Source organism: Plecotus auritus (genome assembly GCF_963455305.1).
Source record: "Plecotus auritus genome assembly, chromosome: 9".
NCBI classification, from domain to species: Eukaryota; Metazoa; Chordata; class Mammalia; order Chiroptera; family Vespertilionidae; genus Plecotus; species Plecotus auritus.
Genome location: NC_137783.1, coordinates 137,084,415 through 137,156,503, shown reverse-complemented (window position 1 = coordinate 137,156,503; position 72,089 = coordinate 137,084,415). Strand labels below are relative to the sequence as shown.

The 72,089-nt window shown below is 36.8% G+C and overlaps 5 protein-coding genes and 1 pseudogene across 6 annotated transcripts; 4 read left to right on the top strand and 2 right to left on the bottom strand.

Annotated features, from left to right (window-relative positions):
• Nucleotides 1-1,419: 1,419 nt before the first annotated feature.
• Nucleotides 1,420-2,345, bottom strand: LOC308258046 (olfactory receptor 4S2-like; the record flags this gene model as incomplete). Its single annotated transcript, XM_080688275.1, is given in 2 exon segments — nt 1,420-2,021; nt 2,024-2,345. Coding segments are annotated over 2 exon segments (924 nt in total).
• Nucleotides 2,346-11,723: 9,378 nt separating this feature from the next.
• On the bottom strand, nt 11,724-12,328 carry LOC308258089 (interferon-inducible double-stranded RNA-dependent protein kinase activator A-like; annotated as a pseudogene). The gene has a single exon. The product of its transcript is annotated as an interferon-inducible double-stranded RNA-dependent protein kinase activator A-like (transcript).
• A 3,149-nt stretch (nt 12,329-15,477) lies between these two features.
• LOC308233766 (olfactory receptor 4C12-like) lies at nt 15,478-50,709 on the top strand (the record flags this gene model as incomplete). The annotated part of the gene is made up of 2 exons (XM_080640711.1): nt 15,478-15,528; nt 49,834-50,709. The coding sequence occupies 2 exons, from the start codon at nt 15,478-15,480 to the stop codon at nt 50,707-50,709; spliced, it is 927 nt and encodes a 308-aa protein (XP_080496837.1).
• LOC308257763 (uncharacterized protein) lies at nt 24,694-46,803 on the top strand (the record flags this gene model as incomplete). Its single annotated transcript, XM_080687840.1, is given in 8 exon segments — nt 24,694-24,744; nt 31,910-32,368; nt 32,372-32,453; nt 32,456-32,864; nt 38,966-39,206; nt 39,212-39,403; nt 39,407-39,943; nt 46,606-46,803. Coding segments are annotated over 8 exon segments (2,169 nt in total).
• Nucleotides 50,710-57,952: 7,243 nt separating the features above from the next.
• Nucleotides 57,953-58,870, top strand: LOC308258053 (olfactory receptor 4A15-like; the record flags this gene model as incomplete). Its single annotated transcript, XM_080688295.1, has 1 exon — nt 57,953-58,870. One exon carries the CDS (start codon nt 57,953-57,955, stop codon nt 58,868-58,870), a length of 918 nt encoding a protein of 305 aa, XP_080544421.1.
• Nucleotides 58,871-68,670: 9,800 nt separating this feature from the next.
• On the top strand, nt 68,671-69,582 carry LOC308258057 (olfactory receptor 4A16-like; the record flags this gene model as incomplete). The annotated part of the gene is made up of 1 exon (XM_080688305.1): nt 68,671-69,582. One exon carries the CDS (start codon nt 68,671-68,673, stop codon nt 69,580-69,582), a length of 912 nt encoding a protein of 303 aa, XP_080544431.1.
• Between the last annotated feature and the right edge of the window lie 2,507 nt (nt 69,583-72,089).

Below are 72,089 nucleotides of genomic sequence, written 5' to 3'. Positions count from 1 at the left end.
TCATCGACATCAGAGATAATTTTTTAAAGCACTATTCACAGTCTTTTATATAAAGTTCACACATGCACACACACAGACACACAGACACACACACTCCACAAGCATAAACATATACCCAGGTATAGGCAGTAACTTAAATAATCAGATTTGTGGAAAACACAATGAAACAATTGCAGAGGTAATTAATGACGTGTTCATTTGCTATAGAAAAATAAAGCTCCGATTGTGTGAAGGAGAAATGTAGCACTAGGGCAAGAACCAGTTCACATAAGAAAGACATGCTTGTCTGTCCAGAATGAGTCTTTCTGGAATCCATAGCTGGAAACCAGGTTTTAGTAGAGCCATTTGGTCCAAACATTGGAGAAAACACAGTTCCCAATTTTGCATTTCAGCAAATTGTGTTTATCCTGTCAGTCGAGTGACAGTCACCTATTCTTACAAATGGCATAATTTTTATTCAGTTTTTTTATTTTTTTTCTGTTAGTCACTTTACATTAATAGGGACAGCAGGTGACAGAATATAAGTGAAGATTAGAATCAAAAGAAACATATTAATGGGATGTTACCATTAAAAGGGGGATCTTAGAGGTAATGCTTTTTCAATTTTTGTATTGTTTGAGTAAAGAAAATGAGTCCTAGAGAAAGGAAAAGCTTTTCCCCAAGACCAGAGGCTGGAATTGATTTTTTTTTTTTTAGAGATAGAGAGGAAGAGGGAGGGAGGGAGTGAAGGAGGGGGGAGAGAAACACTGATTTGTTGCTCCACTTATTTATGCATTCATTGGCTGCTTCCTGTATGTGCCCTGACCAGGACTGAACTGCAACTTTGGCAAATGGGACCACCTCTAGCCAACTGAGCTACCTGACCAGGGCCCAAGTATTCTATTATTCAAGCCCTTGTTTTATCTCTTTTACATTCTGCAGACAAATCCCCTTCCGTTCTAACATTATTAGATTTAATTTTCTCTCTGTTTGGGAGGACTTACATAAATATGCTTTAGTTTAGATCTCTGTTATTTTTCACGTATCATTTCATTCATACAACATATACATAGTGAGTGCTTTGTATGCACCAATCACAGTTCTAAACACTAGAAAACACCCTTAAGAATTTCACAATAAACTCTCATTCTTTAAAGAAAGTGTCAAAAAGGCAAAAATGGGGAGAGAATAATGGTGCTAAGTATAATCATGGTGAGCTTCTGAGTTTAAATATGATTTCTCTGGTCTAAATATTTCAGAAAATTGTCTGATTATGAAATATTAGAACAAATATAATAATAATGATGATACACAATACCTTACTTTTGTAGAATGTGTTATTATCTAATTTTTCTTCCCTCATACCCCGTAAGATTATCATTGTCTTCATTGTATAGATGATGAAGTTTAAGATTATCCAGCTTAAATTGTTACTTCCAACTATTTATCGTTAGCTTCCCAGAAAACCTTTCTGCCCCATAGTTTCTTCATTACATTCTTTACTTCTGCATTTCTCATCGTATAAATCAGTGGATTTAACATGGGGGTGATAATGGTGTAAAATACAGCCACCATCTTATCTTCTGAAAAGGTAGTATCAGGGCGCATATACATGAAAGTACAGGGACCAAAAAAGATGATGACCACGGCAATGTGGGAGCCACAGGTGGAGAGAGCTTTGCGCCTACCATCTGTTGACTGTCTTCTCAGGGACACCAGGATGACAGCATAGGAGATTAGCAAGATAACAAAGCTCCCCAGAGCAATGGTACCACTGTTGGCTGTCACAACAACACTAACAACATACGTATCTGTGCAGGCAAGTTTCAGCATGGGGTGGACATCACAAAAGTAGTGATCGATCTCATTGGGTCCACAAAAGGGTAGTTGGACTATCAGGGCCACTTGGATAATGGAGTGTAGGAACCCACCTAACCAGGTCCCCAGCAGCATTTTACTGCATCTGTCCTGGCTCATGATAGTTGTATAGTGTAGAGGTTTACAGATAGCTGCATAGCGATCATAGGCCATTACCGTGAGACCGTGCAACCAAAGAAATGTACCCCAAAGAGTTGCAGCATGCACCCTTCGTAGGAGATAGTTTTGCTCTTGGCTAACAGGTCAACAATCATCTTAGGAGCAGTGACTGAAGAGTAACAAATGTCCACAAAAGACAGGCAGCTGAGAAAGAAATACATAGGAAACTTGAAAAGGTTGCCCTTGTAAACTGTCAGCATGATGAGGAGGTTTCCCAGGAGAATGACTGCATAGAAGAAAGAAAACACCACGAAACAAACTTTTTCAACCTCTAGGTTTTGAGAAAGACCCCAGAAAACAAATTCAGTTACATTGTTTATTTTTCCCATTGAATTAGTCTAGCAGACCAAGGTCCCAAGAGACAATTCAGTTATCTGAAAGAAAACATAACAGAGACCAACAGAGTTAGTATTTCTAACTCGAACAAACAAATAACCACAGTAGTTGAAAATAGAAAAATGGGTTTTACTGCTGCTTGGCAGGCCTACATGAAGAAACTGGAGTGTGAGCATCCTACCTGAGTGTGAGAGTCCATTCCTTCACTTCAGATGAGAAAACAAACTCCAGGGAGATAATTCAAATCCTCTAAGTCACACATCTAGTCAAGAGTCTTACCTCCCTCACCCTTTATTAAGGTTTTTTTTTTTTTTTTTTATCTGTTGTTTCTAAAAAATGTACTTATCCTGTAGAAGGCAGTCAGCTTAATTTTGAAACAACTTTTGTGTTTGGAGATATGGTAACAATTATATATCTGAAAAAGTTTGTCTTATTTTTGACACAGAAACAAAAACATATGCCCACATTTTCCCTCCTGAATAGAGCCATGAGTGTTTCAAGTAGTTGAGAAAGGATGACTTCTACAGGTTGTTCTTCTTGTGAAACACTGATCTTTGTGTATATGAATTTATTGTTCCCTATTTGACATCAAGTTCTTATAGTGAAGAGTGGTGTGCAGTAAAAGAGGGCCAACATTATACAAAACTGATTCTGAGATAATGGTGCTGTAATTCCAGATAAGTCACTTAGCTTCATGGGGCTTCTGTTATCCCATTTGTGAAATGCAAAGGTTTCACTTCACTATCATCTATATTTCTACCATAAAGTTAAATATATTCTGTCAGCCTGAGATAGCCTTCACACCCTGATAAGGAGGCAGAGATAAGAGGAGATAAAGCCACAGAAAAACCCTTTGAAGACAGATCAGGACCTGTTTGATTTGAAAGAAGGAAAGTGAAGTCTCAGGTAATTTCTGTCTTCAAACCCAGTGTTTGAGGATTCCATAGGAATTACTTTGACTTGGTATTTTAAGCATTTGTCTGTTAACTTGAAAAAATCAACACACACACACACACACACACACACACACACACACACCTTAAAGACAAAGAAATAAAGGAAGGACTTTGCCCTTAATCTCAGCATTCTTTCATGCACCTTTTTTTTTTTTTTAAAAAATCACCTTTAAAAAATTAAATTCATTGGGGTGATATTGGTTAATAATAGATTTTAAGTGCACATTTCTATATACATGATCCGTACATTGCATTGTGTGCCCACCACCCAAAGTCAAATGTTCTTCTGTCACCAAGTATTTGACTCCCTTTACCCTTTACCAACCCTCCCCGCCCCGCCCGCCCTTCCCTCTGGTTACAACCATACTGTTGTCTGCATCTCTTCATGCATCCTTTTTAAACTTTCAATTTTATGCTAGTTTATATTAGGTCTCCCACTATAATTATATACTTATACATAATTATTAATTCTGAATTATAATGATAAACATGAATTAAGTATTTCTGGAAGAGATCTTCACTCAAATATACTTTAAAGGGGTTTAGGAAGAAGACGATATTTAAATAGATAAATCTTCAGTAGTGGAATTTCAGGTACACTAGTGAGGTCACTAGAATATAAGTGTGGAATAGGGTATGTGCACCAGTTTTGACCCATGGGGCTTGCAAGGTATTCATCAAACAAAGCCACAGAAATGACTCCTTTAGTTATTGGTTAGGATGGATTACACAGTGTCTTAGGTAGTCATTAGAAATTTTGTCCATCTGAGGCCATGTCATCCCAAGATCTGTCAAGTTCAGTGCCCTCAGCTCCCCCTTTGCAGCAAAATTGTACTTGGCATGTCCAGCTTTGGGGAAACTACAGGGCTGGCTTTCCTCACATCTGTGTATAAGAGTAGGTAGAGCAGTCATTACAGATCTGCCTTCTCTAGTAATAGAAATAGTGATAGTGATAGTGATAGTGATAGTGATAGTGATAGTGATAGTGATAGTAATAATAATAGTAATAGAAATTCAAATTCAGACTCAAACACTTCCCCCTGCTTTTATATGTTCACTAGAGGCCCGGTGCACGAAATTCGTGCATGGGGGGAGGGTGTCCCTCAGCCCAGCCTGCACCCTCTCCAAGGACCCCTCGAGGGATATCTGACTGCCTGTTTAGGCCCGATCCTAAACTGACAGTTGGACATCCCTCTCACAATCCAGGACTGCTGGCTCCCAACTGCTCGCCTGCCTGCCTTCCTGATTGCCCCTAACCACTTCTGCCTGCCAGCCTGATCACCCCCTAACCACTCCCCTGCCAGCCTGATTGATGCCTAACTGCTCCCCTGCCAGCCTGTTTGCCCCTAACTGCCCTCCCCTGCGGGCCTGGTCCCCCCCAACTGCTCTCCCCTGCAGGCCAGGGTCCCCCCTAACTGCCCTCCCCTGCAGGCTTGATTGCCCCCAATTGCCTTCCCTGCAGGCCTGGTCCCTCCCAACTGCCCTCTTCTGCTGGCCATCTTGTGGCAGCCATCTTGTGTCCACATGGGGCAGGATCTTTAACCACATAGGGGCAGCCATCTTATGTGTTGGAGTGACAGTCAATTTGCATATTACTCTTTTATTAGATAGGATTCTTCTTTGGATTTTCTTGCTGAATTTTAAAAAAGAAGAAGAATATTTTCTACTGAGAAAATCTTTTGATTTAAGAGAGCTCAAATCACAGTTTTTGACAACTGTGAATTATGCTGCTTGGTTCTCATCTAGAAGAAATTGGGTGTGTAAACACAAGCTTGGGAATTGTGCCCCCACTGTTCATACCATAAGGTCTTAGAAGAATTCTTCCTTCTCTTCAAATCAAGACTCATCTAGAAGAATTCCTTCCTCCACGTTCTGAGCATTTCAAACATGATGACTCACGTTCCTTTGAAATTACTGGCATTTGCTTATTCACAACCATGCTACCCTATCTCATAGACATGTCTAGAGGCACTTTATTATCTTATCATTATCATAATAACTTTATTCTCCCCTTATTTCTGAGAATAAGGTTCTTGCAATTATATTACAGATTTTCAAAATATAGCAATTTGATTGAATCCCCCCTTTCCACAAACTTTTTAGATTAGTTTTAGAAGAAAGAAAATCTCACCAGTATTGTCCAGAGATTGAGTCTTGCTTTATTTTCCTATGTCTTCTGAGATAATTTTGTTGCAGCTGTCCAAAATAAAGCAAGAATGAAGCCTTAGGAACTGCATTGTGAATAATTACTACCAGAGAATTCCTGACCCCTGAAAGTCAAAGACTGACAGAAATCAAGTCTTTGTTACTCAGGTTTTGTCTCTCACCTACTGAAATCTGCCATTTCACAGTATCTTTGGCAACAAGCGGTCTTTTCTCTACTTTTATAGTCTATATAAAGAAAGTGAAGCAAAATGTTAATGACCTTGGGGAATACCTTTCCCCTAGTCTCCCTCCACAAGCAGAACCATACCAGAGAACTACCAATGAGCTTTAATTTCCAGGCTCATTTTTGAGTTGTTGAAAAATATTTAAAGCTACTTTTATTTATTAATTTAAAAACCCAATCAATTCTTGCATTTAGGCCTATAACTCTAATTGAAAGCATAGCAAAAGAAACAACCAACAAAATGAAAAATCAAACTATCAAATGGAAAAGATACTTGGAAACCATCTATCTGATAAGGGGTTTTATCCAAAATATAACCAAAAAACAAATAACATTTTCCCAAAGACATTCAAATGGCCAACAGCTACATGAAAAGGTGCTCAAAATAATTAATCATCAGGGAAATGCAAATCAAAATTGTAATGAGATGGCATCTCACACCCGTTAAATGACTATCATCAAAAAGAGAAGAGATAAGTGTTGGTGAAGCTGTGGAGAAAAGGGAACCCCTGTGTATTGTTGATGAGGATGTATATTGGTGCAGCCACTCTGGAAAACAGTGTGGAGGTCCCTAAAAAATTAAAAATAGAACTACCATATGATTCATCAATTCCATTTCTGGATATTCATCCAAAGGAACTAAAAACAAAATCTTAAAGAGAGTTTTGCAGTTCCATGTTCATTGCAACATTACTCAAAATAGCCAAGATATGGCAACAACCTACGTCTCTGTCAAAAGATAAAGGAAAAAAGTATATATAAAATGGAATGCTATTCAGCCATGAAAAAGAAGGAAATCCTGCCACTTGTGACATCATGAACAGACCTTGAAGGGGTTATGATAAGTGAAATAAGTCAGAGAAAAATAAACACTGAATAATATCACTTATATGTGAAATATAAAATAGCCAAACTCATAACAACAGAGAAGAATGGTAGTTACCATTGGCTGGGGGCTGGGGAAAATAGGGGAGATTGTGTTCAAAGAGTACAAACTTCCAGTTATAAGACAAATAAACTCTGGAGATCTAATATAACAGCATGGTGACTATAGTGTATTAATATATTTGAAATACCATTAATACTACTGTTATATACTTGAAAACTCTCAAATGTTTCATCACAAGAAGAAAATGGCCATTATGTGACGTGATAGAGGTGGTAGCTAATGTTATGGTGGCAATCATTTTGCAGTATATAAATGTATCAAATCCTCAACTTATATATTAATTATATCTCAATACAGCTAGATAAAAAATAGCAGCTCACACCTGTCAGAGTACTGGTGCCTATTATTAAAAAGACTCAAGATAGACCATCAAACTTCAGAGGGAAGGCAGGAGAGGGTGGGGTGAAGGAAAGAGATCAACCAAAGGATCTGTATGCATGCATATAAGCATAACCAATGGACACAGACACTAGAGGGGTGAGGGCATGTGCTGGGGGTGGGAGTGGCCGGGGAGAGGTCAATGGGAGGAAAAGAAGACATATGTAATACTATATGCAATACTTTAAACAATGAAGAATTTTAAAAAAGATAATAAGTGTTGGGGAAGATGTGGAGTGAAGGGAACCCTTGTACACTTCTGGAAGAAATGTAAATTAATAAATCATTATGGAAAAAGAGTATGGTGTTTCCTCAAAAACTAAAAAATGGAACTACTATATGATCCATTAGTCCTACTGTTGGATATGTATCCCAAGGAATATGAAATTATGATCTTGAAGGATACCTGCACTCCCAAGTTTATTGCAATATTATTCATAGTAGGCAAGGTATGCAATCTCATTGTCCTTGACTAATGAATGGACATAGAAAATGTGATACATACACAGACTCAAAAAAGAGGAAAATTCTGCTATTTATAGCATCGTGTTGGAGCTTGGGGCCAGTAGGTTAAGTGAAATAAGCAAGACACAGATGGGAAATACGATATGACCTCACTTATATGTGGAAATAATATAGAAGCAGAAAGTTGAACGTTGGTTACCAGGGCCTAGGGATTGTGGGAAATGGAGAGATGTTGGTAAAAGGGTACAGGCTTTCAGTTATGTGGAATGAATAAGTTCTAGAGATCTAATATATAGCATGGTGACTGTAGTTAGCAATACCACATTGTTACCTGAAATTGCAAAGAAGATAGAACTTAAATCTTTTCAACACACACACAACTATGTAGAGACAATGGATATTTTAAGTAGTTTAATTGTGATTATTTCACATTATACATATGTCAAAACATTGAGCTGTACACATTAAATATATTCAATTAAAAATTAAATTTATTGCAGTGATATTGGTTAACAAAATTATATAGGTTTCAAGTACAATTCTATGATACATCTGTATATTGCACTGTGTGCCAACCACCCAAAGTCAAATCTTCTTCTGTCACCATAACTATATGAAATTTTTGTATGTCAAAAATATCTCACTAAAGCTGTTAAAAAAGTGGTGGAGCTATCATTTGGCTTTAGGCAGTCCACCTCCAGGTGTCATACTCTTAATGGTTATGTTCTACCACCTACCTTGAAGCTAAAATAAGTGCAGTTTATGATCACTGCATCAACTTCTTAATGTTTCCTGCTTTAGGCCATTTACAAATATGTTTAAAATAAGACATTTGGGAGACATATAGAACTGGTTTAAAATCTTCCCTCTGGTACTTCTAAGCTGAACAACCTCAAGACATTTGTTTATTTCTCTGATCTTGAATTTTTCTTCCCCATATTTCCAATAGGAATACATAACTTCATACTATTTTTGTGAGACACAATATGATAACAACAAAAAAGTCTTGGACACATACCAGAAGCTATCCCAGAAATTTTAAAACTTTTGCTTCATTTCCCAGTTTTTATTAGACTAAAACTACTTTTGAACCACATAAACCCTTCTGATTTTATTTTCCGTGTAGCTTTTTCTAATCCTGTTTTCCAGCCTTGATTATTCTTTCATTTCCATGTTAGCCTACTTCTTTTTTTCCCCTATAACTCTTATTTTCAATTATTCATCTGAAATGCAAATTACTGTGTGTGTGTTCTGGTGTTAGAAAGAAGTAGACTAGATAAACTTACGATGGATCATATGGATCATGACATTCCCATTCTGTGTTCATTACATGACCCTCTTCATACACCATTTACCTTAATATGCTTTCACATTCCTTGAACCTGGTAGTCCAATTATAAAATATCTTCTAGTAAATATTTTGAGTGTTCAAGAAATGATACAGAAACATTTAATAGTGTCTTCCTTAGTAAAACACACACACACACACACACACACACACACATTTAGAGATAAAGAGAAAGAAAGGGAGCGGGGGAGGGAGAGGGAGAGAGATAATGTAATTCTACAGAGAAAATTGCACTTGCATACTATATAAACCAGATTCTTTTCTAGCAGCAGGTCTGATAACTTGGATCTAAAGGAAATTCACTTGGTGAGCTTAGGTAAATAAAAAGCAACTTGCAAGGAATAGTCAATGCTCAAAGATATTCAGTTTTAGAATGTATTTTCTCTTAAGTATTTAATCATGTGAGCCTGGACATCTCTAAGAATAATATAGTGCTAGAAATATAGATTATGATTTGACTTGTTTGGATATTAAAGGTATTCCTTGCCTTCAAACTGTTTTTCTGAACATCTGACTTCTCATTGTTCATGTGAATATTGGTTGAGTAACAGGTGTCAATTGTCTTTGAAATAATATAGTTTTTTTTCTATGAATGGCTAATGAACTATGCTGAGTGAAATATGAATTCAAGAAGCTGAAATGATAGATTCTGAGCAGTGGTTGAATGACCAGGATTTTAATGAGGAAAGAGAGATAACACTGAGAGGAAGGAATAGAGATAAAGTGACAGCTGAAATAGAAGAGCACTGGTGGTGAATTATTTCTCCTTCCTTTCCATGATCCTGCCTGAATGTGTGATGCCAGTGGAATATATTTTGTATTTATTGTGTAGATAGAAGATTGGGTGCAGTTAAAGGTAAATATAGGGATATTTTCTGAATTTTATAGACTAATATGTTTTGAGATTACGAAAGCAATAAATTCAAGAAGTTCCCTATTGAGGGTGCGACGGGATGTTGTAAAGGGACAGGAAGGCACTGACAGGTAATTGATGCTTAGCTGGGTAGCCAATTTCAAATAAAAAGAAATCATTATCAAAACTTTTGGTAAAAAATGACAAAGTATTGATTAAGAATAAAAGTGGTTCACAGGTTACCAAGAAAGTGAGGAAATCCAAATGAAAGGACAAATAAGCTTCCTGCAGTAGCCACTACCATGATCACTATTCCCTTCTCTTTCCCAAAAAAGTTGGCCCAAGAATTAATTTAACCAAAGACCCCAGGCAAGGCCACTATCAAATAGAAGTATCTCAAAACTCGAGTCTCTATTTACCTTATCTCTATTTACCTGCTCTTGTTGTCTGTAATAATGGTGATAATTTCAATTATTGAATATTTTACTTATATACTTTTATGTCACTGAAGTTATTTATTTTAATAATTCAACAAACATTTACTGATTATTATGAATAGTAGCCTACTGATTATTGGTTAAATGAATGATAGCCTGTAGTTGACAAGTGATAGAACAAAGGCAAAATAATTGAAATGTTTATTGAGCCCCTCCCATGAACTGGGTGACATACACTGTATCTAGTTAATTCTCACAACAGTGTTGGGAGATCGATGTACCCATTAATGATATGATGATCTGAGGAAAAATAGTACTTGCCAAAAATCAGACATATAAGGGAGAGGTGGCTAGAATTCAAAATTAAATTTGTGAAAGTGCTTGTTAATATTTCAAAGCAGAATGTAAGATAGTCTCTGTATTTCAGGAATTTAGGATCCTGCAAATTAAGGATGTATAGAGTTTACTTTAGCATAGATTAAAAATTGACATATTGGGGTCAGTGAGACCCTCTGTTTTAAATACCAATAGTATCACCTATTCATTCAGTATAGGCTATGCACCAGGAACTGTTCAAAGTATATAACATTTTGCTAAGTGTATTGCTAAGTGAGATTTACGTGGTTTTAGATCTTGATACTGTTATGTCTTATGTCAATGGTCTTGGCCTAATTAACATCTCTATAACTCACTTTCCTCTTCTGTGAAATGGGTTTACAATTAATATTTACTCAGTGTTATTATGAGGATTAAATAAGTTTATGCATATAACATGTTTAGAAGAGTGTAAGGCACACAGGAATGCTCAAATTGTAAGCTAATATAAGAATTATTAGACCTACTGCTAGTGTAGTTAAAAAAATGTACTGAGACCATATGATTATTCATAACAAAGCTAGAATATAAACCTAAGCAGTTTCATTTCATTTCCTCATGCTCAAGGTTTTTCAAATTTTTACTTTAACAATTTTGGAGTCCAAGGGTTATGTGAAATCTTAACTGAAACATATCGTATAAATCATCAAGACTAGCTTGCTCATTTTTTTCAAGTCAATAACACTTCAATGAGTAGAACCCATTATAACAACATCTCTTTATTACATGGATTCAAATACTAGTACACAGCAGACCAATCATGTTTCCTGATATTTAACAATCACATTTAGTCAAAGCCTGTTAGTGCATCCTCAACACTGTAATTCCAAGGGGCTTCCTTCGAGTTCCCTTTGCAAAGTCTCGCACAAAGAAGAGGCTAAGCACCAGGAAGAAAGACTGCTGTTAGCAGTTTTATTCCATCATCTCCCTCATCATCAATAAGTATGCAGTTTCTTCCTTCTATGTACATGGCATTGTCCAATGGGTGCTACACTCTGCCTATGGTACAAAGTTTATAAATACAGTACACCAATACAAACTTGAAGCCATTAAAAAGAGTTTAATAACAATTAGGCAATAATTGACTCTAGCTTGCTGATGGAATCTATGAGATTTAGAAACGACACACAAACTCAAAGTTACAGTCAACACTTTGCTTGAGAAGGGGTGACAGAGGAACTTTTTATGTGCTGCTGAAGGGTTTTCTAAGTTGTTCCAAGTTTACTTTCTTTCTGCTATTATCTTTAAATATTGCAAAGCATTGTGGGTGGTGTCACTGTGCATAGCCACAGGAGATCCCAGAGCCATGGCAGACTATGATGGGACTGGGGGAGAGTTCCGTGAGACATTGATACTGAGTTCCAAAGAACTCAGTTCTTCTATATCCAAATATATTATATTGAAACCTTGTTCCTTGGTGATTTCACTAAGCAGTTGGTGATAATCTACATTTGGACTACCGAGTAGGCTTCTTTTTAGTAGGTTGATCTTTTTACCCGGAGAATTCTTTAAAGAATGCCAAGTACATCCTGAAGAATGTCCTGCTACATTTGCTAAAGAAATGTAATTCTCTGGATAAATATTATAGAATTTGTTAAGAAAAATTTCAGCAGCATTTTTCTTGGCTTGTTTTTTTGATGTCCCCTTCCCAGTTTCCATAAATGACTGTAGCCTGCAAATTGCCAAATATTCTTTCTTATGAGCAGGTCCTCCCTCCTGGGGAAGGGTATATTTAGTAATGATGAATAGCCATGATGAATAGCCAATTCCTGTAATCAACCAATAGGATTAAGCTGATTCATTGATTGTTTGGAAGGGTCAGTCATTATGGGGTCAGACACTGCAAAGGGAATACTTGCATTGGCTTTTGAAAATGTTTATGGCAGCCCCTGCAGCCTTATGTTTTGCCAGCTTCTTACTTGTACCTTCACCTGTGCAGGTTATGTCACCAATGGTTACTCTGAAGGTGAAACTGGGCACGTGGATTTGCATATCGGATCTTTCACATTCATACACTGGGAAGTTCTTGGTCTTCATGCCATATTCATGTAATACCTGAATCGGTGTTTTATCTGTAATCATCTTCCTCAAACAAAAGGTTTCAAGGTCCTCCTGGATTAATTTATTATCTCATTTTGTCATCTGCATATCAAAATTAGAATACCTGAAATGGTTCAAGGACAATAGCTTTAGACGTTATCTGGTTTTACATAAAATAATTAAAAAAAGGGAAATAATTAAGTGAAAAAGTGGTATTGTTAACATAAATTTACTGTTGCTTTAACTCCATTTTTATGTAAGAACTCAGGATCTAGACTCAGAAAACTCTGGGTTCAATATATACTTGATCAGAAAAGCCTCACCTAATTTTTACCTCTCTAAGGAATTATTATTCTTGCATGTGCTTCAAACTCAACTTAATACCATATTTGCTTACCCAATGTTTTATTTATTTATTTTTTTCAAAATTCTTCATACAGTTTTGAATTTGAAACTCATAACTCTCTGATTTATTTAGGGCAGTGGTATGAGCCCCTTGAGTGTGGCTCTTCCACAAAATACCACGGCCTGGGCAAGTCTATTTTGAAGAAGTGGCGTTAGAAGAAGTTTAAGTTTAAAAAATTTGGCTCTCAAAAGAAATTTCAATCATTGTACTGTTGATATTTGGCTCTGTTGACTAATGAGTTTGCTGACCACTGATTTAGGGGAAAAAGTTATTTCTCTTCATTTTGATAACAAAAAGTGTTGAAGGATATAAAGATAGGAGCTCCCACTTAAAATGGATGTCTGCCTCAAGAATAGAAACTAAAGATCTCATACTCTATGGTTGAGAAGTCGGAAATACAGGCGGTAGTTTCTGGGGAATGGGAGGGGAGAACAATTCAGGTGGTTATTTCCATGCACATGATTTCAGGCGTCCTCAAACTATGGCCCGCGGGCCACATGCGGCCCGCCGAGGACATTTATCCGGCCCCCCGGGTGCCGCTGCCTGTCCTGCTTAGCAGCTGACTCGTCCCGGGCCCGCAGTGCGCATAGGAATTTGTTCATAGTTTTTTTTTTTAAGCTATAGTCCGGCCCTCCAACGGTCTGAGGAACAGTGAACTGGCCCCCTGTTTAAAAAGTTTGAGGACCCCTGAATTCATATGAACAAGCAATTACTTGTAAAAATAGTAAAAATTAGACCAGCTTTTAAAACATTATTTTAAAGTAGTGTTTATTTGTTTGTAAGTAAGGAAGTATCTATAGACTATAATTGGAGGCATGAACCCTTATTTTCAATGGCGTCTCTGTAAGCTAATTCTAAATCTTAAAATTGCACCATCGAAATAAATTTGTTTTAAAGACCCATTACAAAGGAATTTTTAATTGAAAGGTGACACAATAACTTAAATCTGTAAAATAGTAAGGAGGAGAGAATTTGAAACTTAGTAAGATTAGGGCAGAAGGCATAGCACACATTTTAAGAAAAGTTGGTGAGTATTAATGATACAATTTTGGGTCAAAATTTATAGTAAAGAGAATTGGACCACGTGGTCACCAGATTACTGACTTAGTAACACTAACATTGAGATAAAATCAGCAATGAATACTGCTATGGTTAATAAACTAATGGCCATTTATTGATTTGTTTGAATTTCATTTCTGGGACAAAGTTCAAGCATGTGTCCTCATTTCACAAATGAGTTAACTTAAATTCAAAGAAATAAAGTGACTGCTACCCAAATTCACACACTGCTATAATTAGTAATAGAACCTAAGTCCCATCTGTTTGTCTTCATATAAAACTTTTCCACAAACTTTTTTTATGAATTATGCAGTGTCAAGATTTTTTTTGGGTTTTGGCAAAAGGCATTGATTGGAAAAATATAGAACAAAAATTCATACTTTGATTCAAACCACTGAGAAGAAATTGACTTGTAAAATTTGATACACCGAGTCAAGAGCGAAACCATGAAGAGATGACTGCGTCTGCCTCTCTCTCTCTCTCTCTCTCTTTACATCTTGTATGCATTTCTTTTTTTAAAATTTCTTTATTGATTAAGGTATTACCAACAGGGGGGTGAGGGCATGTCTGCTTCTCTTTTAAAATTTTAGCTATTGCTTTATTCTGTGGTTCTTTTAAGTATGTGGTTATTATTGACGTCCCTATAGAAAAAGCTATGCTTCTATTATACAATATCAGCATTTTACCTTCATGAGTCACTAAGATAAAAGTAAACAAGCAATCAAAAAATTATTCAAACCAATTGCATGGGCCCCTTATAGAGTTTTTGTCTTCCACTATGTAAATGTAGATGTATCACTATGTGAATATTTGTTTCTATACCATTAAACAAAAACTTTGTGTGACTAATACTTGCATCTTTAACAAATATGAGTTTGAAAAGATCCAGAGTAATGTCTTTCCAAGGACTTAGAGATATATTACTTTAGAATTGGAAAATATTTGGCAACTAATCATAATTTTAAAATATTTTAAATTGATTGAATGCATTCTTATTTTTAAAAGATTTTAATTGATTTTTAGAGAGAAAGGAAGGTAGAGAAACATCGATGTGAGAATGAGACATCTATCAGCTGCCTCCTGCATGCCCCCTACTGGGGATCAAGCCTGCAACCTGGGCATTTGCCCGGACAGAGAATCAAACCAGTACACAGATGATGCCCAAGCAACTGATGTATACCGGCCAGGACTGAACGCATTCATTTTTATTAATATCAAAATTGACCATAATGTCCTGAATGACTGACTTATGGAAATCATCATGAGACTAATTTTAAAAATATTAAATATCAGATATTTATTTTCTGAAACATGGGAGCACTTCCATTCCTTAAACATACTAGTAGTTTCATGATATTAGTGTTATCATCAATCTTATCCATGAACATTTCCAACATTGACTTATGCATTGACTTATGACTTATGCATTCTTTTCAGGGAACTATTAATGCATTTTTTCTGCACTGGGCCATGGAAAATAGAAATAACGTCACTGTGTTTATTCTCCTGGGACTATCTCAAAACAAGAACATTGAAATCTTTTACTTTGTATTGTTTTTACTTTGTTATATTGTTATTTGGATGGGAAATTTGCTCATAATGATTTCTATCACATGCAGTCCGCTAGTTGACCAACCCATGTATTTCTTCCTTAATTGCCTCTCTCTCTCTGACCTTTGCTATACATCAACAGTGGTGCCCAAGCTAATGACTGATTTACTGGCAGAAAGGAAGACCATTTCCTATAATAACTGCATGACACAGCTTTTTATCCTTCACTTCCTTGGAGGCATTGAGATCTTTATCCTCACAGGGATGGCCTATGACCGCTATGTGGCCATCTGCAAGCCCCTACACTACATCATCATCATGAGCAGGCAAAAGTGTAACAGGATCATCATAGCTTGTTGCACTGGGGCATTTGTCCACTCTGCCAGTCAGTTTCTTCTCACCATCTTTTTACCATTCTGTGGCCCCAATGAGATAGATCACTATTTCTGCGATGTGTATCCTCTGCTGAAATTGGCTTGCACTGACACCTATGGAATTGGTCTCTTGGTAGTTGTTAATTCAGGTCTGATCGCTTTGGTGACTTTTGTGATTTTGATGGCATCTTACTTTATGATATTGTACACCATCAGGGCTTCCCCTGCAGAGAGCCGTGCCAAAGCTTTTTCCACGTGCAGTTCTCACATCACAGTGGTGGTCCTGTTCTTTGTGCCTGCTCTCTTCATTTACATTAGACCAGCCACAACTTTTCCAGAAGATAAAGTGTTTGCTCTTTTCTACACCATCATTGCTCCCATGTTCAACCCTCTAATCTATACACTCAGAAACATGGAGATGAAGAATGCTTTGAGGAAAGTGTGGTGCCAAAAACCATTTTTGATTGGAAGGCAGGTCATCTGAAAGGCACTTTCCCTCATTACATACCAGGTTCAGTAAATTTGTTTCACTTAAGTTTATTAAACCAGGAACTATGCTGTAAGAAAATGACACTGCTGTCATTTTATTAACATTGTAATTTACTATAACATACTTTCTCTTTTATTTATTAATCTGTATTTCTTATTTACATCTTCAAATAATTTGAGTCATCATTTCCTTATTTAAGTTATGTTATGCTTTTTCTTTGATTTTTTTTCCTTTTGATATCTCTAAGTTGCTAACTGGTGAATCAACTTTTGAATCTCCCTGTACTCTAGTTCCATGAATGAGTCTCCAGATGAACACAAGCAATACTCATATTGATCATTCTAGATCCAGAGAGTCCATATGACTTTGTTACCCTCCCTGCATTCTCATCAAAAGAAGCATCAGAAATTTAGAATCATTTTTTCCACTTAGCTTATGATTTCCACATTCATTGTAACAATTTAAAAATAAAAAATGAGTCATGTGGGCTCTAAATAAAAATGTTATTTATCTAAAAATAATGGTTATATAAAAATTGGAAGAGTTTTTCTGAAGTGATTTTAATAAAAGCATTTTAAAATCACAAAATTTTAATAATCACAGAAAAATTTGCTATAAAACTCTTCTTTATGTGGTAATGAAATGGTGGCATTGGTTATAAATAAAGTAGCCATATAATTTATTGTCCAAACTAAGCCACTTTTGAGTGTATAACAGGGGTCTAGTTATTATTAGACACAAATGGGATTGTGCCAGAATAGTAGGATGTCTGGCTAGTTTTAAATGTCTGAGAAGAATGGATACCTAGTGAAAAGGTATTTGGAGCCAGTGGATTATAAAATCAAATGTAAATGCTGGTATTGAAATTACCTGATCTAGAGTATGCTTAAAATTTTTTTCTTACCATCAAAATGAGAATGAAAAATTTCCAGTTTCTAGGGAACTTCTATGCATTTAGATAGCTATAGAGTTCTATATAATTGAAATTTTCAAGTAATTTATTAAATAACAATTTTGTTAATTATTTAATAAAAGAGGTCTCATTAGACATCATTAAAATAACATGGTGGAGTGGAGTAAGATATTATATTGCACAAGTGAGGGAGAAAAAATGGATATAGACTGAATATATAAATTAATCCAATATAATAAAAGGGTAATATGCAAATAGACAGAATGGCAGAACAACCGAACCAATCAAAGCATAATATGCTAATGATATGCTAAGGCTGCTCAACTGCTCACTATGACATGCACTGACCACTACGGGGCAGATAGTCAACTGGTTGACCAGTTGCTCTGATGTACACTGACCACCAGGGGGCAGATGCTCCGACCTGTAGGTTAGCTTGCTGCTGGGGTCCGAACAATTGGGACTGAGTGAGATGGGTTGGACATGTTCTGGAGCCCTCCTCTGGCCCCTCCCAGGCCTGATCGCACACCGGTGGGGTCCCTCATCCTGGCCTGCACCCTCTTGGGATCTGGGACCCCTTGGGGGATGTTGGAGAGCCAGTTTCAGCCCGATCCCACAGGCCACTCCCCTTGGGAGGGCACCAGATGCAGGGCTCATGACTCGTGAGCACTGCTGTAGCAGCGCGAACCTCTCCTAATAGATCAGGACTGATTGGGGGCGAGCCTGCAGCAGGCACAGTGGGGTTGGGATGAGCAGGAACGGCAGGTAGGAGCTGCAGGTGGCATTGGACTGTGGGTTTTGGCCAGATCTCTGCAGGCCACCCAGAGGGACTCCACCTGTGCACGAATTCATGCACCAGGCCTCTAGTATATAAATAAAATGATAAAATAATGTCATGTGTATAATGAAAAATTATAGAGAAGTTCAAATAGAAAAATATTATTGGAGTCTTGTCCTTAAAAGTAACATGTTTGTAGACGTATTAAAAATTCAAGAAAATTGTTATTAGAGCAGTTGATAACTGAATTTAGAGTGAAATTATTATGCAGTCTACACCATGATACATGTCAATTTGCATAAATTTATTAAAGGTTACTTTGAAGCAATGAAAAAATTATTAACAAATGTTTTATTTTTAATACTTTATTTCAGTTAAGCCTTTAAATTTATCATCCAATAAAATATGTTTTATTATTAGTTATTGAGTAATTATAAAGTTAAACTAATAACTGAGATGACAATTATAGCCAACTGGTCTCTCATCATGCTCAAAATAAAAAAAAATATGAAGTTGGTACAGTTGAACACTAAAATGTAGATGAATAATATCATCGTAGTTGAGGGGCCCTAGTAAGGCAATTTTGCTTTCTTCCTCTATAAAAAAAGATAATAGTAACTACCTCATAAGGTAATTGTGAGGATCAATGAAAAAGAGTATTGTTCTTCAAATAGAAACTGCTGAAAATAATTTTATTGTTGTTGTTATTATTATTTTAATATGTGTAAATTAATTTTGTGAAACATTTTAACTGAGAATTTTAACATAAAATTTCATATTATACTGCAAACATTTTAAACATATTAGAAATATAAGCATAAATTTTTTCTGACTTATATCCATACATGTTTAGGTAACATTGTAATAAAATATGATTTCCATCAACATTCGGTATTTGTGAAAATTTTTTCCTCGAAAAGCTCTAAGAACTGTAGTTTTGAAATAATGATTTAACTATCTGCTTTATTTACCAACCGAGTAAACTGAAACTCTGAGAATTAAAATTTGTCTAGTCATCAAACAACCTAGAGAGGAAATTAGTCAGGTAAAAAAAAAAAAAAAAAAAAAAAAAAAGAACACCTCAAATAAATTGATGAAACTATCAAAGTTTTATTTCAAGCTTGCCACCAAGGAGGAAGTCCTCGTAAAAACTAGATCATGGATATTACCTTGATAGTAACAGGTATAGAAGAAAAAGTAGAAAGTAGAGTTGGATGAGATTTTTCGATTAGATACAAGAAAGAATGGTTAAAAATTTTAAACGAGGCGGGCAGGGGCGCTACAAAGGGTCAATGGGGAAGAAAGGGGACATATGTAATACTTTCAACAATAAAGATTTTAGAAATAAAGCATTAATAAAGGAAAACATTTTTAAGCAAAACATATGTTTGGGTGAGTGAATTCAATTCCCCAAAGATGCTCTTAATTGCATTAAATTCCTTCAAAGGATTGCAAAAATGATTTTCTCCCCAGAAGGGTCTCTAAGGATTGTCAAATATCATTCCTCAAACATGAGGAATTTCTCTTCTTAGGAAACTTCTTTGACTAATGAAATCCTTGAAGATGCATCACTAAGAAATTTTTTCTTATATTTCTTATTTTAATTTATATGATGAATTATTATTCAAAAATGCTATTTACATTTTCATCATTTTGCTGACATTATTATGCTTTAATCATTGGTTAAAATATAGTCAATTTTTATAACTGTTCATATGAAATTGAAAAAAATGGTATTTCTTATTATTGGTGTTCTTTGAGATATATGTGGTTACATTGCTTGGGAGTGTATCCCTTGTTACTAAGCATTTGTTGTTTTTTTCTTTTGCCTTGATTGAGAATCTCTGTATATGTCTCTTCGCATCTCCTATAGTTTCTGCTTAGTGGCTAATTCTTGCTTTGTCATTGGGTATATACATATTAATAACTGCTATAACTTCACTGTGGATTCTAGCTTATTCTAACATAGTGTTTGTTTCTTTTAATACAGTTAAGCATTCTCTTTTCACATATCATTTTGGTGTCCTTTTTAAAAATTCGACTTGGGTAATATCTTTCTCCAGTTATATATATGTTAACATGCATATAGAAAAGGGCACGAACAGCACCACGAGTTTTAACAAAATGAGCACACATCTCTAACAAGCACAGAGATCAAGAAGCAGGGCATGAACATAATTCAGAAGAATATCTGGTCATTTTATCAGCCTCCTCTCATGCAAATAAAATTAACATTCAAATTTATAACAGTATTATACTTACCTGTTTTTAACTTGATGTAAATAAAAGTATACAGAATATGCTTTTTTGTATCTGGCTTCTTTTGATCAACAGTATGTTTATAACATTTGTTCATCTAGTTGTTTGCAAATTTCTTTTTTTCTCTTTGCTGTATAGTATTCACTGTATGAATACACCCCAAGTTTTATACATAAAAGTGTCAATAGCTTTCTAAGGTTTTTTTTTAAAAAACATTCTTGTATATTATCATAATTTTGACATATAGTTTGGTGAACACAAATAAATGTTTCGGTGAGGTATAGGCCTGGATAAATTTCCCGGTTAGTTATACATGTTTTCATCTATTTTAGTTATTATAAAAATACAGAGTGGGGTAAAAGTAGGTTTATAGTTGTGAATATGTAAAGCACAGAGTTTATTCTTGTCTTAATATTTATTAATTATTATATTGTTTTTCATACAAACAACTGTAAACCTACTTTTGTCTACTCCTTGTATACAAAGCAAACTATCTCTAAAAAAGCTCATGCAGTTACAATAAATTAAGGTTTTAAGTAAATATAACTACTAAAGATAGAGATTATTTCATACTATATAGAAGTTTATATAATAAAAACAGATTACAATTCAAATGTTTGTGCACTCAATGATAGATCTTCAAAATAGGTAAAAAAATTTCCAGAACTATTAGAAGAATAGATAAGTCCTTCATCATCATGGGAGACTTTACCATCCTGTTCAGTTGATGAGTAAAGCAATACATGTCTAAGGGTATAGAAGTTCTAAATGATATAATGAACATATTTGACCTAGTTAATGCTTATAGAATATGACTTCCAAGAAAACCAGCAAACACATGTTTTTCAATACAATAGAAAATTTACCACAATTGATCATTTGCTGGATTATAAAGCAAGCCACAACAAATTTAAAAAGGCTCAAGTCATTCAGAATATTTTCTATGACAACAATGAAATTAATTTAGAAATTACTAACTTATTTTTTAATTTTAACTTTACTGGATCTCTTTGTTTCCGACTTTCTCAAATATATAGGACAGTGTTGGATTTAACTTTGTCATTAAATCTAGTAATGTAATTAAATGTTCTGTTTCAAATCTGCAATATTTAATGTTGTATACATGACACCTTACATCTTATAAATGCATGCATATATATGACACACATGTGTGTCATATAAATAGGTAAATGAATTTTCAATTTTAGTTTGCTCTTTTCTTTTAGAAAGGCTTGTATCTTTGAAGAGATTTTTATTTTTATTCTAATATCTGTATATATCTTGAATCCACTTTTTATTTGTGCATTTATTTATTATAAGTAAATTGAAGTAAGCTGTTAATATGCTTTATTCCCCAAACTATGTGGCTGTGTAAGTGACCAAGAGCTAACACTGCTACACATTATTTGTAGTTCGAAATTAATAAATGGAAAAATAAAGATAAACATTAAAGGTGTCTACGCTTGACTGTAGTCAAGTAATTCACCATCTTTGAACATCTGTTCCCTTATCCTTGAAAGAAAGGGGTGTGGAATAAATATATTCAAACTATGAACATTTTGCTTTCCATTGGTTTCTCTGTTGCTCTCTTTAAAGCAATCAATAGGCTGAGATTTGTGTCTTGATTTAAATTATGGTGTCACCCTGCCATCTAGTGGATATGTTATTTGTATGGCTTGCAAAGGAAAGACAAATTCAGACTTTCTGCTATGATTTTTGCAGAGGAATTTTGTAGTGGACTATTTGAAGAACAATCTAATTATTATGTAATTCTGTTGAGAATAAGACCACAAATAGATGAGAGCCTAAGCTGAAATACTGGGGGAAGTTCATACCAACATTTTTTCTCATTACGTCAAACTAAAATAAATGAAAACAAACAAAAAGTTGTCTCTTGCTTGAAATAATATTAGAATGGAAATTAAGAAATCCATATCAAGTTTATCTTTACTCCTTAATCCTTTTTGAAATATGTGACATACAGGAGACCCAGCTTAGATCATGGAAAGATAAAGGAAATTGTCTAATCTCATTAATTGAGAATTATCCTAGATATAGAGAACTAGTCCTGGGTTCACACTTTATATTTTCCATTCTCAAAGGTATTGCTAACTTTATCTCTGTATCTATCTCTGTTTCTGGCTCTATCTATGTATCTCTCTATCATCTATCATCATCATCTATCTATCCATCCATCACCTATTATCATCTGGATTTGAGAGGCTATTTTGAACTACATTTCTTACTTTTCATAGTATGCTATATTTTTATACTTCTATATGGTTGCAAGAATGGTCTCCTCATTTATACACAAGAATTAATAAAGCTTGAATTAAACCAAATCCTTATTGGTTAGCAAGGATAGAGTATGCCTATTTAATCCTATATAATAAAGAGCTAATATGCAAATGGTCCTCACACCCTAAGGCTCAGACACTCAACATTTGGGAGAGAGGAATGGGGACCAGCCAGGCTGCAGCCTGAGAGAAGGATAAGCTGCCCGCCCCGAGGTCCCAGGCACCAGCGACTGGGCCTGCGGCCCAGGAGAGGGACAAGACACACACCCTGTGGTCCTGGGCACCAGTGGCTGTGCCTGCGGCGTGAGAGAGGGACAAGCCACCTGCCCCGCAGTCCTGGGTGCCAGCAGCTGTGCCTGCACTTGCGTGTGTAGCTGGAGAGAGGGACAATCCGCACGCCCCATGGTTCCTGTGGTCCTGGGTGCCAGCGTCTGTGCCTGCGGCCCGGGAGAGAGACAAGCCACCCACCCCGAGGTCCCAGGTGCCAGCACCTGTGGCTGTGGCCTGGGCAAAGCCGCCTGCCCACGGTTCCCTGCAGCTGCGGCCGGCCAGAGGGAAGAAAGCCTGGGTCCAGGGTGCCTGTGACTGGCCAGAGGAGGGAATCCTGGGTCCTGTGTGCGGGGTGAGGCAGAGGTGGTTAGGGGTGATCAGGCCAGCAGGGGAGCAGTTAGGGGCGATCAGGCAGGCAGGCGAGTGGTTAGGAGCCAGCAGTCCCGGATTGTGAGAGGCAGTCGGACATCCCCCGAGGGGTCCTGGATTGCAGAGGGTGCAGGCTGGGCTGAGGGACTCCCCACTCCACCCCCGTGCACAAATTTTGTGCACCAGGCCTCTAGTTACTATAATAATTACTTTTATAGGATGGGCAGTTCAACCAACCTGTCAGATGTGAATACATTCTGTTTCATTTTTTTTTAAATCTTGGAAATTTTTATTTACCAGCATTTCATTAACTAATGATGTGGCCATCAGAAATTATTTGGCTGTATATTGCTTTCAAAAGGCAGTAAGAAAGTAGCTATTTAGAAAAAGGGGGCACATCAGGTTAGAAACATTATGCAAAATGAGAATCCCATCACATGGAAATACGTGGTCAAAGGTTAGACTAACGAACATCAAACAGGCTCCATTCAAATGAGAGCTCTCCATTTCTTTGAGAAGAATCTTCTCTCTCAGACTCTTCTATATACACTTCATAATGAACAAAGAGCTTATTTCTTTGTAAGTTGAGGTATGACAAATCGCTATGTAATGGCGAGAAGCTGGGATAGGGTTTGACCTCTGAGACCAATTATCTTTGAAGTAGTGGTTCCAGCCAGGATAGAGGAAGCTTGGGAGGGCAAGGCAAACCGTGAAGGGAAGGGAATGCAAGGAGCCTGCTACCCACTTTACCAAATGGAGCTCCAAAGGGACTTCCCTGCCCCACCCCCACCTCACACAGTTGAGAAGTTTAATGAGGAAGGAGCGTGCATTGTTCATAAAATAATACTGTTCTTTCACTTTGTTTTATTTTTTAAAGTGCAGCTCTTCAAGAATTTCATTTTAAAAATATCACCTTTCATAGCCGGTGAGTTCACTCTTCTGCTCACTTCCTTTTAACCCAGGTTTCTGATCCTCATCCTGCACTTGTCTGGGTTGCCAGCGCTCAATCAATGGCAAAGCCTGGAAGAGGTTTGCCTGGCCTGTGGGAGTAAGGGCTTTGATGGCAGGTGTTCTTCGGTCATCCTTCTCAGGTGCTGGCTTCCAGGGATCATGATTTGTCTCAACTTGGAACCACACTCTATTGAAAGGATCTAGAGGCCACATGCCCTCCGGCCACTTCTGTTCCTTGTGATGACCACCTCTTCCCCGGCGGACAGGCCACCAAGAATGTAATACACATCGGCAGTAAGTGGAGTATTGGCCAGTACATTAACAGCTGCTTCAAAGTTTTCAGATTCGCCCAGGGTCTGCCCATTCTTTAAGAATTGCACATCCATGGTCATCTGATGTAAGAAATCCCCGAAGGGATAACCCAGATTTCGGCCATGGTAAATGTGGCCTCTGGAGCTTTGAGCCACAATACTGGTGCAAGTGCGGTGAGTGGTAGGCCAGGTTAATGAGGATGCAGTAGGCCAGGCTGAGTTTCAGGAGGCGCACGTGCCTGGGACCTCATGGATGTAGGGCTGGGGCAGGGAGCCCTCCCGCTCCCCCACCGCCTTTCACATCACTGCGTGGACCCACTTGGGGACCTTATCCGTGGGCCAGGAGAGTGTAAACTGCGGCCTCCAGAAGGTTAAGAAGATGATTTTCCGTAGCCACATTCTGGGTTTTGAGAAGCATGAAGATAATTTAAAAACAATAGGATGTTTTGAGAAGACCAAAAATGAAGTGGTCTTATTGAGAGCACGATACAAACATGAGGATTAGTTACAGGAGATGGGAAATGCAGTTTTATTGTTTCTGTTTTCTTTCTCAAGAGCCACCCCCTTCCTTTTACTTACATTGAATTTATATCTGAATAGCCCTTTCTTATGTCCCATTAGTGAAACGGAGCAATCCAGGGGCTATAGGAGTTTTTGGATACTGTGGAGAGAAAGTTATATTTTGTTGTTGTTTTGAAATTGTTTTTTTCCATGGTTTTTAAAGAAATGGAATGAATTCTTTCTCTTAAAGACACAGAAAACAAGGCCAGCCTTTAACATTTTAGTCTTGAAATGTTTGAAGACATTACTGAGAGTTCCCTTTTGTTTTTCTTCTGTATTAGAGACATCTTCAGGCCCTTGATTAGGTTATGATATGCTAGATGCTGTAGTTCTCATATATAATACCACTGTTGATTACTTGACATTGCAAGGTACTTGTACAATTATCATCAGTTATTGGAACCATTGGCTTACCTGCAATGAAAGGCTGTCAAGAATAAAATGCTCCCTTCTGAACTAAAATGAGAATGGGAGTTACCTCCTTCTGTCTGCATAAACAATTCATGCAGCAAATTTAAATCCTGTGATTATCATATTAGAACCAAATTTCATTCCCAATACCTATACCTTTTTACAACCACAACCTCTTCATTAGTCCACACTTGTCCTTTTGACACGAAACCATATTACAGGGTTCAACAACCGACACAAATCCCAACTGCATTCCTTACAAATTTTGGCTCCTCTGATCCTCCAACCTTATCTTGTACTGCTACCTGCATAAAACCTACTTCTAATTGGTAGAAATATGAACATCCAAATTCCTACTTTGGTCCATACTATCTTCTCTGCTTAAAAAGTCTTTTCCTAGAAGTGGGATCACTGGGTCAAATGGCAGTCCCATTTTTAATTGGGAAGAAACTCCACGTTGTTTTCCATAGTGGCCGCACCAGTTTGTATTCCCACCAGCAGTGTACTGGAAAGACAGATATCACATGATCTAACTTATATGTGGAACCTAATGAACACAATAAACTGATTAATAAAATAGAACTAGAGGCATGGAAACATGGAACAGACTGATGAATCTCAGAGGGAAGGGGGGCAGAAGAGATTAATAAAATAATTTATATGCATATATGCATTGCTCATGAACACAGACAATAGGGTGATGAAGGCCTGGGGCAGGGAGGGAATCAGATGGTGAGGGCTAAGGGGGAGGTAAAAAGGGGGACATCTGTAATACTCTCAACAATAAAAAAAAATCTTCTGTTTTTCTTTCTTGTTCCTGTAATCTATCTTAGTATAGTCTGGCCTCAAATTCAAAGTCATATTATGATTTTGCCAATCAGGAAAAATCGTTGACATTATTCAATGATCTCAAGAGAAGTACTCTTAACATGCTTGACAAAAGTTTAAGTAAAAAACTAAACAATGTAAATAAAACAACTTATGCATAGTGACAATGCAGAAAAGTGAAATATATTTTAAAGCAAATTATTATTTCTCCCACTATATTATAATTACATTAAGATGATCACATTATGAGCCAGGTTTCTGTATTACTACTCAAAGGACATCTGCCTACTGAACTAGAAATAATTTTGGACCTTGCATAATCAAGTAATTAATTTGTTTTGCATGGGTTGACACACTATGAGTTACAAATACAATCTTGCCTAATGTCTTTTCATAAATAAAATGTTATTGGAACAGAGCGATGCCTGTTGATGTATTGCCTAGGGCTGCAGGCATGCTAAGACATATAGAATTAAAGAGTTTAGATGGAGACTATATGGCCTGCAAAACCTAAAATATTTACTAGATGAATCTTTACAATAAAAGTTTGCTGACACCTTTCTATTAAATCAAGTAAGGAGATTGAGATATTTATATGTTAAGATATGGCAGATTCTTAAACAATATATATGTTATTTTTCTTTTTTTTAATGTTAAATTTTTTTATTTCTTCAACCATTTACATTTTCATTGTCTTAAAATTTCAAATTGATTGATTTAAAAAAGACTTTTGATACAATTAGACATTTCTGAATACACTCAGTTCATATATCCATATTTTTATAACAGCAAATTTTAAAGAATAATAAATGAAGGTACCAATATGAGTTTTATTCATACCAGAAAGGAGGTGGCCAAAGCTCACCCTGGGCAGATGCTAATGAATGCCCTTTCTTTTTCCCTTCCCTTCCCTTCCCTTCCCTTCCCTTCCCTTCCCTTCCCTTCCCTTCCCTTCCCTTCCCTTCCCTTCCCTTCCCTTCCCTTCTTTTCCTTTCCCTCCTTCCTTCCTTTCTTTTTCATTTTTGCTGCAAAAAGCTTTATTGTTTCATTTAGTCCAATGCATGGGAGAGGGCTCCAGGGTGGTTAAAAGAATGGCTAGTAGTTTCAGGGAGAGGCTCAGGTAAAAGCCAGAAACCAGGGGATGCAGAAGACCCCTCAACGGCCTCTGGGCTCCAAAGGCTCCTAGTCGTGCTTGAGGGTGAGCCTTTCGAAGGGATACTCACCCAGCCCAGCCTGGGGGCCGGCAGCCTGCAGAGGTGAGTCAGGTGTCGCCCATCTTCTTGATGAGTTTCACCTCCTCACCCAGGAAGTGGTTCTCCCGGAAGTCACAGAGATGAGGGTCTGCGCGGGTAGAACCAGGGCCCGCAGCTCCAGAAGGGCCTGGTTCAGGTTCCTTGCCAAGGCCAGGGCGGCTTCCCTGGCATCCTGAGTTTTGCCCACTCATCCTGGGGAGGCCTCAGCACGTCCTGGAAGAGAATGCGGCCATGGAGCTGGTTTTGCAACTTTAAGAGATGCTCAACACCCTGGAGCTTCTTCTCTGCCAACTCCCAGAGGAAGTGGCCCACACCCTCGAGAGCCACATCCTCAAGGTCTATATAGAAGCCCCAAGAGAGGTAGGTGTGGGAGGCCCACAGATGCAGGTTGGCCAGGCGGTTGACCGCAGCTTCCACCTGGGTGGAATACTTCTTATGAATTTGGGAGCTCATGGTTGTTTGGCAATAAGGAGTTAAGATAGGGAAAAAATGGTGTGTTGGCTGGTCTCAGAGGTGATTCTGAAGGTGGTGACTAGATAAGATGCTGGAGAGTGGCTGGAGGCTGGAAGAAGGGGAGGGAGTCCCTAGGTCTGTTCCATCCAAACACTATTGAAGCAATAGACAGATCCAAGACCGCCGAGGGCACTCGAATGCCTTTACTTTAGGTCCCCATGGTTAGTAACATCCAAAGTGATGACTGCTTCTTGTTTTTGCATATGACTGTCAGTTACCAAGGGACAGTGACAATTAGAAGCAGCAGGACCTCCAGGTGTTTCTCTGTAATTATCCAATTGTGGATTATTTTCATGTCATTTGTTGATTTGTTGATGACAGCTATTCTGACAGGTGTGAGATGGTACCTCATGGTTGTTTTGATTTGCATTTCTCGGATGGTTAGTGACTTTGAGCATGTTTTCATGTCTCTTGGCAGAGGTCTTCTGTATGTCCTCTTTCGAAAAGTGTCTATTTAGGTCCTTTGCCCATTTTTTGATTGGATTGTTTATCTTCCTTTTGTTTGGTTGTATGAGTTCCGTATAAATTTTGGAGGTTAAACCCTTATCGGAGATAACATTGGCAAATATGTTCTCCCATGCAGTGGGCTTTCTTGTTGTTTTGTTGATAGTTTCTTTTGCTGTGCAGAAGCTTTTTATTTTGATGTAGCCCCATTTGTTTATTTTCTCCTTAGTTTCCATTGCCCTAGGGCTGTATCGGTAAAGATATTGCTACAACAAATGTCTGCTATTTTGCTGCCTACGGCTTCTTCTAAAATTTTTATGGTTTCCCATCTTACGTTTAAGTCCTTTATCCAATAAATGGTATTTTTCAACATCAATAATAAATGTAAGCAGTGAGTAGCATTGTGCTCATATTTAGAAGAGTAATGCAAACTGTACTATTTTAAGAAAATTGTTCTCATGGAAAATTAAGCTCACAATATAATGTTAAGGAAAAGATAGTAGGCAGTATAACAATAATATGATACTTATTGTATAAGTTTTATATCAAGGTACATAGTAATAAATATATATTTACGTAGAGAGGTAAAACCAGAAATACAACCAGGGTTAAGAGTAGTTCTCTCTAAATTTTGGACCAGTGTTGACTTTTCTTTTGCAAATTTCTTTATTTTATAGGTATTTAAAGACAAACATGTCTTAAATCTGGTTTATCATTTTAAAAAGATTAATATGTTAAAGTTGATGATGAAATTATTCCCCAATCTTTAGAAGAAATTATATGCAACCAAAATATCACATGAGACATTACTTCATCTAACTGCTCTATCTGTGGTCTCCAAGGCAATACTTCAATGATATTCTCCAGGGCTAACATCCCTAAGGTCTGGGTGGCATATAAGTGTAACACTGCTTGGTGCTAGGATTCAGCTTTTTGGTTTCCCTTTCTCTCTGTCATCTCTAAGTTTATTTACAACAGATTAGAGGAAATATAATTTCCTTTAAATATTACAACATACTGTAGACCCCTGTTAATATTTTCACAGGTTTGTTACCATATATATTTTTTTAAAAGTTGAATTCTCAACAGGAACTTTCCTGGAATTCATTAATGTTAGCAAAGAAGCTTTAGCAAATGAATAAGTCAAATTCTTCTGCACTCAGGTGAGCTTATTCAATCTTATTTTATTTCACTTTAGAAAGAAGATAATATACTCCAGTAATCTTTGCAGGAGGCAAACATGTGTGTCAATCTAACTGCCAGGATACCTATTTAGCCAACTGGAAGTATTTGAATATTCACTGACCTACATCACTAGGAACGTTTCAGTTTTTGTTGATCACAATATTCTTATCCTTCTGTTTGTATGCACAAGCTTTAATTTTAATGACAAACAAGAATTATATGTTGTGTTATATCATTTGTAATTATATATATATAATTCCTCCAGATAATTCTCAGAAGGGACAGATTTGAGGGTGAGATCCATATTTTATAATTTCATGCTTTCTAAAATGCCTATAACAGTGTTGAGCGCAGAGTAGCTATAAAATGAGAAAGCCACTCCAGGTTAGCTGTCCCTGGAAAGAAGGCAAAGAGTGTGCATAGTGCTTTCAGTCAACGAGCATGTTGACAATTCATGGGCCTAAATAAGGGACTGTGAACTTTGGCCCCAAGTCTGATAGTATAAATACACAGGGCAGGAGGTAGAGTGAAAAGCTACACATGTGGAAAAGATATGTGGGTAGGAATGAGATGACTATATATCAGAAATTATATTTTTCTTTCTTTAAATTAAATTTATTGGGGTGACATTAGTTAATAAAATTTTATAGGTTTCAAGTAAACAATTCTATGAAACATCATATGTATATTTCACTGTGTGCCCACCACCCAAAGTCAAATATTCTGTCACCATTTATTTGATCCCCTTTACCCTTTATTACCCTTCAATCCCTTCCTTCTGTGTCTATGAGTTTTTATTTATTTTTCTTGTTTGTTCATTTGTTGTTTTGTTTTATATCCCACATATGAGTGAAATCATATGGTTCTTAACTTGTTCTGACTTATTTCGCTTAACATGATATTGTGAGGATCCATCCATATTGTTGCAAATGGCAGTATTTCATCTTTTCTTATGGCTGAGTAGTATTCCATTGTATATATGTAGCACGTCTTTATCCAATCATCTATAGAAGAACACTTTGGTATGTATATCTTTGATGATGACTATTTCCTTGTCAACCCTGGGATGCTCAGACATTGTTACAACAGCCATAGAGAATAATTATAGATTTTGGAAAAAATAAAAATGTGATGGAAGATCAAACCACAAGGATTAAATAAAAGGAATTTAAAGAAACAATTAAAGAAGAAAAGGTGCAAGGAGATGTGAATGATATGGTTATATATGCAGGAAACCTTTCAGTGCTGCCTGTGATCATGGAGGAGAAAGGCTTGAAAACTATGTAGTGTTTAATTTCAGCTCATAATAAGACCTAGAATTTTGCAGAATTCTACATGGAATGACTTTCCTTTTATGTCTAGTGCCATGTTAGGTTTTAGTAAGCAGTCAGGAAATGGCATTGGGAATAATTGCTTATAATGACAGAAAAAGACAGTTGAAGCATTTTGGAAGAGAATAAAACATTGAAAAAAATCCACTGCATCCCTTTCCCCACTAAATGTCCTTATTTTATGCTACTTCAGGAAGATTAGGTCCCATGGGGTTTTACTATGAGAACTTGTTTTGTAGGACTCAAGATATGTCTCTGCATTCTGAGTTTACAGAGTGGTCCTGATTTAATAGGCAAGTCTAACTTCTTTAGTATTATTATAAGCTTTTACCCCAAAGGAAAATTTAGAAATAGCTCTAGCAACAATAGAGAGAAAAAAAAGAAAAATTGTAACGGCCATTTTGTTAGATCATTAATTTCCTTTTGAGTTCTAAATTCTCCTTGTTTAATTGGTTGGGCAGGGAAGAAATTATAGAAACTTATGATATGTATTTCCTCATATTCAGTTAAAAAGCTAGACTGGTCTTTCTCATGATGCTAATTGTCTCTGAGGATACCGAGTCTGAGCATTTAAAATATAACAGAGAACTCTACTTTTGTTCTTCCTCTCTCAACTACCTTCTTTTATTATGCCACCTGCACAAATGTCATATTCACTCTAGAATTGTGATATTAGTCAAATCTAGCTTCTGAAATAATATAGCAAGTGAAAGCAAGTATTTTCCAAAACATTTTATATATTCACTAGGTCTCTCCACATTGCTCATTTTAACCTGCCTTATCCAAATTTTGCTTCTCATTTCTCTGAGTCAGTTTTCCTGTTTTGTCCACAGGAACCAAGAAAATCAAAGCGCTGACATGACTTTCATCCTTTTGGGTTTCTCAGAATATCCAGAACTCCAAGTGCCCCTGTTCTTATTATTCTTAGCCATCTACACAGTCACTGTGCTGGGGAACCTGGGCATGATCATGGTTATCAAGATCAATCCCAAACTTTACACCCCTATGTACTACTTTCTCAGTCATTTGTCTTTTGTTGATTTCTGTTACTCTACAGTCGTTACACCCAAACTATTAGAAAACTTGGTTGTGGAAGACAGAACCATCTCCTTCATAGGATGCATCACGCAGTTCTTCTTTGCCTGCATATTTGTGGTGACAGAAACATTCATGTTGGCAGTGATGGCCTATGACCGATTTGTGGCAGTGTATAACCCTCTGCTCTACACAGTAGTCATGTCTCAGAAGCTTTGCTCCCTCTTAGTGGGTGCATGATATTCTTGGGGTATAGCCTGTTCCCTGACCCTTACCTACTTTCTATTGGAATTATCTTTCAGAGGAAATAATATCATAAATAACTTTGTGAGCATGCTGCCATCGTCTCTGTGTCTTGTTCTGACCCCTACATTAGCCAGAAGATCATTTTAGTTACTGCCACATTCAATGAAATAAGCAGCCTGATGATCATTCTTACTTCATATGTTTTCATTTTTATCACAGTCATGAAGATGCCTTCAACCGGGGGGCGCCACAAAGCCTTCTCCACATGTGCCTCCCACCTGACTGCCATTACCATCTTCCATGGGACCATTCTTTTTCTCTACTGTGTTCCTAACTCCAGAAACTCATGGCTCATGGTCAAGGTGGTCTCTGTCTTTTACACAGTGGTCATCCCCATGCTGAATCCACTGATCTACAGCCTCAGGAACAGAGATGTGAAGGAGACAGTTAGGAAGTTAATCAGTACCAGATTATTCTGTCAATTAAAGTAAAATGGCTAAGACTTACTTTCTCATTTCCAAGAGCATTGTGGGTATTTGTCTAATTCTCCTAGTATTTTTAATATTTCAAATTCCTTTTTTGAAAAGTGAAGCAGTGCATGTACTTAATGTAATTCCCCAGTTGAGGGCTCATTCAACCTCTATTCAATGTAAACATTAGTAGATTAGCTATAAAATAATATATGACAGTAACTGAAGATTGCATTGTTTAAATTGTCTTTATACACAGAGTTTATCCTGTAAAGATTTCTGAGTTAGTACATAATACCATTTTGTCTCCAATCTAAGAGTTATCCTCAAACCCTAAATTTAAAAGAAATATTTAATTTCACACAGAAAACGTCAGAACATTATAAGTGCAAAGAAGGAATATCTTTGCACACCCCCCAATCCAGATTATTATTTGGTTAAGTTGTATTTGTTAATGTAAATTTTATTTGCTGTTTGTATAAAAAACATCAAAAAATAAACAACTTTACACTTCAGAAATAGTAATTACAAAATCTAAAATTGTTATTCATGCCAGTCTTGAGTTGTGTATAATATGTCTGTTGATGCTTAATAATAAAATAACATTTCAGTAATATGATTGGGAAGCCCTCCTAATATCAGCTATAACTTCTTGGTTAACCTGATACAGTAGTCTTGTCTAACTGGCAAACTCACCTCCAGTCTATGGATCTTCATGGTAATTGGGTAGCTGTGCCCTGTGTACCATTGGGCTGATTAGAGTACTTTTTGCTTTTGTCAATAGTTGAATCACAAGGCAGAATGTTATGTCTATTAACAGTCTATTAGCCAATGAAAATCACAGAGCTGAGCACAAAGTCAATGATTGAGAAAGTATATCTACCTCATGTAGAACTGAAATGTTACATGACAATTAGCATACAGAGGAGGAATGAGTAATTCCTCAATATTTCAATACTAGAGGCCCGATGCACAAAATTCATGCAAGGGGCTTGGCCCTCACAGCCTTGGCTTCATTCGGAAGGTCATCTGGAAGGTCATTTGGCTGTCCAGTCTAATTAGCATATTATGCTTTTATTATTATAGATTATTATAGATACCTAGAGTTTATGGTCAAGTTTATTTCATGGAAAATATTCTTTTTCTATCTTCCAGATAAATATGATATAACTGTTCTAGTTTGAAATACTTTTCCATAAATGGATGGGCCATTGGATTAACTTAATTAAATGACTCTTTGCTGGTGTTGCTTGCTGATCATGGCTGATGTTTCACAGAATAGTCTTGGTAAATTTCAAGGTATCATGGTTCCAATCTAACTGCAGACTGTGAATTATGTTACTGGTTTTACTCAAATCATGAGCTTTTTCTTTTCAAATAAAAATTCTAATTTTTATTACTATAAGATTTGCTATCTAACTTTGTAATCTAACCTATTTATCTGCTTGGTTAGCAACACATAACAATATTTTCAATAATCCAGGATATATAATTACAGGGTTATGTGATTTATTAACTTTTTAATTTTCTGTCAACCAGATGTTTCAGTCAACAAGTACTTTCATATGCCGTGAAGGTTAATAAAAATATTTTAATGGTAGAATATATGTATTTAGGGTGTGTGAACACAATATAGAGTGAACCATACTGATAGATGCTATAGGTCCTTGAATTTAAGATCATAATCTTAAAATAACACATAAATGATAGAAATTAAATAAATTATAATTTTAAGATTCTAATTAGGTTTCTGTCTTGCAGGAGAAAACAAGACACATCACAAAGAATAGAAAATCCTGAATAGCTACAAATTTCGTTAGAATAGATTGTTGGAAATGTTTTTGAGTGGACATTTATTTACACAAATGTAATGAAATATCTAAGAATTTCAAAATTATAAATTTAGTCTGAATGTACATATTTTAAATGATGAAGTGAATGTGTATTAACTTAAGTGATTTTAATGAGGATCCTAATAGCATGCTAATGGTAGGCTCTTTATTTCAATGTGTGAGTTATACTCTTCATACTTTAAATTCTTGGTGGTGGTTTGGATAGATGCAGATCTTTTGTTTCTGTAGAGCTGTGGCAAGATTTTTGGTGAAGGGAAAGACTGTATAGAATTCATAGTCACTTAATGGAGAAAATGTTCTAAGTTGACTGTAGACCACATTATGTAAATATTCATTTTCATACCACATTTAGTAACAAGCAAGACTTAGGAGTTTGATAATGCTGGAAAATTAACTTATGACTAGAGGCCTGGTGCATGGAATTCATGCACTTGGGGGGTAGGGAGGTCCCTCAGCCTGGCCTGCACCCTCTTGCAGTTCAGGAGCCCTTGGGGGATGTCCGACTGACAGCTTAGGACATCCTTAGCGCTGCCACGGAGGCAGGAGAGGCTCCCGCCACCACTGCTGTGCTCGCCAGCCATGAGCCTGGCTTCTGGCTGAGTGGTACTCCTCCTGTGGGAGTGCACTGACCACCGGGGGGGGGGGGAGGGGCAACTCCTACGTTGAGTGTCTCTCCCCTGGTGGTCAGTGCATGTCATAGTGAGAGGTTGAGTGGCCTTAGCATATTGTTAGCATATTATGCTTTGATTGGTTGAACGACCGACTAGCCAACCAGACTCTTAACACATTAGGCTTTTATTATATAGGATATAAATATCCAGGGGTGGTGTTTTTTTTTTTCTTTCTGATGATTGTTCTTTTCTGATATTCATCATCTTAGAAAAGGTTGCCCTTGAAAGAGAAAGGAAATTGAGGCGGGAGTTAGGAGGGCTGTTATGGAGTTCTCACATCAGTGTCCTGAGTGTTCTGGGTGTTGCTGCCTAGATACATAGTTTATTCAAGTGTAAGGCCTGTTCTGTTCAAAAAAGGTGCATTCTAAACACAAAGTTAAAGCCCAAAAGAAAACACATCAAAATAGTTCTGTGCTTGTGGATTTGATAGAAGCAACATCTTGGAGCAATTTCCTGTATTTGGTGTTTTTTTTCCTTACTGCTGTCATCAAAATTCCAGGAAAACCTTATAAATAATTATAGTCTTGTCTCCAGTGGAGATGGCATATTAGAGAAGATATAATTCTAATCTTACGTAAACTTACCCCAATAACAGAATAAGAAGGGAACACTTTTAGGTTCATTTTATGAAGCCAGCAGCACCAGATAAAAAAATTATAGAACAATATATCATTAGCCTACATAGACAAATACTTAAAATTAATTTATGTATAGAATATAATGCATAGTATATAAGAGATAGAAAAGATAACACATCATATTTAAGAGGGATATATAAAAGATAATACATCATATCTAAGAGGGATTTAATCCATGAATTAAAGTTGGTATATTATTTCTAATCCATCAGTGCAATTCACCAAATTAATTAAAATAGTAAAAATACATAGCCCTGGCCAGGTGGTTCAATTGGTTGGAGCATTGTCCCATACTTCAAAAGGTATGATTTGAACCATTTTAGATTCCACTAACAAGAGAAGTATATTTTACATCTCTATATAGTCAAAACATATATTAAATCTTGTTTATTTTTCTTAAGATTAATTGAGTAAAGTTGATCATACAGATTCCCCAGGGTTTTAGGAAAATAATGTACAACTAAGATATCACATGGGACAGTGTTAACATCTAATTACTCAAATTACAGTCTTCAAGGCAACACTTCAGTGATGCTCTCTAGTCCACACATCCCTAAAGTCTTGATGTCTTATATATGTTCCAGAATTTACTTTTTAGGTGTGACCTTTATCTCATATCTCTCAATTTTCTTAATAGGTTGAAAACTAACATGAAACATTTAATGAAATATACTGTAGACTCCTACAACTCTTTTAGGTCTGTTTCTATTAAGTAAAAATACTAAGCAAGAGCATTCCTGGAGTCCGTTAACCTTAGCAAAGGGTTCTTCAGTAAATGAGTCATGCAAGTGCTTCTGTATTTCGGTGAGTTGATTCAGTCTTTTGTTTTATTTTAGAAGGAAATTATGAGGTTCCAGTAATCCTTGCAGGAGACAAACACATGGGTAAAACAAAATGCCCACAAATCCACTTTGTTTGGCTAGGACAGGGCTTGTAGTATTATATTCTAATTCCTTCCTTCTTTCAAATGATGTTCATTCTGTTTGTTTTTTTTTCATTGCTTATCTACCATGTAACTAACAATGAAATAAACATTTTGGCCAATAGGAATTATAAGATAAATGGGTCTTGTCTTCATACTTCCTACATTCTCTAAGGAAGAAAGTGACAACCATATTTGTAAATGATAGAATATAGCATATAATAATTTTGAGTTGCAAACATTAATGTTTGTATGTATACAGAAGAGAAGGAACAACAAATTATGTTGATAATAATAGGTAACAAAAATAAAACCATATAGGAGTGAGAATAAAATGGAAAATAAGCTGTATGCAGATGAGTACGTGCAATGTAACAGCTTGATGAATCCACCAGGACTAAAGAAGAAAGATGTTAAGTTGTAGTGGGTGAACTTATAGATCCAAGAAGTTTTGGAAAAGCCAGGCTGAACAAAATAAGTTATATGCATTCACTAGTAAAATGTATTTGGATCTTAAAATTCATTGGCTGTCAGATTAAACTACTCATGGGAAATTATTCTGCAATGTTGTGTAGCATATTTTAAATTGAAGGAATGTGGCTGGGAAATATGGCCATAGTCTAGCATTGCAGTGCTAAGACCTTAAAAGGACTGGTACAGAGGATCTGTTATGGGATTGGTCGTTGGAAGATATCTTTTCTACATACGCAAGCATGTGGGAATCAGAGAAAGCTATAGTATGACAAGAGAACCTATAGGATAATATGGAAAATATAATTATGTATCTTAGACTAAGTGTCCAAATGAAATTTTACAGTATGTCTATTCTGTGGATTCTGTAGGGAAGAAATTCTACACTGTATTCCCAAATGTGCTCATTTCTTGACCATTTTGCAGAGGTGTTAGCATCAACTTTTCTTCAATAGCTGTTCATGCTTGGGTTGATTTTCACGTCTATATATGTTGTTTGAAATCATATCAATTATTCATAATTCCAATAAGTATGAAAACTGAATATATACTATGTATCACACCATGTCTTATAGCCTTTGAATTCCTTATCAAATTATCTACTTCCATTCTAGTAATTTAAAGTTTATGTTATTAATATTCTCATTTTGCTATTGAGTAAATACCTGGTGGCATCAAGTAATATTCAGAAATATTAAGGTGTTCTGTTTGAGATGCCTCTTTTCCCTAACATTTGTCCTTGAAAAGCTTTAAATCTAATTCAAAATGGCAGAATGCATTTTTGTAGCAGCCTGAATTTTTTTTTTTATTGTCACTTACTCAACTTCCAAAAGTGCCACATTGGAAAAAGAAGAGCTTTTAATTTACTATTGTTTCAAGCATTATTCCTGCAGACACAGCATATATTTTGTTGTGAACACCTCCTAATGAACATTGTAATCTGTAATGAAAAATAAGATTTAAAAAAATTTCAAAATTAGCTCAACATGAGTGAAAAGTGTAGTAAACTTGTACAGCACAGCTCTGGAATGTGTTGAGAATATTGGATTACTAGGAGTAAGAAGGGACAGAAAAGGAAATAGAAAAACCAAGAAAATATGTTGATCATTTTGTAGGGGTGTTAGTATCAATTTTTTTTAGCAATTATAAGTTAATTGTTTTATATTTTAAGATATAAGGCAGGGAAGAATATGTAGAATCTCATGATATGTATTTCCTCCAATGCAACTATTTTTTTTTTATCAAGTTCAAATTCATGCAAAGAGTTAGAGTGGGCCACGAAGTCAGCTACTTATGATAATTTGAAATAAACAGGGACTACTCTGTTTTTGTTCTTCCTGTCTTAAGTTTGATATTGATTATCCCACCACAGCAAGATTTTTATTCACTGTGTAATTGTGTCTAAGTGAATAGTAGCTTTTGAAATGTAACAGTGGAAGTCTAGCATTTTAGCAGCACTCTTAATAGAAAACTATTGAGCCTCTGAACATTTCTACTATTCTCTTACCTACTTCAAATTTTGTTTCTTATTTCTCTGGATCAATTTTCATATTTTGTTCACAGGAACCAAAAAAATCAGAGCGATGAAGTCATCTTCATCCTCTTGGGCTTCTCAGAATATTCAGAACTGCAGTTACCACTCTTCCTGCTCTTCCTGACCATCTACACAGCCACTGTGCTGGGGAACCTGGGCATGATCATGACCATCAAGATCAATCCCAAACTCCACACCCCCATGTACTTTTTTCTCAGCCACTTATCCTTTATTGATTTCTGTTACTCTACGGTGGTTATACCTAAACTATTGGAAACTTGGTTGTGCAAGACAGAACCATCTCCTTCACAGGATGCATCACGCAGTTCTTCTTTGCCTGCATATTTGTGGTGACAGAAACATTCATGTTGGCAGTGATGGCCTATGACCGATTTGTGGCAGTGTATAACCCTCTGCTCTACACAGTAGTCATGTCTCAGAAGCTTTGCTCCCTCTTAGTGGGTGCATAATATTCTTGGGGTATAGCTTGTTCCTTAATGTTCACATACTTTTTGTTAACCTTAACCTTTTGTGGGACTAACTTCATAAATAACTTTGTCTGTGAGCATGCTGCCATCGTCTCTGTGTCTTGTTCTGACCCCTACATTAGCCAGAAGATCATTTTAGTTTCTGCCACATTCAATGAAATAAGCAGCCTGATGATCATTCTTACTTCATATGTTTTCATTTTTATCACAGTCATGAAGATGCCTTCAACCGGGGGGCGCCACAAAGCCTTCTCCACATGTGCCTCCCACCTGACTGCCATTACCATCTTCCATGGGACCATTCTTTTTCTCTACTGTGTTCCTAACTCCAAAAACTCATGGCTCATGGTCAAGGTGGCCTCTGTCTTTTACACAGTGGTCATCCCCATGCTGAATCCACTGATCTACAGCCTCAGGAACAGAGATGTGAAGGAGACACTCAAGAAGTTATTCAACACTAAATTGTCCTGTGATAAATGTAAAGCTAGAATATTAGTTATTTCTTTTTTGAGAGTATTGGTAAGAGTTATTCATTAGTAAATCAGTACATGAATCTATGGTAAGCTTGCAATCGATAGTCCAATATCTGTTCACCCTAATATTTAGTAAAACAACTTTAAAATGACAAATTATATTAGGGATGAAAGCTCTGACTACTTAAACTAAGTTTTTGATTAAAAAATTGGAGTATAAAGTTTTCTGTGATAGTATACATGACGAAGTGATTGTCCAGGTCAAATTTCAGTTCAATTTAAGCCATGTGAAGTGTGGGATTTTTGAGGTGATGTGAGCATCATAGCCTACAATGTAGTAATTTTATAATTTATTTATAGATTATTTTGGATGTTCAAAATGCACATTATATAATCCCTGATTAAATCTGTATTTTTTCGTTTCCAATATTATTTCTTTTATGTTTTCTTTTTGCTTTGGTCAACTTCAGTGCTAGGAACTTCAATGTAATGTTGAACAAATAGTAAAACTGTGCATCCTTGACTTCCTGATGTCACAGGAAAAGCACTGAATAAGTTATATTTAAAATGCTGTTTGCTGTGTTTTTGTGGAACCCTTTTCCCCAGATTAGCAAAGTTATGTTTTTTATTTGTATTTTTTTTTGTGAGTGTTAAACTAAGCTACTTTTTCTTCATTTTAACTCTTGAACATTTTAATTTGACAACTTACATTTTTTGAATTTTCTAATATCAAACCAATATTTTTTCTGAGAAAACAAATTTAAATGTCATATAATAGAATTTCCTATTACTTGATTAGATTAATGTGTCAATATTTTATTTTATTTGTTTTAAAATCATTTTTATTTTTAAAATACAATTGACATGATTATTTTAGCTTTTGATATACAACCCACTGATTAAACATTATATATATACCTTACTAAGTGATCATCCTGATAAATCTTGCACTCATCTGACACAATGCATAGTTCTTAGAATATTATTGAGTATATTCCCTATGATGTACTTTACATCCCCATGACTAGTCTGTAACAACTAATTTGTACTTTTTCATCCCTTCACCTTTTCACCCATCTCCTCAACCTCCCTCTCATCTGGCCACCACCAAAATGTTCTCTATATCTATGAGTCTGTTTCTGTTCTGCTTGTTTGTTTATTTTTTTTAGATTCAATTATTGATATATATGTATTTGTTGCCATTTTATTGTTCATATTTTTGATATATATTTTTCTTCTTCCTCTTAAAGAACACCCTTTAACATATCATATAACACCGGTTTGTTGTTGAACTCCTTTAGCATTTTCTTGTCTGGGATGCTCTTTTCAGTCCTGATTCTAAATGGTAGCTTTGCTGGGTATGGTAATCTTGGTTGTAGATATTTGATTTTATCACTTTTAATATTTCTTGCCAATCCCTTCTGGCCTGCAAAGTTTCTGATGATGAATCAGCTGACAGTCTTATGGAAGCTCCTTTGTAGATTATTAACTGCTTTTCTCTTGCTGCTTTTAAGATTCTCTGTTTGTCTTTAACCTATGCATTTTAATTATGATGTGTCTTGGCTTGGTGTGGGCCTCTTTGAGTTCATCTTGATTGAGACTCTCTGTGTTTCCTGGACTTGTATGTCTATTTTCTTCACCAGGTTAGGGAAGTTTACTGTCATTATTTTTTTCAAATATGTTTAAAATTTCTTGCTCTCTCTATTCTCCTTCTGGCATTCTCATGATGCAAATGTTGGTACACTTCATATTATCCTAGATGCTTTTTACCCTAGCCTCATTTTTTTTTTCTTTTTCCTGTTCTGGTTGGGTGTTTTTTGCTTCCTTATATTCAAAATCACTGATTTGGTTCTTGACTCCATATATTCTACTGTTGATTCCCTGTAAATTGTCATTTATTTCAGTTAATGAATTTCTTTAGTCAGCTTCCAAAGTTTAGGTTTCAAAAGAAATTGATGGGAAAAATACCTAACCGTTAGAGGACATCTCTCCAAGCCACCTTCTACTCACATGCCAGTTTTTCTTGGCGATCAGATATCATAATAGGCATTCGATTTGAGATCTAACCTGATTTAAAGCCCCAGAAATAGCAGACTATGTTATAGCAGAAAAGTTAGGGATTGTAAGCACAAGAAAATCAAGAAACAGATGAAAGTTGCCTTGAGTAGCAGGTCCCTGAACCCAGCTCTTTTAAGCCTCATTTTAAAGCCTGCACTCAGCCAGGAGATAACTCCTTTGATCCGGGAGACTGGACCTAAATGGGTTGGAAACTCAGAACCAAACAGCTTCTGTGATCCGTGGCTGGTTATGCTTATGTGGTCTTCCTGGGTTTTCCTTATCAACATTTTCATGTGTGGTTTCAGGGAAATATTTAAATGGGTATTACTCGAGTGCAAGGAGTTAAGGTGGCTTTTACCTCTCAACTCTCAGAGGACTAGAATTAGCAGCTTCAAGCAAATGGCAGCCAAATCAGTTTATATTTTCTCTCTTGTGGCCATGGTATGTGTGACCACCGGGGCAGGGAGAGCCAGCTGGGCTGTGTTAGCAGCTCTCTATGGTTGTGTTTAGGAAGTGATTCTAGAATCTGGGACCTAAAGCACAGAATGTTCTAGTCATCAATGGGTGCATGAGACAGCCGGAGTATCTAAAACAGTGTCAATAATACCTGTCTCAGAGTTATAGGGAAGATTGTGCAAAGTAACATGTGAAAACTTCGTAGGCAGTGCAAAACTGCTATTCCATGGTCAATGTCCTGAGGCTAGAAAACGTGGAGGCAAGAGAAACTGCTTTTTAATAATAAATTTTGAATCAAGCTAAAGAGTAAGAATTTTGCTGACACTTTTATTTTTATATTATCTTGGGCAATTCCTCAAACTCCTTATACCTGAATTCCCACATCTATAAAAAGTGCGTGATAAGGGTACCTAATGGGGATTCTGTGAGAGAAAGCATATAACGTGCTTAGATTAGTGGCTGGCATAGAGTAAAAGCTCATGGTTTGTTGTCATTTCTGTTACAGGAAATCAGAGCTCATGGTGTGACCAATTCAGATTTTTGGCAGGAATTGTCTCAATTCATCTCTCTCTCTCTCTCTCTCTCTCTCTCTCTCTCTCTCTCTTTCTTTCTCTCTCTCTATCTTTCTATCTCTATCTCTGTATTTATACCTATACCTATACCTATACCTATACCTATACCTATACCTGTACCTGTACCTGTACCTGTACCTGTACCTGTACCTGTACCTATACCTATACCTACACCTACACCTATACCTATCTATATCTATATGCCTATATATCTATCTCTATCACTATATCTATATTTATGTCTATATTGATAAAGTATTGGGCAAAAGTAGAATCTGGGCAAATACAGAAATTAGGAGAGAAGAAAGACCAAGTTTTAAAGTACTGAATAGTGATTCATAAGTCATTATAATTCTGAAATCTTTCTGCAAGTGTTTGATCTTTTTACTAAAAAGTCTGACTAAAGTTGAGAATCCTTGAAAAGCTGTAAGAGATAAAGGAAATGTGGATACAGTGAGAACTAACATATAATGAGCATTCTGTGTTTATGTCATTCTGCTAAGTGTGGTATTTTATCTAATGCTCACATTATCCCCTTGAGAGAGAAATTAATAAATCTATTTTATGTTTAGGAAATTCATGTTCACTGTGAGCATCATTTGATCAAGGCCAAAAAAAGCAAATATTTGTTAGAGATTTGATTTAAATACAAACTGATCTAATTTCTAGGCTGAGATCTAACAATTATGTTATTGTGGTGCATTGGACACTGACTCATAATGTCTCATGCACAGGGAATGAAGGGGCAGGAGATGCTGATTCAGACCAAATGTGCATTATTTAGAGGCTTTGGTTCTACCATCTGTGGCAGACAGGACACATTCCTCAGACAGGTGCCATGTGCAGCAGTGACCATATAGGAGAGCCATTTCAATGGGTCAAAAGGAAGTCATGTGGAAAATGGGAAAATACTTTAAAATGAATAAAAATGAAAACAGAGCATACTATAACTGATGGGTTGCATCTAAATTTATAGCTATAAATACCTATGTCAATAAAAGAAGAAAGATCTCAAATTAATAATCGAATCTTCCTTATTAAGATGCTAGGAAAAAGAGCCCTAATCACTTTGGCTCAGTGGATAGAGTGTCAGCTCATGGACTGAAGGGTCGAGGGTTCGATTCTAGTCAAGGGCATGTATCTTGGTTACAGGCTTGACCCTCAGTAGGGGCCATGCAGGAGGCAGCTGATCGATGTTTCTGCCTATCTCTCTCCCTTCCTCTCTGTAAAATCAATAAAAATATATTAAAAAAATAAAGATACTGGAAAAAAGGAAGTAGCAAAGTCTCAAGCAGAAATATAAGAATTAGAGAATAGAGGACAGAAAGACAACAAAACTAATAGTAGATTCTTTGAAAAGATCACCAAAGTGACAAAATTTTACCTAGACTGACTAAAAAACGAGATGGAGCCCTGGCTAGTGTGGCTCAGTTAGTTGGTCGTCCAGTGCACTGAAAGGTTGCTGTTTCGATTCCTGGTCTGGACACATGCCTGGGTTCCAGGCTTGATCCTCAGTAGGGGGCGTGCAAGAGGCAGCCAATGGATGTTTTCCTCTCACATAGATGTTACTCTCTCTCTCAAAATCAATAAAAAATATTTCAAAAAATAAAAAAAGAGATGGAAGATTCCAGTTAGTAAAATCAGGAATAAAAGAGGGGAAATTCCTACCGATCTTACAGAAATAAAAAAAGATTATAAGGTGATACTATGAACAGTTGTATACCAATAATTTATATACCATAGAAGAAATAGACAAATTCTTAGTAATACCCAAACTACTGAAACTGATGCAAATGAAATAGGTAATCTGAATATATTTATAACAAGTTAAGATATTGAATTAGTAATTAAAAAAACTTCTCACACAGGAAAACCCAGGCCATGATGACTTCACTTTGAAGTGGATTTTATCAAACTTTTAAAAAAATTGTTTAATGTGAATTTTATCAAACTTTTAAGGAAGAATTAACACCAATTCTTCACAAACTCTTTCAAAAAATAGAAGAGAAAGGAACACTTTCCAACTCATTATATAAGATTAGTATTACCCTTTTATCCAAATTAGACAAAGATATCACAAGAAAACTACAACCAACATCTCATAAATATAGGCACAAAAATCCTTAATAAAATACCAGCAAACTGAATCCAGTAGCCTATAAAAAAGGGTTATATACCAAGACTAAGTGGGATTCCTAGGGATACAAGGTTGGTTTAATATATGAAAACTAATCAATGTAATACACCATATTAGAAGACATGCTACTTAGTAATGGTAACTGCTATTATTACTATTTTTCCCAGTGCTCCATCCACTGCCTAGCCATACATTTAAGTATAAGAGGTGCTTCAACTCTTATGATAGGTTACTTAAACCACACTCTCTCCTAAGGCTGCAGAGTACTTGCTTCAGTATGTGTTTGCAAGGTGACAAAACATATTTGGCTTTTCAAATCTCCACTGTCCTGCGGATATTATGTGTGAAGAAAATATGAAGAAATCTGTTTGGTTAGGTAAGGCTTTTTTCATTGAATGGCCAATGGAGTTCCTAGACTCTCCCCAAAAAGGGATAAAAATCAATCTTTTTATATTTTTATACCATACAAGTTGGCACTAGGATTTTAGCCTTCTCTTGGTCTCCAACTCTAGATATCACTTTGCCTGAAAACATATCAAGTCGAAAGATTCCTACAAGCAGAATATATCCCTCTGAGGGGTTTATAGCACAGTTGGGAGATTGACTCAGTATCTCAACCTCCTCTGGTGCCTTCAGCCAGCGAGGAAATTTCCTCAGGGATATGCAACCTGCATGAAACCCCATGTTGTTGTTTACACAGCTCTTAGTTCTTCATGTTCCAGTTCATGATACCCAAGGGCTTTTAAGAGGGGTGCTTTGTCACATAATCTTCTAGGCCAGGAATATAGGCTATTATTACATAGGTATAAGTGCAGGGAAAAGAACCAGTCAGGTGAGGGTGTGTTGTTCGTAGAGGAATTCTCCCAAATACCTGTTTCCAAGGCAAAATCTTTAAAAAACAGAGATAATTCCTGGGAGGGACAAACCTTGGATAGAAAGATAGGTTCTTTAACATTCTCAGTATCCTCTCCAAACACTTAAGAAGCAGTTCTTTTCCTATTTGAAGAGCAGACTAAGAGACAGTTGGTTAAGAAGAGATAGACATATTTTTGTCTCTTGTTCTGTAACTGTAGAGCTAGGTGCTGAAGATCAGAAGTTCCCTTAGTACTTGAGGACTTTGGGTTTCAAATTCAACACCTCATTTTCTTATCTTTTGACTTGAATTTCCAAGGCATTGGAGTTTTGAAAATGCTTGGATGAATCCATTTGAATAAATTTTCGCCATTTTCATATTCTCTGCTTCCTGTAACATTTTGCAATCAGTAGGGTCCTGAAAAATATCTATTATATAATATTATATTTGAACAGTTTCATATAATGGTTACTTCTTATTCCTGAATACACTGGACATTCTCCTTAACTACAAAGGCAACTACGGTAAGTTAACCAGAATTGCAGATTTTCAATCCAGTTTTTACATTTCCATTTTCTAACACGGGGTTTATAATTAAAATCATTGAAGCATTACTTTCTGATATTTGATAGGGATCACTTGAAGATGTTTTAGGGTATTTTGCAGGAATACCTGTTATCCTCACTGAATATGGGTATATTTCTATTATCAGGAATAGGTTTACATTCTATGGATCCTTGAGTCAATTTCTAGGCATTGAAGTGGGAGACATCACAGTAGATCAGCAGGTTGGAGCTGGATGGGCCACTGAGGGTTTCCTCCAGGGGTAGGGCCTATGGTGCGATGGTTTGGATGGTCAGAGATTGGCTTATGTACAGTCACTTATTTACTTGAAATAGTGCTCTGACTGATAATTTACAGGGATGAAAGGGAGGAAAACCATACCTTGTACTGACAGGAGATACCAGTATGAGAAGCAAGTGAGAATAAAGAAGGAAAATTTGAGGTGAAATTGAGACAGGGTGTGTGACATTCACTGTGGTAAGACAGGTTAGCATAGGACAGAGGAAAAGGATAACATTTGGATTCTGTTTCTTAAAGGAAACCTTCAGTCCTAAAACAGATCCATAAGAAGAATGCATTAATTTATAGGATTTGTGAGGAAAGAATGTACCTTCCACTGTGGTTGGGAATCTATATTAAATACCAGGCTCAGGGCACTTTTTATTCTGACTCTTCAAACTTTCTTAGCTCTTGTTCCCACCAGGTAAGACTTTATTTCTCTTAGGGTGGATTGTAGTTTCAATAATATAACGGAATTTCTGCATCCCTGAACTTAGCCCTTTTTTAGAGTCAAGATAGGAATAGCTAAAGATAAGAGATGAAAGTTAATTCCCTTTGTCACTGTAGGGTGATTTCCCCCTTTGTATCCAGCTTGTCTTAAGGCATCTTAAGAAAGGCAAGGTGTGTTCGTGGGGAAAAATTACCTTGTGGGACATTAGAAGATTTGTATTTTTTTTTTTAAAATATATTTCATTGATTTTTTACAGAGAGGAAGGAAGAGTGATAGATAGTCAGAAACATCGATGAGAGAGAAACATCGACCAGCTGCCTCCTGCACACCTCCCACTGGGGATGTGCCCGCAACCAAGTTACATGCCCTTGACCGGAATCGAACCTGGGACCTTTCAGTCCGCAGGCTGACGCTCTATCCACTGAGACAAACCGGTTTTGGCAAGATTTGTATTCTTATTGTGATCTGAAACTAATCAATTATCTGTGTTTCATTGGACTTCACATCTCGGGGCCTCAGTTTCCTTATCTTTAAAGAGTGTATTAGTTGATAAAATGAAAAGCTCTGAAGGATTTCTAATGTAAAGCAATTCTAGGGTCTTGTCCAGTGAACCCTCAAATTCATTAACATTTTATAAGTTAACAAAAGCACTGCCACAGATTTCATATGGTCACAGGTGATGGTGTTAGCTACCAGCCCACTGTCAAACTCTGGCATTGTTGATTCCTAGAAGTAAATTGGATTTATGCTGGAGAAATACTAATGTTAAAGATAGAGATAGACATCCTGGATTTGAATACAGGTTCCTTTGCTTTTTTTTTTTAAAAACCATTATGACTTTGTGCTTTCTCCTAACCACAGTTTTCTTTTCTTCAAAATATAGATAATTGTGTACCAACCTCAAAGCATTGTTGTGAAGACTAAATGAGATAATGCATGTAAAGTACTTAGTATGATGCCTAGCACATGGCAAACACTCCACAAAAATGAACTACCATTATAGGAACTACATGGTGTGGAAATAAATCTCTTCATGCTATTTAGAGTTATAATAAAAGTTTATATTTCAAAATGTTTGAACATGTAGAAGAAGTTTGTCTGCTTAGTTCTTTGCCTTTTAAATGCAGTCCATGGGCCCTTTTATGAAAGATCAGTGTCGTTCTGCTAGATCAACACTTTTCTCCACTTCTCCTTTCTTTAAAAATACGGGTATTAGAGAGTTTGGTAACAGGCACACTATTGGTTTTTGAACTAGGACAGAAAAGGAACGGATCCTGTGCTTTAATCTGCCAAGCGAACATCAAATACATCAATTTTGACATAAGGCCAAGCTATTTCTGTGTGGTGTGGGACAAAAGGAGGCAGATGAAATTGTAAAAGAGAAGTGTTTCAAAAATATTTGGATTACTTTAAGGTTTGCAAGAAACTGAAGTAATAAGTGAAATAATGATGATGAATGAGTCAAGTTTATCTGATTTTGATAATGAAATCTAATCTTTGGCACAGACTTCCAGAAATTTATTAAAACATAGCAGTAGTCGGTTGTTGGTTCTCCCAAGGGCCATCTTCTCTAGAAGAGAGTTGGCAATTGCTAGGTAAACGTGTACTCAATTTTCTTCTCAAGGGTTCTTGTCCCTGGAAGGATTCTCCAATGCAGTGGGTGATGTCGAAGGGAGACCACTATCCTGGGGCTTGGAACTCTAAGGCTAGCTTCTCAATGAAACATTTGTGGAATCACCTGAAAAAGGTTTCCCTCCCATGTACCTCACTATGTACTTTGTCCATGTGTAACATAGGCAGTTTGTCTTACCCTTCACTGCTTCCGTGCTTTGGGAATACATTAATATACTAGAGGCCTGGTGCACGAAATTCGTGCATGGGTAGGGTCCCTAGGCCTGGCCTGTGATCAGGGCCAATTGGGGCCTTTTGGCTGCTGGCCAGGGCCTTCTTTCCAGCTTCTGGTCAGGGCCTCCTTTCCTTGGCTGCTGGCTGCCAGCTGGGGCCTTCCTTCATTCCGCACTGCCCCCTGGTGGTCAGCACACGTCACAGCAAGCGATTGGTCTCCCAGTCGAACTCCTGTGGGGACAATTTGCATTTTAGGCTTTTGTAGATAGAGAAGAAAAAAAAAGAGAGAGTTCATGGACATGGATGCCAGTGTGGTAATTGAGGGCATAGAAGGGATAAAAGGTTATAGAAAAATAAAATAAAATAAAATTTAAAATAAAAAAGATATAGAGAATAAAGGAATCTGAGGGCTAGCAAAAAGTGACAATTAATAATTGAGAAAATTAATTTTAAGTACTATCTTGAAGTTTACTTGAATGATATGTGTATTCCTCATCAAATAAGTGGAAATAGATTTTACACTAAACTTACCTGGCTGATTATTTATATTTGACTTATTGATTATCATTATCACTGGTTTAAGTTCATTTTTTATTCCTTTCTTTGTTTTTTTTTTTTTTTTAAAGGTAAAGCATTCCTTCCTGGAGTTTTTATCACTCATACCACATAGATGGAGAATAAAAGGAATGTGACTGAATTCATTTTAACAGGACTTACACAGAACCCCCAAATGCAGAAAGTCGTGTTTCTGTTATTTTTGGTCTTATACATGGTAACACTCTCAGGCAACCTGCTCATTGTGGTTACCATTACCACCAGCTGGGCTCTGAACTCCCCCATGTACTTCTTCCTGACCCACCTTTCCTTGATAGACCTAATCTATTGTTCTTCTTCAGCTCCTAAGATGATTGTGGATTCCCTTCATGAAAAGAAAATGATCTCTTTTAATGGTTGTATGGCTCAAGTCTATGCAGAACACATTTTTGGTGCTACTGAGATCATCCTGCTGACGGTGATGGCCTATGATCGCTATGTCGCCATTTGCAAACCTCTGCACTATTTCACCATCATGAGCCACAGGCTATGCATTCTCCTGCTGGGAGTGGCGTGGGCTGGAGGATTTCTCCATGCAACCATTCAGATCCTCTTCACAGTCTGGCTGCCATTCTGTGGCCCCAATGTCATAGATCATTTCATGTGTGACTTGTACCCTTTGTTGAAACTCGTCTGCATGGACACTCACACCCTGGGTCTCTTTGTTGCTGCCAACAGTGGGTTCATCTGCTTGTTGAACTTCCTCCTTTTGGTGGTCTCTTATGTGGTCATCTTGAGCTCCCTAGAGAACTACAGCGTGGAGGGGAGGCACAAAGCCCTCTCCACCTGTCTCTCTCACATCACAGTGGTCATCTTAGTCTTTGTGCCCTGCATATTTGTGTATCTGCGCCCAGTAACCACACTGCCTGTGGATAAAGCTGTTGCTGTCTTTTATACTATGGTGGCTCCCATGTTAAATCCCTTAATCTACACACTCAGAAATGCTGAGGTAAAAAATGCTATGAGGAAGCTCTGGAGGAAAAAAGTGACTTTTTTCAGATAAAGATTAAATGGAATCATTGAGCATTACAGATAGAAGTAAGAGGTAATCTAGCCCAAACCTCTTAGACCTATGGATGAAGTCATCCACCTGAGAAGAGGTTGGATGATACTTGCAGCTAGCCACTGAAGCACAGAGCTAAAGCTTGCACTGGAATACAGACTTACTGTCTCCCATTCCACACTCTTGTCATCATAAGTTATTGCTTCTTAATCAATAAATATTTATCAGTTGCCTGGAAATTTGAAATATCTTTAGAAGCTAAAAGGCATAAATCTAGAATATTAGATTGGTGTTTAAATAATCCTATTATGTAACATTGAGATGTTGGTTCCCATTGGGATTCCAATCTTTTGGAGAAGGTGTAGTTGTTGCTCATTGCGGGAGAAATTCAACAGATTGCCTTGGGCCAGAACTAGTTATAGACAATAAACTGGGTCCAGCACAGTCCCTGACTCAATACATGGTAACTACTATGGTTATCTGATCTATCATCATTGCTTAGAAGTTAACAACAGTTAAGGACATGATCTAGGAGATTGGTCAGTTCTGGTTACTGGCTTTCTGATATATCTGTTTTGATAGCTTCACCTTTCTGTCAGTTTCCTCACCTGTAACCCTAACCCTAACCCTAACCCTAACCCTAACCCTAACCCTAACCCTAACCCTAGGGAAAAGTATGGCTTATGAGGGAATCCTTATATGTCTTTGACTCTTTTTATATGACTTAAACTAATAGAACCAATTGGATTTTTTACTGGTAAATATGTCTAGTAATTTTGGAGTAAAATACATGCATCTTTGTATATTTGTGAGTCTGCCAAATATATGTCCACATCATCGACCGACTCTTAAAACTTAAAAAATATTTTTATTGATTTCAGAGACAAAAGTAGAGGGAGAGAGAGAAACATCAATGATGAGAGAGAATTATTGATTTGCTGCCTCCTGCACACCCCACACTGGGGATCCAGCAACCCAGGCATATGCCCTGATGGGGAATAGAACTGTGACCTCCTGGTTCATAGGTCGATGCTCAATCACTGAGCCATGCCAGCCAGGCTGACTCTTAAAACTTGATGCTTAGCCTTAGTCGGGTAACTCACTTGGTTAGAGAATCATCCAGCTACACTAAGGTTCAGGGTTTGATCCCCATTCAGGGCACACACAAGATTCAATCAATGAATGAATGCATGAATAAATGGGACAACAGTTTATCGATGTCTCTCTCTCTCTCTTTCTCTCTCTCTCTCCCTCAAATCAATATATAATAACTTTTAAAAAAATTTATTTATTGATTAAGGTATTACATATGCGTCCTTATATAATAATTTTTAAAAAACCTCAATGCATAGTATTTTTCTCTTCTGATTTTATTATACATTGTCTTGTAGAAAATCAAAACAAATCAGGAACTTATAAAGAACAAAAAAAATAGCACCTATATTGTTGTCTATATTAAGTGAATTAAACAGTTGATATAGTTTTGTATTTGTTTTTGTCTTCTGTAAATCTAAGGAAGTAAGACACTCCATGGATATATTTATTCATTAAGAGATAGTATCATTATTGAGGACGAGCATGACTTTCTTTTTAGGTAAGTCACTTGTCACCTGAACTGAATTGATGGAGAAGATGAATAATGTGAGGATTCATTCCCCTCAAAATATGGAGATTCATAAATTTTCATTTGTTGTGTTTTTAATAGTCTACTTGGTCACCTTGGCAGGCAACCTGCTCATTATGATCACCGTTAGCACCAGCAGGGCCCTAGGATCCCCCATGTACTTCTTCCTGTCCCACTATGTCTTAAGTGAGATGGCTACTGTTCTTCCTCCATGAACCCTAAAATGCTAGCTGACACTCTTACTGTAAGAAAAATCATCTCTCTTAGAGGGTGTATCACTCAAGTCTTCACTGAGCTTCTTTTTGGTGCTGTTGAGATGATCCTTCTCACTGAGATGACCTATGACCACGATGTGACCATTGACAACCCTCTGCACTACACCGCCACCATGAGCCAACAGGTGTGTAGCTTTCTTGTGGCAGTGGCCTGGGCTGGTGCCTTGGTCCATGCAAGAATTCAGATTTTCTTCACAGTCTGGCTGCCCTTCCATGGCCCCAGTGTCATAGATCATTTCATGTGTGATTTGTACCCTTTGTTGAAACTTGTCTGCATGCACACTCTTACCCTTGGTCTCTTTGTTGATGCCAACGGTGGGTTCATCTGCTTACTGAACTTCCTCCTTTTGATGGTCTATTATGTGGTTGTCTTGTATTCTCAAAAGAACTACAGTTTGGAGGGGAGGCACAAAGCCCTCTCCACCCGTGCCTCTCACATCATGGTGGTCATCTTATTCTTGTGCCCTGCATATTAGTGTATCTGTGCCTCATGATCGCTTTTCCCAATGATAAAGCTGTGGCTGTGTTTTATACCATGATAACATCTATAATCTACATACTTAATAATGCAGAAGTGAAAAATGCTATGAAGAAGCTTTGGATCCAAAGGTGATTCCAGTGGAGAAATAATCACAACAGCATCAAATAACTTCATCTTTTCAGTGGTAAAGAGAAAATAATATAATTTTCATGGTTCAAGACAAACTGAACACTACACATAAAAGTACGTTGATGAAAATTTATCATTAAAATATCCCATTAAGATTTATTTATTGTCCACTTGGTTGTCAAACTTTGGTGTGCTTTCAGAATCAGTTGAAATTCTTGTTAAAAATGCACACTCCTAGGATACAGCTCTAGAGATTCTAACTCAGTAGGACTGCTGTTGGATTGGAATATATGCCTTTTAAACAAATTATCCAGAGGTTTCTAAGCAATAGTGCTATAGATTGTGTGTGCATCTCTAGCCTATTAATAAATCACCTTTTTAAGGCATTTTCTTCTTAAGGTCTTTCAGAGCAGATTCTCTGAAAATCAATTCATTGTAAATCATGCAGTGAAAGCTTAGTACCTTTGCAATTGCAAAACAAAAATATATTTTACCCCTTATTTTTTATCTTTTAAATGGTAATGATAATACCTATCTCATAAAATTTTGGGGCCAGTTAAATGAGTTTACATATGTTAAATGCTTATGAAAGTTCCTGGGACATAGTAAACTTATAAAAGTATATGTAAAAGGAAAAAATTATTGGCTGGTGCTGACCCTACTTCTAATAGGGGCAGATCTTGGCTTATATTTCTTCTTGAACTAGCAAGAGCCTCATTCTGTTTGGATGAGGACCTCTAAGTATCTTGCCTTGGTCCTTATTTCCTTAGGTAAAAGAGGTACCTCCTCATATGACCAATACCATGTGAGCTAACTTTTCCCTTGCACTTCAGGCAAGGATGTTTATGTGTTTTAGGTTAATTCAGCCTCTGTTAGCAGCAGAACTCTGGGTATGGAGTTCACACAACTTGTATTGACTTCTGTCTCATTACTTCATGTAACATTGCGAGTATTTCACAAGCTATCAAAATCTGATTTTAATCTGGGTTCATGTATATGATGAATTGGTAGTGCATACTTCATAGTGCCTGTCTATCAGTGGGTACTTAATAAGTGTCACTGTCTTTGTTGCTTCCCTCACTTCTTCATCAGTGCTCCATTTCTGTTAGACTTTTGAAAAACTCTATGGTTTACATTTATTATTCAGCTCTGTAGATATTATATTAGGAGATCATGATGAACTTTCTGGATTCTGAGTAAAGGCCTCAGGTTAATGTGAGATTGATGAGATTCACTGCATAAAGAGTTCACTTTAAAAGAAGGAATGTCTACAACATTAAAATCAGTTTAAGCAAGACCCCAAAATTTAATAAACTTTTTATGGAAAATAAGAAATCTGTAGTATAATAATTAGTAATTGCAATAAAAGCTATTGCTATTTACTGCAATTTGGCTGGTGCTATAAAGACAAGTTATTGTTTAATCCCCATAAGAGCCTGATGAAAGCAAGTAATGCTTTCCAGAAGAATTAGCTGATGCTTAGAAAGTTTAAATAGTTTTCTGTAGATCTTAGACCTAGAAAATGCCTGAAAGGGATTTGAGTTCATGTATTTTGGGTTTAGAAGTTGCAACCTTAAACACAGTGGTCTATGTCAGAATAATGAAATGTACCCCATAACACATTCTTCTTTTTTTAAAAAAAACCCGTATTTTTATTGATTTCAGAGAGGAAGGAAGACACACACACACACACACACACACACACACGAGAGAGAGAGAGAGAGAGAGAGAGAGAAACATCAGTGATGAGAGAGAATCATTGATCATTTGCCTCCTGCATGCCCCATTCTGGAGATCGAGCCCACAACCTGGGCATGTGCCCTTGACTAGAATTGAATCTGGGACCCTTCAGCCCACAGGCGGACTCTCTATTCACTGAGCCAAAATGGCTAGGGCTACCACATAACACTTTCTAGTGGAGGGACATAGGCACTAAGTAAGTGAGCATAAAAATCAAGCTGCTTTCAGAGTGAAAAGTGCTGAAAAAGTGATGTGATGTAGAGTGACTCAGAGAGCAGGGAGCCACTATAGAGGGTGTGTTCAAGGAAGACACAAGAAGAGGGATCTATGGCGTTTATCTAACTGTGTCCAGGGATGAGAGACAATGAGCTAAAGGTCATGATTTAAATAAGAGAGTTTATGCATACTTTGCTTCTGCCAGACTGGACTTTCCCCTTTTGGTCATTTGACCTTTCTGATTTTCCCCAAGGACATGGTTCTGTAAGTCCTGTTCTGCATGGTGATTATCCTGGTGGCATCTCTGGAGATGCAGAATCTACCCTCAATATTATGATGAAGGTCCCAATGAATTTAATTAGAGAAGACTCACCCTTGGAGATGTACCAATTGAATGACTCAGTAACCTGTGTTGTAGTTCCAATGTAGATAAAATGTTTATAGACCTTGTCCCTCACTTCAGAAAGTGTTTGTCAGTGTCAGTATTCACATGACTAGCTTTTTCGGGAATTGAAATGATGGAATCAAGACATAAAGAATATACATGGAATTATTCTCCATCCTTCAGGTAACCCAATGATCAACAATGCTCTATGAAGACAGGTCAGTATAACTGATTAGGAATCATGATGTTGGAAAGGCTGTTTCACTTTTATTGCTACAAAACACAAACTGCAAAATATTTATCTAAATAACTCATATACATTTTTTTCTCCCATCAGAATGTTGGTTTAACATTTGTTTGTTATTAGGACAAATTCTGCCAGCAATGGATATTTTGGGTCTCTGTTCACAATCAAATTCAGAGTGAATCAGATTTCCTATCAGCCTGGACAGAGTTGGTCACATGGAAACAGTTTGAGCTCCAGTGATGGTGCATGTGCTATGTTGCTCTCTGTCCACAGAGATGGCATCAGTGCATTCAGGACAAGGGAGAAAGCAGCACAGCCCAGGACATGAATTGAATGGCTCTTTCATTATGCAGGTAACTCAGGAAGTAAATTTATACATACGATTCTGAACTTTGTAGGCTTTGAACGATACATTGGTGGTGTGAAAATTCAGTCTTTTAGAAGTTCTCCTATGTAATGGACCTGGAAAGTATTATGCTAAGTGAAATAAGCCAGTCAGCGAAAGACAAATACCATATGATTTCTCTTATATGTGGAATCTAATGAACAAAACAAACTAGCAAACAAAATAGAAACAGACTCATAATTACAGACAATAAACTGACAACTGTCAGAAGGGCAGGGTAAGGGGGCTGGGTGAAAAAGGTGAAGGGATTAAGCAAAAAGAACCCCCACCTCATAGACAACAGTATGGTGATTACCAGAGGGAAAGGGGAGCAGCGGGAGGTAGAAGAGGGAAAGGGGGGATAAATGGTGATGGAAGGAGACTTGACTTGGAGTGGTGAACAGACAATACAATATACAGATGATGTATTATAGAATTGTAACCCTGAAATGATATAATTTTATTAACCAATGTTACTTCATTAAATTTGAACCACACCTAAAACCTATATGTTCATGTTGACCAATGTTACCCAAATCAATTTAATAATAAATATCAAAAAAAGAAAAAAAATAGTTCTATGTAAATTCTCATACCTCAGCCATGTCCTTTTGATTAGTAGAATATGTGGGGATTAATTCAATTCTGTAATACTCTTTTGTATATTTTCATATTATAAAGATCCAGAATAAATTTACCTTTCTAGCATCAGTATTGTTTTTAAAATTTAAATTTATTTTTCAATTATAGTTTACATTCAATATTATTCTGTACTAGTTTTAGATGTACAGCAAAGTGGTTAGAATATTATGTATATACTTCAGTATTATTGGAAACTAATTTCAAGTATAACTATTTGGGGATATTTAATAGGCAGATATTTTTAAATTTTGTGATAAGTTCAATTAATATCTTCTTTAGGAATTGTTTGTTAATCTATTAAAAATTAGAGGATGCTGTAGCATCTGCCAAACTTGACTGAATGACTTTTTAAAAATCCAAGGTAATTCTGCAGCAAGAAAACCCTTCAATTGCTACTTTTCTCTCTACAGGTGAGTTTCAGCATCTTGTATGTTTTTTGGCCATTTCGATTTATTTTTCCTTTATTTCTCTGATTCACCCACTTTGCTATTGGTTTGCTTATCTTTCATTTGTTAAATTACTTAGAGCTCTTAGTCTATTTTAGATATTAACTCTGTGTATGTCCTCTAAAATGTAAATCCCCCCCCCCAAACTACTTTTGTCTTTTGACTTTATGGTATCTATTACTAAATCCTTAAAAAATTTGAACAATGTCTATTTGGGATGTCAATGATAAGTTAAGAAGATTCTCCCATCTCTAGAGTATAGAAAGTCATCTATTTTATTAATTAGAAAGTAAACATGAAGTAAATCTTTAGTTTTTTTAAAATTAAACCTTTACTCAGTTTTTATTTTTGTATAAGGTATAAGCAATATGACCTTTTTAAACTTACAGATGGAAAGCTACTTGTGGCAACTCACTTATAATGTCTCCTTTCCTCACATATATCTCCAATTACTTGCCTCTTCATTAGTCTGTAAGATTTCTGAGGTTAGGGACCATGTTTCAATCAGCCTTGTATTTTTATAATCTCTGGAATTACTGCAACATAATAAATCATAATGCCTCTTTGTTGAATGAATGTACAAATTATCCTAAGATTTCAGGAAGTCACGAGTAATAATTATATTTACAGGTAATTTGTCCTGAACTCTGAAATAAGACATACAGAAAGAACTATGGGACAAAGGAACAATGTGACAGAATTTATCCTGTTGGGGCTCACTGAGAGTCTTCAGGGCCAGAAAATATTATTTGTTGTGTTCTTGTTCATCTACATTGTGACAATGGTGGGCAACCTACTCATTATTGTGACTGTCATGGTCAGTTCAAGCCTGGATGCCCCAATGTACTTCTTTCTTGGCTACTTATCATTTATGGATGCTGTTTATTCTACTACACTTACCCCAAATATGATTATAGACTTACTTTATGAGAAGAAAACCATTTCCTTCCAAGGTTGCATGAGCCAGCTTTTTATAGGGCACTTATTTGGTGGTGCTGAGATTTTACTCTTGGTGGTCATGGCCTATGACCGCTACGTGGCCATCTGTAAACCCCTGCATTATTTGACAATCATGAATCAACGAGTGTGTATTGTACTGCTACTGTTGGCCGGGGTTGGAGGTTTTTTACATGCTATAGTTCAACTTCTCTTTGTTTACAACCTTCCCTTCTGTGGCCCCAATGTCATTGACCACTTCATTTGTGACATGTATCCCTTATTAAAACTTGCCTGCACTAACACCTATGTTATTGGCCTCATTGTGGTTGCCAATGATGGGTCCATCTGTGTGGTCATTTTTGTGCTGTTACTCATCTCCTATGGGGTCATTCTGCACTCCCTGAAGACTCTTAGTCAGGAAGGGAGGCGCAAAGCCTTATCCACCTGTAGCTACCACATTACTGTGGTGGTCCTCTTCTTTGTCCCTTGTATTTTTATGTATGTGAGACCTCCTTCTACCTTACCCATTGATAAATCCTTGGCTGTGTTTTACACCATTATCACTCCTATGTTGAACCCCTTAATCTATACTCTAAGAAACGAAGAGATGAAAAGTGCCATGAAAAAACTCTGGATCAGAAGAAGAAAATGAGGCAGCAGAAAAATGTTTCACCTATTTTTGTTGTTGTTATTAATCTTCACCAGAGAATATTTTTCCATTGGTTTTTAGAGAGAGTTGAAGAGAAGGGATGAGAGAGAGAGAGAAACATTGATGTGAGATAGATATAATCTGCAAACACCCTGACCAGGGCCAGGGGATTGAGCCTGCAGCCGAAGTACATACCCTTGACTGGAATCGAACCTGAGACCCTTCAGTCCACAGGCTGATGCTCTATCTACTGAGCCAAACCGGCTAGGATGCACCTATTTTAATGAAGAATTGTTGCTTCCAGGAAAGCCATGTGTGATTATTTAACTGTAGTAAATGTCTCCTCAGGTTTAATAACTGGGTCATGATGAAAAACATTTATTTTGTGAATACTTCCAATGATCAAAATATATTTTTAATATTTTCATGATTTCCTAATATTTTTATTTTTTTAAAAAAATTTCTTTATTGATTAAGGTGTTTCATATGTGTCCTTATTCCCCCATTACCCCTTATCCCCCCCATTCATGCCCTCACCTCCCTGTTGTCTGTGTTCATTGGTTAGGCTTATATGCATGCCTAATATTTTTAAAATTTTTATAATTTGTTGGAAAAATATATGCTCAGTTTTTATGTGTAAAATGTTTCTGTTGATACTATAGATTTATGTTCTATGTGATGAGTTTGCTATAGTTAATACTGTAAATCTATTTTAGTGAATGGAAGATATTTTTCATGTTTCCTCTTTAATAATATAATCTTTTGCAGAATTAATAGTGACTATTACAGTTTCAGAAAATAAAAGAAATAGAACATAAAAACTTAGTTCAGTTTTCCCCTCACAAAGATAGCTCATATAATATTTGAAGTATATTTATTATTTTTGTATCTGCAAAAGATTTTAAAAATACAATTGTTTTCATATTGCTTAGCATATGAAGGTTGAAGGAGAATGAATGATGCTTCAGAGGGCTGTTATTAATCACTAGAGGCCTAGTGAATGAAATTCGTGCACTGGGGGGGTGGTGTCCCTCAGCCCAGCCTGCACCCTCTCCAATCTGGGACCCCTTGGGGGATGTCCGACTGCTGGTTTAGGCCTGATCCCACAGGCAGTTGGACATCCCTCTCACAATCTGGGTCTCTTGGCTCCCAACCGCTTGCCTGCCTCCCTTCCTGAGTGCTCCTAACCGCTTCTGCCTCCCAGCCTGATCACCCCCTAACCACTCCCCTGCCAGCCTGATCGACACCTAACTGCTCCCCTGCCAGCCAGATCACCCCCAAATTGCCCTCTCCTGCCGGCCTGGTTGCCCCTAATTGCCCTCCCCTGCCAGCCTGGTTGCCCCTAACTGCCATCCCCTGCAGGCCTGGTCCCCCCACCCCGCAACTTCCCTCCCTCTCCTGCAGTCCCAATTGCTCCCAACTGCCCTCCCCTGCCAGCCCGGTTGCCCCAACTACCCTCTCCTGTCAGCCCGGTCACCCCCAACTGCCCTCTCCTGCTGGCCATTTGCCCCAACTGCCCTCCCCTGCCAGCCCGGTTGCCCCCTACTGCCCTCTCCTGCCAGCATGGTCCCCCCTAACTGCCCTCCCCTGCCAGCCTGGTCACCCCTAACTGCCCTCCCTTGCTGGCCTGGTCATCCCTAACTGCCCTCCCCTGTCGGCCTGGTCACCCCTAACTCCCCTCCCCTGCTGGCCTGGTCGCCCCTAACTGCCCTCCCCTGCTGGCCTGATCGCCCACAACTGCCCTCCCCTGCCAGCCATCTTGTGGCAGCCATTTTGTGCCCACATGGGGGTGGCCATCTCGTGCGAGGGCATGATGGTTACTTTGCATATTTCATCTTTATTATATAAGATAAGGACACTACGTATATATAAATAATCTGAATGAGCAAGGCAGATATGCAGAAAAATAACAAAATATTATGTGTTTTTCCGATTGAGAAATCGTATCATCTCCTCATGTGGATCAACTTTGTTGGTGTTATATTTTCTTGAAGATAATCCACTAATATTCCTAGGTAATTTAGAATTCATGGGCTTCAAATATACAATACAGAACTTGATCAGATATTTTGGGTGATATCTGATATTTTGGGTGTTAAGAAAGATGCTGACAATATATACTATTTTTACCTCTCTTATTAATACAGATTATTAGGTAATAAAGAGGCCAGAATATATTGTTTTATTTGACAGTCCTCATTCATAACATCTTCTTCATGCATCAGGCTTGAAACAAAATACTGTTTGCCTCTAATATTGTAGGAAGCATGTCGTCAAAGAAACTTATGATTCTGCTTCTGTATTTAGTCTGGATTCATAAGGGGCTAAGGCTAGGGGGCAATGGGTCCTTCTCAAGGGTAAATCACACTATGAAAACCTGATATCCTGAGTTTTACCCCTGTTCTTATTACATAGAGGTTTCTTATATCACCTTTAAAGAATTTATCTTTATTGTTGAAAGTCTTACAGATATACCATCTTGAAGTCTCACCAAACATAATACTATTCACCAAATAATAGCAAGCATTTAATTTTAACACAATTTATATAATTAATTCTTCTACTTTTGCATGTTGTTATAGATTCAATGTATGTGTCCTCCCCAAATTCATGATTTAAATTATTTATAATATGGCAGTATTTATACATGGGGCCTTTGGGAGGTGATTAGGTCATGAAGGTTGAATCCTCATAAATGGAATTAGTGTTTTTATAAAAGAGACCCCAGTGAGCTCACCTGCCCCTTATGTCAGGTGAGGACACAGTGAAAAGATGGCTGTCTGTGAACTAGCAAGCAGTGCCTCACCAGACACTAAATCTGCCAGCACCTTGATTGTGGTCTTCCCAGCTGCTAGAGCTGTGAGGCAAATATTTGATGTCTACCACCCAGTCTATGGTATTTTGTTACAGTAGCCCAAATGGACTAAGGAAGACATTTAGCTAATTGCAAAACAAAAATACAAAACAAAACAACAACAACAAAAAGACATCTCTCCTATCTTTTAAATCTCTAATTGCAGAAGCCTGGGAGCCCTTCCAGCTGCCATGTCTCCTGGACCAAAGCCAATGCCACATGCTTGAAATTTTTTTGAGAAAGCACCACACTTCCAGGTTCTACTTTTTGCTCTGGTTATCTTTGCTACATGGCACAAGACTCCAATTTTTGTAGCTTTAAAAAACAACAGTTTTATTTTATTTCAAAATTTTGTGTGCCAGGAATTCAGGCAGAAGTTGGCTGGGTATTTCTTCTGCTTCATGAGGCATGGACTGAAGTCCCTCTGTGTTATTCCATTGTCTTCCAGGAGTTGTCTTTCAAATGAGCTGCATTAGACCACTGTGTCAGTGTCAGGGAATTATTGAATCTTAGGTCCCAGTTTTCAAAACAGGGTGTTGGGATTAGGCTTCTGACAAACCTCCAGGCGTCAAAGGTTCATAAAACAAACACTTCCAAGAACATATGAGCACTAGGAATATGGAGTTCCAATGGCATTGCATGAGTAACTTCCCATTATAAATCCCCTGGAGTCAGTATCATTTCTTTCTGTTACTAGGATAGTGAAAGAGATAGTAATGAATTTGGCAGGGTTTGTGGAATTCTCTAATCATCATGGATCATGTTATTCCCATAATTTTGCCCAGTTGGCCTAGGCTAGATTGATCAGTCATATTTGACTAATAATGTTTACCATAGCTCCCACATCTTCCCTAGCTTCTTCCTTTAAGGAACTATTATAATGTTATCAATGTAATAGATTAACTTACTTAGAGTATGTTCCTATCTAAGTTTTATTTTAAAAATATGATAATAGAAGTGGTTTATAGAGAGTTACTGTGGATTATTGCATATTATGAAGCAACATATGTATCAGTTAATATTTGCAGTATATCATTCTTATTGGAGCATATAAATTCAGCTTCTGGGCTATTGCAAACATAATCTTATCTAGAAAATGTCTGTCATTCAGATAAACAGAAAGCATTAGTAGTTCTTTGCATTTAGCTGGAAGGGGCATAGAGAATTAAACCTATGCATATATTAGTTCTCCAGGTCTGAGTCGTAGTTTAGTCCACAGTAACCTTTATCATATCAGATAGTTCTTCTAAACTAAAGATAACTTCTCCATCTTTTGCTACTTATCATTAAGAGACAAAGAGTACTAAGATGTACTCTTTAAATCTTAGAAGTAATACATACAACATTTGGGGTTGCCGAATTTCATCCATATCTTTGTTGAGATGAAAACCAACATTTTTCCAGGGGGCGGGGCGGGGGGGCTCAGCACATCATGAAAATCTTCATCTGGTTCAGATAGGTATTTAATGCCTCTTTATCTAAGGCCCTTGTGACCTAGAAAATGCAATATACATGGATGTGAAGATGCTCAGTGGAGCCCATAGTAAGCCATGTTAAAGAAATAACAGTGGAAGGCATCAGAGATTTGATGTACAGGCAGGCTCTAGTTGGAAAATAATTTCTTGTAGAAACAGTTTCTTGATACCAAATTGAAAATAAGGAACTGAATGAATGGACTAGAAGTCATTATGGTTCCTCTGACATAGATTCAGGCCTTCGGAAAGAAACAACTGTGATTATTTTGTCCTTTCAATAATTGAAACATCAACTTCCATAAATTCCCCAGTCCCAGGCTTCTCTGTCTCTGAGTCTCAAGGCCTTTAACATCTAGTGTAGGAACCTCCTTTTCTAAGGATATGGCTGAATAAAGGAACTGAAGACTGGTTCTCCATTTTGGCTTAAATTTTATTTTCTTTACTTAAAGATTTCCTAATATGAAACCCATAAATGCTTATTTATTTTTTTCTTTTCAAATTACAGGCTTTTCATATATTTGTCTGATTGCTACTCTTTCCTTTGCAAGCTCCAAATCTTTTTTTTTAAGGATTGTTCTAGGGAAGAAAACTGTCCAGAAGAGATTACTTCATTTGTATTTGTTTCAAATATTCTAATAAACTAATCTATAATGACCTTACATTCTATTTCATTTAAATCAGTTATGATGTAAAAACCCAGAGAGGCTGTGTCTGCCTATGTAAGTGGGATAATTATTTTTCTGATAGAAATACCTAAGAGATTTCTGAAAACTCAAATTTCTGCATAAGCTGAAGTCTCTCTTCAATTGGTATCTGGTCCTCTAGATGTTTTCTTGTTTTATTTTCCTTGGCATAGATATCTTGTTGCTTGTAGAAACCTGTATATCATCCCGATGTTCTGGGATGAAGTTGGGGAGGGGTAGAGACATACTTTTAATTAGGGAAAAAAGTGTCTTTAGGGATAAGCTCTTTGAGTGACTGAAAGGTTAAAGAGTTCTGTGAGAATACTCAGTCATTTAAGGAAGATAAATCCCAGCATTTGTCTTGTTGGCTACAGAGAGAGATTAATGACCAGAGACATGAATGTTACCCTAAATTCTCAAAGTAAAGTACTTTTTGGTTACCTCATAATTGACTGAGAAGAGGTACAAATAACTAATGGTAGTGTTCTAATTTTTTTTTTTGTATTGGCAAGTAATGGATTGGTCAAGTTAATTTCCACGAATTCAGCCAGTTTTTACATAGCCTTGTGAACACAGCAGCTTTGTTTTTCTGTGAAGAGATTTTCCCAGCAGGTGAGAGTGTCCAACTATTTTTGCAAGGAAACATTTATGTTTTATTTAAGTGTCTTTCTATTCTAGACATCCACATTGGATACTGCAACACTTGTCTGAAAGACTGAGGTGATGGGGAGTCTGTGTGGAAATATGGGAGTGTGGCCACGTGAAACTATTTCTAAATCTACTGATCAGCTATACATTATTGTGCTCTATGGTCACACATAGTTAGACGAGGTATCTACATTTACTCCCAGTGAAAGAATCATTGATTTTAAAGACCAAGGGGAAGACCCAAGGTGAGTTCTTAAAACGACCAAGGGATGCTCATTGAAAATTTATACGGTATATTTAAATATTTCTCATGTCTTAAATATATATCTTCATTGGAGGAATTCTGAGTTGAGAAAATTAAGCTAGCCAAACATGGAAATTAGCCAGAATATACAAAATATGTTTGGTTTTAGCATTATAGCCTGACAGGTGTTTATTGTCCATTTTGTCAAATAACAAAGTGAAACATGGGATGCATTACAAATAAACTAATGATTCATAATCTTGGTTCATAGGCTATTATATTTTATCCAATGCTAACATTTATGATTATTTTAAGACTTTTAAATTAGAGAATTTTTGATACATCATCTGTATATTGCATTGTGTGTTTACCACCGAAAGTCAAATCTTCTGTCACCATATACGTATTTGACCCCCTTTACCTTTTACTACCCTCCCACCGCTCTTCCCTCTGGTAACCACCATACTGTGATCTGTGTATGAGTTTTTGTTTTTCTTATTTGTTCATTTGTTGCTTTTAGTTTTATATCTCTCATATGAGTGATATCATATGGTTCTTGACTTAATTTGCTTAGCATGATATTCTCAAGATCTATCCACTAGTTTCAGAGGTACAACATAGTGGCCAGACAATCATGTACTCCACAAAGTAGTCCCCTCAGTACATCAAGTAACCACCCTGCCACATGCATAGTTATTACAATATTACTGACCACATTCCCCACTGGGGACTTTGGATTCTGATATAGAAGTTTGATATGTGTGAACCTTCTAAAATGATCACAGCAACCCTATTTGTACATATTTAAAAAGAGACCTGTGCTCAGGGAAGTACCTTGCTTACTGTCATTTAGAGAGACATAAAACTGTGATTTTAAAGTATTTTAGAGGGTATTTTTATTACTATGGAAGTTTAATTTATCTTTTTAAAAAGCCACCCTCTTAAGAAATGATGTTAATTTTTTTAAAAATATAGAGACATGTGAACTTAATGGTTTAATTTGAAAGCCTAGTAATACTATCAGTTTTTATAGTATCAAATCTTTGATGACTTAAACAACAGAGAAGAGTTTATATATCCAATTTTTACATCTAAGTAATTTAACTGGCTAATAGAAGATTTATTCTGCTGAAATCCAACATTGATTATTAATAAGAGTAAGGGCACTAGATAGATCCCTTATGTGTGAAGTAAGGAGTGATAAGCAGAGAATTGTATATAGGCTACCTGGTACCCTTATGTTCTTCAATAGGTGTGCCTTTTTCAGTGTATAGCTTCAACAGTGATAGAATAGCTGAATAAACTGGAGGCAGCAATGTGAATGAGGCATGTAGGATGTTCCTCACAGCTGGCTTCCAAAGGAAGCTCAACCTTTTCTACACATGTCCTCCCTCCCTCTGCCACCAAGTCTTTGGGAGTGGAATCAGCTTGTCTACCTTTCAGCTTTAGTAATTCTGTAATTTTCCTCAGCAGCGAATAAGCAAAAAGTTTTGGTTTGTATCTATAGTTGTATAATTTTTCTCTCTTGTTTAATTTTGTTCTTTACCATCAGGTGTAGGGGACACCAAGGAATCAATGTGTTTGTGTGTTTTTCTAAGTTTCTTTGATTTTATTTACTAAGATGTGCTCTGTGTTTATTTCTTATGGCTTCTCAAGATGCTTCCTGAAAAACCCCTGGAAGTCTGAAGGGACTTCTAGCACTTCATCAAGAAAGAAAATCTTTTTGAAGAGGATTTCTTAAAGAATACTAATCTCATGTAATTATCATATTATTATTATTACTTGTGGATATTAATTTCTTAAATATAATTTCTTCTTCCTGATTTGATCCTTTTTTTCTTTTGTTTTCTATTTTTAGTTTTTCCTATGATGTATGGATCCCACTTTCCCCAGTTATTCTGCTTGCTTCCAGTCAAAATAAGCTTCATCACAGGTAAATATTACTACTCATATTTAATCAAGTAAATAATCCTGAGACATACAATTTCATCCTGTGCCCAGCTATAATTATTTAAAAAATATTTTTATTGATTTCAGAGAGGAAGAGAGAGGGAGAGAGAAAGAGAGACAGAAACATCAATGATGAGAGAGAATCATGGATCGGCTACCTCCTGCACTCCCCGCACTAGGGATCAAGCCCACAACCCCGGAATGTGCCCTTGATTGGAATCAAACCCAGGACCCTTTAGTCTGCAGGCCGATGCTCCATCCACTGAGCCAAACCAGCTAGGACCCAACTATAATTCTTAACACATTGACAAAGATCCAGATGATTCCTTCTGATGCAGTGCTCATAGTGAAGCATTCAAGAACATTGATGATAGCTATCATTTATTTATTGCACCTTTACTGGGTGCCAACTGTATTCTAGGTACTCTATCTGTAATAAAACAACAACCTAAGAGGCAGGCCTTCTTAGTAGCCCTATTCTAAAAATTATGCACCTGAGGCACAGAGAGGTTTATTAAGTTGCCCAAGGTCACAAGGTAAGTGGAAAAGGTGGGATTCCAACATGGGCAATGCAGCTCCAGAGTCCATGTTATTCATCACTGTGCTACAACAGAGTAACTTGTAATCATTATTCAGTTTCTGTCATTATAAAATCCCGTTTACCACTGGATAGCATGTTTCAGGGACCAATGATAAGCTTGGAAATTTTTATTTTATTATAAAATTATGAAAACAAGTCAGCAGAATAGCATAAAATAGGGTCACACAAAAAGTCTCATAGCAAGTCTGGGAATGCTTTCTGAGATTGTCTAGTTCAAGCCCTTTATTTTCCAATGAGCAAACTGAGACAGACTTCCAATTACATTTAGAAATGACTGAAACCCATGCCTTCTTACTCTGAGCTTGGCCTTTTCCCTTGAGTCTGCTGGTGTCTGGAATCTGGGACCGAAGCTCTAGTTTTGAGCATTCTCAGTATCTTGGAAGCATTATAAATAAAACCATGTATCATTGTCCTTTAACCTCTCTTTTCAGTGTCTGTGTTCTTCTTCTCCTCCTTCATGACCTAGTTCACCCCCAAGAGCTTTGAAAAAACCCCCACAAAAACAACTAGCTGCTAATGTAATTGTTGATGATAGTCAAGAGTCAGATAAGTTAAAAAATATTTGCTGAAAATCTAAATCATGTCTCTATGTTAAGAGTTGTGGGATAGACAAAGATTAAATGGAGAGAATTGCAACTCCTTCAAAAGCTGACAGTCAAAAAGAGCCAACAGGCAGAGTCAAACCAAGTAATTGCTATAGAGAACAATGTGCTTAAAGAATTTTGTTGTTTGATACAGTGCAAAGTCCAGTCTCTTGAAATTTAATGAGCGATCCATGAAGACTGAACATCCTTTGAGACACAAAGGACTGAATATCTAATAGTGGATTATCATAGTATTAGTGAGTTATTCCAAAAGAGGCATTATTTTTGGTGTGAAATAGATCATATTATAAAGGTACTCACCAAAAATACTATAAACTTGGAAGACTGATGCTATGCCAATATGTTCAGAGTTGGTTTTTTTTTTTTTAATCACCACCAGACAGTAAGTCATTGCTGCCTCTGTGCCCAGGACTGACAGTTTAAATAAGCTCTATTAAATAAATGACTGACTGTTGGGCCTTTGATGCTCTTTTCTATAAACAAGCCACTTAGAGATGGAACATCTTGTAGCCCAAACAAAATCATCTGTGGAGAAATAGAATTGTCAAGGGAAGGTATAATGTGTTATGGGAAGAAGAATTCATAGATATTTACTAAACGTTTATTGTATGTAAACCTCTGTAAAGGTATAATAATGAAGATGTACTTCAAAACATAATGTATTCATAGTTATGTTCACAATTTAATTATAGGTCCCATTCTCCTGACCTCTCATCACTGAAACAGGCTTTAGAGAAGACTAAATGGGACATAGTAACAATGTGACAGAATTTGTTTTCCTGGGCCTCACTCAGGATCTAGAGGGCCAAAAAGCATTATTTGCCATATTTTTACTCATCTACATTATGACAATGGTGGGCAACCTGCTCATTGTGGTGACTGTTCTTGCCAGCCCCTCTCTGGCCTCCCCCATGTACTTCTTCCTTGCCTATCTGTCACTCATGGATGCGGCTTATTCCACTGCCATTTCACCCAAATTGATCATAGACTTACTCCGTTGTCATAAGACAATTTCCTTCTCAGCTTGCATGGGACAGCTCTTTCTGGAACACTTATTTGGAGGTGCTGAAGTCTTTCTTCTGGTGGTGTTGGCCTATGATCGCTATGTGGCCATCTGTAAGCCATTGCACTACATAACCATCATGAATAGACAGGTTTGCATCCTGCTGTTGGTGGTGGCTGGGGTTGGAGGTTTTGTGCATTCTTTGGTCCAACTCCTCTTTGTGTACAGCCTCCCCTTTTGTGGCCCCAATATCATTGACCACTTCATCTGTGACGTGTACCCTCTGTTGGAACTTGCCTGCACTGACACCTATGTTGTAGGCTTCACTGTGGTTGCCAATGGCGGAACAATCTGTATGGTCATCTTTATTTTTCTATTAGTCTCCTACGGAGTCATCCTGAATTCCCTTAAAGCTCACAGTGAGGAAGGCAGGCGCAAAGCCCTGTCTACCTGCAGTTCCCACATCACGGTGGTTGTCCTCTTTTTCGTTCCCTGTATTTTCCAGTATGTTAGACCTGTTTCGAACTTCCCCATTGATAAATCCATAGCTGTGGTCTATACTGTTGTCACTCCCATGTTGAATCCTTTAATATACACTTTGAGAAATTCAGAAATGAAACATGCTGTGAAAAAGCTCTGGCATAAAAAGTGAACTATAGATAGAATGAGCATGTGTCACCCATACTGAATGCATTTGTTACTAATTCTGAAGCACAAACAGGCAGTCCATTGTAACAATGGATACTTAGTCAACTCAATGGGTTTCTAGGGATGCTTTTCTTCATTTACACAAAGGCATAAAAAGGTAGAATAAGTTGTCCTTTGAGGTTAGAATCAATCTAATAGAGAAATTCTGCAGGTTGAATAAAAGGCACAGGTATTTGTCCTATAAAAGGAAAAGTACACTAAGTTCACCTTGTAACTTTTTATTTACTTTAAAATGGGACTTTAGAAGAAAGAGGCTTTTTTTTTTCCTTTGAAAATTGAAAAATAAGCTACCTTTGGAAATTTGCTTTTACCCTAAATAATGAGAAAACAATTCATCTAATGTTTAGAACAAATTTCTGGGGTCAAACAGTTAACGTTTGTTATCCTATCCACATAGCAGCTTTCTGTAGCTGCCTTATGCATTTTATCTTTAAGATTACTTTCGGCCTGACCAGTGTGGTTCAGTGGTTGAGAGTCCACCTATGAACCAGGAGGTCATGGTTCGATTCCCAGTCAGAGCACATGCCCAGGTTGGGGGCTTGATCCCTAGTGGGGTATGTGTGTGTATGTGTAGGAGGTAGCCGATCAATGCTTCTTTCTGTCATTGATGTTTCTTTTCTTTTTTTAAAAAAATATTTATTGTTGAAAGTGTTATATATGTCCCCCATTTTCCGCCATCGATCCCCTCCAACCAACCCCCAAACCCCACCCCAGGCCCTTACCACCCTACTGTCTGTGTCCAGGGGTTATGCATATATGCATACAGGGTCTTTGGTTGATTACTTCCCACCCATCCACCCTCTCCACCTTCCCTCTGAGATCCCTCACTCTGTTCCATGCTTTTCATGTCTCTGGATCCACTCTGTATCATTGATGTTTCTATCTCTCCCTCTCCCTTCCTCTCTGAAATAAATAAAAAATATATTAAAAAAGATTACTTCTGTTCTTTAGGTTGATGTCTATGCATTTGAAGTTCAGGATGTTTAGATGGGAGATGGTCCCATACTTGGTTAAAGACACCATCAGTGAGCAGTTTTGTTAGATGGGATATTAGAGCTGTTTATAGGTTGACATGAACCTGTGCGGGATGACCGACAATGAAAACAGATTCTAGTTCTTGATTAGAGGATAGAGAACCATTTTCATTCAAGTAATAAACATATTTTCATGCCTTTCCTCATCAAATATTATGTGCATTTTTGCCATTCTTCAAAGAGTACATAAAACTTATTTTGTCTTAATGATACTGAAGATTGGGTAAAGAAATATATTATTTTGCACAGCATTGTGTTCCCTAAAAATTGTATTCAACTTAAATAATTTAAATTATAGACTTAATAAAGATTATTTTGGTCTAAAAATTTTGTTTTTAAATTTTATATAAAAAACAACAACCAGTTTTTTTTTCCTCAATTGTAACCCATACTGGAACATCATGAACTAGGAAGAAGATGGAATTGCTTTCACTGTATTATAGGAATATCATCTATGTTTTGTAAGAGTTTTCTTTTCTAACTAAAAAAAAAAGACATTTTCTTATTTTAAAATTTTACATGCCCTGGCTGGTGTGCCTCAATTGGATGAGTGTTGTCCCATGCACCAAAAGGTTGCCAGTTCGATTCCCAGTCAGGGGACATGCCTGGATTGCAGGCTTGGTCCCAAGTAGGGGCTGTGCAGGGGGCAGTTGATTGATGTTTCTCTCTCTTTCCCTCTCCCATCCCCTCTCTTTAAAATCAATAAAAATATTTTAAAATTTTATTATGTATTTTTTCATGCATACCAATAATATATGCAATTTATTTCTAGATTTTGTAGCCTCCTACCTAGAATATGATCGATATTAAAATTACCCGGGCATACCATTCCTCTGCCTCTTTCCAGAGGTAATCCCTATGCTGAAATTTTTGTTAATCATAGTTAAAAATTGTTTAACTACACATGTATGTATCCTCAAGTTGTAGAGATTAGAGTTTTATATTCCTTACCTTATATACCAACCTAATTTCCTAATCTAATGTCATATTTATTCTATTTAAAGTTCAAATACTTGTGTATCTGTTTCTAGACTATTTTCCTTTGATTGGTTAATTATTCCCAAGCCAATACCACATTATTTTAGGTCATGTAAGTATATTTTGATATCTGATAAGAGGCCTACCACACAATAGTCTTATTAAAAACAACAAATTCTGTTTCAAAAAATTCTTTTCCATATAAGTATTAGAATAATTTTGGAGATCTTAGAAACTTACTAAGATTTTGAAGACAGTATATTAAATGTCTAACTAATTAGAGAAGAATTGATATCTTTATCACATTGAATCATCCTATCCGAGAACAGGAAAAATCTCTATTTATTTAGGTCTTTAAGATTCAGTTAACTCTTTTAGACTACTGCTGAGTGATAATGATTTCATTAATGATTTTGCTTTTTAATATCTTTCAAATATT